The sequence below is a fragment of the Corylus avellana genome, chromosome 1 (assembly GCF_965113065.1).
Source record: "Corylus avellana chromosome 1, dhCorAvel1.hap1.2, whole genome shotgun sequence".
Lineage (NCBI taxonomy): Eukaryota > Viridiplantae > Streptophyta > Magnoliopsida > Fagales > Betulaceae > Corylus > Corylus avellana.
In genome coordinates this window covers 17,247,810-17,314,472 of record NC_142490.1, presented here as the reverse complement: position 1 = coordinate 17,314,472, position 66,663 = coordinate 17,247,810, and the positions used below count along the sequence as shown (strand labels likewise).

The following is a 66,663-nucleotide window of genomic DNA, read 5'->3' as shown; positions in this document are numbered from 1 at the left end:
AAAATTAAATTCTGCCTCTCTTTTAACATTCTGTTACTGCGATCGATCGCATATTGGGTACGATCGATCGCAGTCACAGAATGAACACGTTTGTACATTCTGTGACTGCGATCGATCGCACCCAAGGTGCGATCGATCGCAGTTACAGAAACAACACATCCATGCCATATATGCTGGCCGAGTCCGATCGATCGCACCATTTGTGCGATCGATCGCACTCGGCCAGCACATCACGTGACCTATTTTAGGTCACTTTCCCCCCCACACCCACATATTTTTCTTCTCCATCCAGCACCCACCTCCGGCACTCCTCCACCATTTTTCACCACTCCTCCACTCCTCCACCGTTTTTCACCACCTCTACCACACAGCCACCTCACGGTTCTCTTCTCCGGCAACCATACCAGGTATTTTTCACCACCTTTAATTTACACCCCTTTCCTCATTCCCATCAACACCCCAACCCCGATTACTTCCCCAACATTTTCTTTTTTCTCATATTTCTGCAATTGTGGGTGTTCATCCACCCACATTGCTTTGTTGTGGTTGGATTTTGTTGTTTTTGCAGGGGGTTTTGAGCGGAGTTGGTTTGTTCTTCAATTTTGGCTATCTCTAGTGTGCACCAAGTGTTTGTCAAAAGTCCCCAATCAACCTCATCATGCCAAGAGCTCGAGCTTCGTCCTCCCGAGGGTCCGATACCAGAGCCATTTGTCCCCCGCCCACTTTTGAGGAGCGGGAGCTGCTATTTGAGACCACCTTCGCCATTCGCGAAGACTTTCAAAATCTTGAGGCGACTCAATGGGCGGTCGCCGAGTTCAAGCGACGGGGCCTCAACAAGCTTTTCAAGCCGGTCACCACCACTGCCTACAGAAAATTGGTGATCGAGTTCTATGCCAACCTGTGGCATGACTGCAACAACGTGGCGGCCCTCTCTTCCAAAGTGAAAGGCAAAGCTATTGACGTAACACGGGCCGACATTGCTGCTGCCCTTCAATGCAATCATGAGCACCCTCCAGAAGCCGCACAACTTGTTGAGCAACCGGCCAGATTCTACGTGACGAAAATCATTGAGGACATGTGCGATGGGCAATATGCTGATTCCCATCATAATGCCGGCAGCCGATCGAAGCTACCTCAACGGCTTTGGTTTGTGGACTCCATATTACACCGTAATGCTTTTCCGTTGGGGCACAAATCTCAGAGGCGGGATCAATTTCTTCAAACACTCTACGCCTTCCATAAAGATGCTTGGTACTCCATTCCCGACATAATTTGGAAGCAAATTCAGAAATTTTGGAATGGGGTGCACGTTGGAGGAGCGGAGTCCACACATTCATGGGGGTTGCCTTTCCCATACTTAATCTCGTACATCCTCCGGAAGAAAGGCATCAAGGGTACCGCAGCTGATGAGCCAGTCACTACTACTCCCATATTTGGCATTCGCCAATGGAACAAGAGCTTGTCCCACATGCCCCGGGGACCAGCACCTGGTGCGGAAGAGAGTGAGGCCGAGCCGATGGCCGAAGATGAACCTAAAGTTGAGCCAGAGGCATCTGAGGAGGAGGAACAAAACCGCTCACTTATTGAAGAAATAGCGGGCCTTCGGAGAGAGTTGGCTGGCCAAAGAAAGGAGGCATCCAAAACTTTCAAATTGATGGACAAACGCCTAGACACCATAGAAGAATTGATGCAGTCCATTCTCACCCGGTTGCCACCGCCACCTGCAGGAGCATCATCTTCTGGACAGCAGTGAGCAGGGACCACCGTCTGGCTGAAGACGTTAAACTTAGCGCTTATGGGAGGCACCCCCTAGTTTACCCTTTTTATTTTGTTTAGTATGTTTTAAGTTAATCTTCTTATTTGTCTTTAGTTTTGTTTCTTTTTATTTGTCTTTAGTTTTTAAACTTAGCGCTCATGGGAGGCACCCCCTAGTTTACCCTTTTTATTTTGTTTAGTATGTTTTAAGTTAATCTTTTTATTTGTCTTTAGTTTTGTTTCAATATATTCATCATATCATATATATACACTATTAGATATGTAAAATTTAATATGAATTATGAAATGGGAATTAAGAATTAAGAATTAAGAATTAAGAATTAAGTTTTCATTCGGGGAATTAAATCCCATTTGGTTAGGAATCATTTGGGGAATCCACTTAAAACTGAAGTCTTCAAATTAGTCCGAATGAAAACTTTATCCTCCAAATGAAACTCCTAACCAAATGGCAAATATATACAAATTAAAATCTTTCTTTAGGAGGATGGAATTGAAATAGAAGAATTTTTCCTTTTTTTTTAAAAAAAAACATATATATATATATATTGAAACAACTGTACATATGAAATATTAAGTGAAAGGGAGAGCTTTACTTTTACGGTTAAAATTTTATTTTGTTATATTTAACGGTGCATATTGTGTCACTTTATTTGAAAATTTTAAACAATGCAGTGATATATACAAAATTTTAGTGGATGCTATTGGGCATCAACATTTTTTTTTTTTTTTTTAATATTTTTTTTTATTTTCCTGCCTACTCTTTAGGGTCGACAAAGTCGACCCTAATGATCACTATACAGCGTCCACTTTGAGTGGACGCTATTGGTAAATAAAATTATTTTTTTAATTCCTCTACATACTCTTTAGGGTCGACTTTCAAAGTCGACCCTAATGATCACTCTTCAGCGTCCACTTTGAGTGGACGCTATTGGTAAATAAAATTATTCTTTTAATTCCTCTGCATACTCTTTAGGGTCGACTTTGTCGACCCTAATACTTTATCATTAGGGTCAACTTTCAAATTCGACCCTAATGATCACTCTTCAGCGTCCACTGTGAGTGGACGCTGAAGGTGAATAAAATTATTTTATTTTTTATTTTTTTTAATTCTTGCACATACTCTTTAGGGTCGACTTTGTCGACCCTAATACTTTGTCATTAGGGTCGACTTTGAAAGTCGACCCTAATGATCACTCTTCAGCGTCCACTTTGAGTGGACGCTGAAGGTGAATAAAATTATTTTTTTTATTTTTTTTTAATTCTTGCACATACTCTTTAGGGTCGACTTTGTCATTAGGGTCGACTTTAAAAGTCGACCCTAATGATCACTCTTCAGCGTCCACTTTAAGTGGACGCTATTGGTGAATAAAATTATTTTTTTTATTATTTTTAATTCTTGCACATACTCTTTAGGGTCGACTTTGTCGACCCTAATACTTTGTCATTAGGGTCGACTTTGAAAGTCGACCCTAATGATCACTCTTCAGCGTCCACTTTAAGTGGACGCTATTGGTGAATAAAATTATTTTTTTTAATTCTTGCACATACTCTTTGTCGACCCTAATACTTTATCATTAGCGTCGACTTTCAAAGTCGACCCTAATGATCAATCTTCAGCGTCCACTTTGAGTGGACGCTGAAGGTGAATAAAATTATTTTTTTTATTTTTTTTAATTCTTGCACATACTCTTTAGGGTCGACTTTGTCGACCCTAATACTTTGTCATTAGGGTCGACTTTCAAAGTCGACCTTAATGATCACTCTTCAGCGTCCACTTTTAGTGGACGCTATTGGTAAATAAAATTATTTTTTTTAATTTTTTTTTTAATTCTTGCAGATACTTTATCATTAGGGTCGACTTTCAAAGTCGACCCTAATACTTTATCATTAGGGTCGACTTTGAAAGTCGACCCTAATGATCAGTCTTCAGCGTCCACTTTTAGTGGACGCTATTGGTAAATAAAATTTTTTATTTTTTATTTTTTTTAATTCTTGCACATACTCTTTAGGGTCGACTTAATGCTTTAGCATTAGGGTCGACTTTACAGTCGACCCTAATGGTCACTCTTCAGCGTCCACTTTGAGTGGACGCTATTAGGGAAGAAATTTTTTTTTTTTTAAAAAAAAAAAATTCCGCACACACTCTTTTAGGGTCGACTTTGTCGACCCTAATAAGTAACCATTAGCGTCGACTTCTAAAGTCGACGCTAATGATCTTTTTCCCGCCTTTTGAATATTTCCCGCGAGAATATTAGGGTTGAGTTATTAGCGTCTACTGTAGAGTGGACGCTATTATTCATCTTTTGGGTCGACTATTAGCGTCCACTTGAATGTGGACGCTAATACATAACTATTAGGGGCGACTTTCAAAAGTCGCCCCTAATAGTTGAGTATTAGGGGCGATTATAAAGTCGCCCCTAATAAGTCGCCCCTGATGAGTCAGTTTCTTGTAGTGAGAATCCATCGAAGAGTTTTTATTTTTTTATTTTTTTATTTTATTTTATTTTATTTTGTATTTTGTAAATAAATAATATTTTAATGGTATAAGAAAATGAAAGAAAAATTATTTTAAAATATATTTTTCATTGGAAAGCAAAAAGTAATTTTGTGTCCTAAATTTAGTGAAAATCAAAAAGAAGCTGCTACATGCTAGTGCTCTTAGGCTACATACACATCATTGATCCGATTACTGCAGAAGCTATGACAGCTTAAAGAGGTGCAATTTTTGCGAGGGAATTGGAACATCAAAAGGTGGAACTAGAAGGAGACACTAACCAGATTGTATAATAACGTAATATGGGCGAAATGAGACCTAGGGTTTTTTTATAAGTCCTCAAATAGGACAATTCCCACGATTCATGTGCTGGAAAAATTGTCCAAAAGCATGCAGGTGGGCACCAATTGATTGTTCAAAGGCACCGACTATTCATTATGTACAGTACGCATCTATAGATCGTTGGCCGTAGAAACCCTAGAGATAAAATTTTTAAAACATAAGTTAGAAATTACTTTTATTCATATCTACTTGTTAGATAAAGTTTTACTTTAATTTTTTTTTATTTTTTTTATGCTCATTAATTTGAAAGAATCCTTGTGGTTTTAAATCAACGATTATTTAAATTAATTGCAACCATGCTCTTCTTGCAATTATAGCCAGAAGCTATATTTCTTCATTCTCGAGTTTTTCTAATAGCTAGCTCATACAAAATTTGTATAAAGTCTTATTTTATTAAGTTTTGGGTTTTGGGCTATAAATATATGCTTATAACCTCCAAGAAGAAGAGTTTATATTGATTATTGATTTTGTTGAATAAAAAACCTCAGAGTTGAGCGTTCTTCTTTCTTTTTCTTCAAAACTTAGAGAGTATCTAGCTTTTGTCAAGAAGATTTCTTAGATCATTGATAGAATCAAAATCTAGAAGTATTTATCCACTGCTTGCTGATGTTTTTCGTTGCAGCTAACTAAGTCACGCTACATCAGTTGGTATCAGAACTCAATTACTTTCTATGAATGGGGAGGAGCAACCGCTTTTCAGACATGAACGAAGTGCATGTGCGCACGGACGCAGCACGTAAGGAGCAACCGGCGATTCGTTTGCGGCACTTGGAGGAGAGGTTTGGTGGCCTAATTGTGCAGAAGAAGGGGCGTGCGCGCACCCAACACGAGGTTCCTACCGATCATTTGGCCAACATGGATGGTCCGAGTGTTCGTTGTCGCCAACCAAGTCCGTGATACGCGGGGGCGGGAGACAAATTTATTCGTTGAAGGTGAACCTGTCAATCGTTATGCGGGACGTAGAGTGCGGAAGGAATTTCCAACGGCTCAAGCCCATTCTATCTCATAGGACGTAGGCGTCAAGCTCGACACCCAAAAGGAAAAATAGAAAAGTCTTGCGAAAAGAAGATGCCTAGAAAGGCGGCTTCTCTTCACAATTAAAAAAGTCGGTAAATTTAGAGCTACTAGCCGCCCATGTGGCACGTTGACCTTATTTTATATATATAACTATGGCGCGTTGATCTTATGTGTAAATCACCAACTCCTCACTAATAAATCACCGAAAAAGGTCCAGACCACTAAATTACTAAATAAATGGTGTATAGTATTTTTTTTTTTTTTTTTTTTTTTAAGGTGAATATATATAGTTTGAGTGTATAGTATTTTCTTTCGTTTTTTTAGGTGAATATATATAGTTTGAGTGTAGGGACTAGGGAGGGAGATAAATAAAATATAACCATTAGCCATGGGCCAATGAGCCATCATTTGACCTTTCGACATTTTGTAGTGTAGTCAGAAAGAATAAAATCCAAAAACCGAGATCGTAGTTGCCAACTCATTTATAATTCTGTCATCATCACCGCTCTTTTAATTAACCTTTACAACACCATTAAAATTAATTTAATAATTACTGAAGGAGAAACACACTAATCTTTTGGAGAGTTTTACAAAGATGCAGAATCCATCGAAGAGTTTTTTACTTTTTATTTTTTATTTTGTAAATAAATAATATTTTAATGATATAAGGAAATGTAAAAGAAGTTACTTTAAAATATATTTTTCATCGAGAAGTAAAAGGTAATTTTGTGTCCTAAACTTAGAAAAAATCAAAAAAAGAAAAACCAATTTTCTTTTGTAGACTATATATATATATAACTTTTTTCAAACGTAGCCTCCACCAAATTAGTTCTCAAACTTTTACCTTTTCTAAAACTCTATCCATTTTTTTTTTTTTGGCATATCAAAGAAAAAAAAAAGACCACAAAAACAATTTGTTTTGTGTCTATAGACCACAAAACAAAAGTCTATGCCTCTAGGAGAGAGATCCATAAATAAAAAATTATGAAACCTACTGCATTGTCTCAGTTTGATTTTAAGGTTAATTTATTTATTTCCATGTAAAATATTTTTAATATTTTTAAATATTAAAGGTTGCGTTTGGGGAATTTGGCCAACCTACTGCATTCACATTTCACAATTGCAGCTGTCGCATTTAGTTGACTTAACTACTTTCACATTATGGATGCCGTGTGCTGCTTTTTTTTTTTTTTTTTTTAAGTCTATGGGGTTACAATCATCTTGAAAAAAAAAAATAATAAATAAAAAAATAAAAAAAGATAAAAAAGTAGATCATAATTTCCATTGACTTTGTCAGTGATCACTGTTATAAATTCTGTAAGCCTGACATGCATTGTCTTCCTCGAGGTTGGATTGATTTGTCGAGGGAGAGTGATTATCTTCTCTAGACAGGTATTAATTTGTTTGTCTTCATCACCATCACCGTTTACTTGTCTGATTAATCCTACTACATCAATTATAATTAGTAAAATAAATACAATATTTCAATTTCATGCATTCAAGATACCCAGTGAATTCCTAGCTGACATTATCAAAGTGGAAATTGCTTTCAGTTCTGATCATAGATACCCAGTGTCACCTGCTTAATTTTGTTAGTGATCTGAAAGAACTCTAGCGTCGGGCCGTCGGCTGTACGATGAAAGGGTTTCATATTTGAATAATTAATCTATACACCACCCCATTATTCTCATGTTGATATTTTCAGATTTATGATTTCTCTTTTATCTTTAGTTTTTATATTATACCATTTCTAGAGTATTTAGATTGGAGTAAAGTTTTAATTATCCTTTTATTTTAACAACAATATAGAAACTTTTCAATAGATTTCAGGACCTTTATCGGATAAGGCTTTCAGGACTTTTGTTAGCTAGGGTATAGTAATATTATTTGAGGAAGTAATGCTACTCTTTATGTCCGTGTAATAATAGGTGTGAAGAGTAACAATATTCTATTTGAAAGAATGTGGCTTCAAACATATCACATCGGTTGGTGTCAAATAAGTGTAACGAATAACATTATTCAGATTATATTGACTACTGCTAATCTTCACATTTACTTATCATACTCGTATATATATTTCATTTAAATTAGGCACGAGAAGATAATTTGTAATAGACAAAAGTTTCCTACAGGCTACAAATTGGGTTGGAAGAATTCTTACAATGTAAACCTTTAAAAAAGTAACATGTATCTCTTAGCATAGGATAAACACATGTATTTTTCATATAGTATATGTTTCTCACTTGCTTTTTAATATCATTGTTAGAATATATGAAAATATATTTTCCGCATATTGCATATTTGGTTAATATTGAAATATTTTCTATTTCAGGCACCATTGGCGGTGACGTTGGGCGTTTGTGCTAGACTAATTACACTTACTTATTCTACAAGAGCAAATGCCTAAACGACCTCGGAGTCCTTCGCCCGAAGATGATGAGGATTCTAATCCATTCCTGGACGAAGACCCTCCCCACCATAACAATGAAAAAAAAGAGTCTAATCCCTGCGAGGAAGAAGACCCTCCTCACCGTAACGATGAAAAAAATAAAAAGCGACGGCTAAATGACAAAGGTTTTTCCTTTAGGAATGTTATTGTTATTATTATTTTTTTTGTATATTCTTAAAATTGATGTGTCTTTTAAAATTATATATAAATTTTTGATACATCATTTGTAATGTTGGGTGTCTATACAAAACTAACTATATATTTATTTTCTAGATTGGCAAAAAGGACCAAATACACCGCAAAAGCCGCCTATGGTTAAACTGTCCCTAACAAGCCCAGGCCAAGGTATATAATTTGTTGGCTATTTGCCTTATTATTAAATTGCCATGTTAATTATGATTGATTTGTTGTTGAATATAGCAGAGTCCAAACGAAGACGGAGGGAGAGTTCGCCGTCCACAGCAGAGGAGACTCCTGCTTGGTCTAAGCTGATGACGGCGCGTTTTGACAATCATTTCAAACTGCTGGAGACTAAGCTAGCAGAAATGCAAATTCAGATCGGTGCCCTCACTAGCACTATGGAGGAACTTCGTTCTGCATTTAATAATCCACAACGGATACCATCTACTGATGAGGATTAGACTTTGATGTTCTATTTGTAGATGATCGTATAATTATACTTGTATTGTATTCGCTGTTTGAAAACAATTCTCATTGCAATAAACGTAGTTGATTGTGATCAGCCACTGAAGTACCCTTGTTTATCATCCTATGTAGTAGTGGCTAACTTATCAAATAAGAGGCTAGTGCCTATATATATATATCAATGTGAACGAGTTTATTTTAATCAATGAATAAATGAGAATTATTTTAGCTTTTTTTTTTTTTTTTTTTTTTTTTTTTTTTCAATCTATTTTAGAGATGAGATTTCTCTGTTTGAGTTGTTAGTCTTCTTTCTTTTAGTGATAAGATTTTACCAAAATTCTTTTATTGGCCAGTGAGACTAATTAATTGGTCAACATAAAATTTATCTATCTTTTCTTTGATTCGTTTTTACCCAAGGTCAAAAGTAATTTGAGTAAAAGTTTCGTCAATTTGTGATTAGTGTTATACAAAAAAAACTTGGTAAGCCCTCTTAAAAAAAACCTTATGAGACGTCATATATACTTTTTTTTTTTTTTTTTTTTTTGACACGAAACGTAGTATATACTGATGCAGGGTGGTTATGATCAGCTTGCCCAACAAATGTCCTGCCAGGGTGCAAAGAACATGTGACGGCCGGAGGCAAGATATATGCAAGCTATTGTGTTGTGCGCGTATGGCGCAAAGAAACATGTGATGAACGACTGTTAAGACAGGTTGATGAGCAATTGGGGGAATATTTAACGAAAAATCATAACGGTAGCGATATTGAAAAAAAATTGAAAGTTCGATACCCTAAATTGAGAGTTTTTAAACTTTAAAGAATAATTTCAAAATGAGTGGAAGTTCAATAAGTTTTTCTGAAGTTTTCACTTAAATAATACTCTTTTTTTTTACTAAGCATTAAGATCGATACAATTGAATTAAGTAAAAGATGCTACAAATATTGTCTGAACAAGCAAAAAAAACAAAAAAAAGGCTAGTTACATTAATTCTCTTCTATGTGATAGATATTGTGACAGATTGAGACATCTAAAATATAGAATGATTAGTCTCATTAGAATTTCCCATAGTTATTGAAATAGGTTTCAGCTAAAGATTTGGTGTGATCAAGTAAGCTAATTTTCTCATTCAATTCCAAGGTGATTTGAGTAACATTGTCATTAGTGTGATTTGTGCAAGTAAAGAAACTTGTGATGTAGACAAACTCACAGGAGTTGAAGCATCTTTCTCATACTGATAGATGACTTCTGCTGTCGAATGCAAGAGGTTTTCTTGCCAACTCTTCCAATGATATCCGCTTTTTGCTATTCTTCGTAGTTGCTAAAGTTGGATCCTTCTTCATAATTGTCAATACTATATCTGTCAACAAATCAACACATTTGATTTGATCGTTGTCAAAGGTCGATTCAAAATCATTGTATTTATGCTCAATATATCGTGTTAAAGTATTAATTAAATGATTAAATTTATCACTTCTTAACGATTTAAAAACTTTTGGGATAAGTGGTATACTTATCATGATATTAGAGTTAGATGGTATAAATTTGAACATTGACTTCACAATTCACTCCTATTTCAGCTAAATATTCAATGTTGGGCATCATCCATCTATGTGGGTTTTATGCACAAAATTTAAATTTAGTATTCATCTTAATTAATATAATCAGGAGCACATATTAAATATTCCCTCTTCTTCTTTTGGACAAAAATTAACTCCACTATAAGTAGCCTGTTCACCAAATATGTATTTAGACAAAGTTTTTGTCTAAATTGGATTGAAGAAAAGGCCCAAGTTTGTGTTGTTAGAGATTTTTCAATGTTAACGTTGTTGTTCTTTTTTCTAAAGCCAGTTTTCAAGTGAGATAGAACGTTAGTCATTATAGGGTGTTAAGTGATGGAACCCATGTGAACATTAAGAAATTAATTCCTTCTAGCTAGGGTTGTGAATTCTAGCTAGTTTCATATGAATTTTACCCAAGTTTAAATTGAGCTTATCTCAATAAATTCATAATTTTATTGTATCCAATAACTAGTTTAAGGAGTTTGATGAAGATCGAGTAGCCCAAATATGTACCATTTATAATCATTTTCTTTTTCACATATAGTGAAATAGAAATATCATTCTTGTAGCCTCGTAAATGTAAACAATCTCCCAAAACATATTCGATTCTCTGTGATTTAATTATTCATATTTTGTGTACCTCTATTTTCTTTTATAAGCATGTGCTGATATTAAAAGAGAAGTATAGTACGAATCAGTTGACAAAATGAAAGTTCTTACTAATGGGTAGCTTGACTATAATCAACCCACTACGGATTTATGGAGAAAAGTACGATGCAAATTAAAAATAGTAAATAATGGTAGCTCTAATCAATGAAGATCTTGATGGAAATGATTTAGAAGAACATCAATTCATAATCTTTCCTTGCTCCATTCTTTCTACAGTCTTTCTTGTTTTTGTTTGACTTACACTTCAAATTTTGATCACTCCCCATCAACATCTTTTGCTAAAAAAGCCTATGTTTATGTGGCCGAAAAAGGAACCTAGACCAGTATGTTGAGCGGATAATATCAGCCCAAAGTTGAAAATGTAGCCCAACAAATAAAGTAACTGGGACACCAGCCGAAGCAATTATAACAATTGGAACCCATGCCACTTCACTGTAATAAACCAAAAAGCAAGTTGCACTAAAAGCAACAACCATACTTGCTATGGAGATGAAGAGTGTTGTAAGTCCAAAAAACAACCTTGCAGGCAATGACGCGAGAAAATCCCCTTCTGCATAACGCGAAGTGAGAATTGACAAAAATATTAGTATCGAAGTCGAAGAGGAGAGCAGTGCCACTGCATCTGATATGAAGAACACCATAAACCAGTTGCTTTTCAAAAAAATTGCTGTTCCTATTTCTTGATTGTTGCCACCTGGTACAGTAAAAGCTGCAGCAAAAACTACTGTGGCAATCAATGTTGCCACAAGCATGCAATAGTTTGCTGTGTCTTTCATCCACTTTTCACCTTGTTCTTTCAACTTTTCGTGTTCCTTGATGAATAATTCCCAAGGTGTATATGCAGCTTTACGGTCTTGATCTATATTCTTCATCTTCTTGTATGAAGGCGGTACAATCTTTTCTATCTCCTACAATGGTTGAGGTATAAAAATTGACAAGTGAAAGTGCAACCAAAAGAAAAATAAATTTAGATCATATAATTACCACCCACCTTAAACCATAATAACTCTCGTCGCATTTGAAGAGCTGCTCCTGATATGATATTTAGTCGATCTGAAGGAGCCAATTGTCCAGTTAAATGTAGCATGTTGTTCTCATTTAGGTCAGGATATTGTGCAACGATACCCTTGATAGCACCTATCTCATATATTAGATTGAACACGCTCTCTTGCCGATGTTTAACAGCAATATGAAATATACTTTGGTTGTTTTTGTCTACTCTCCATATGAGATCAGGATAAGAGCGTATTAGTATAATTAGATATTCAACATTCCCTAATTCTGCAGCTTTAAAAATAAAAGTCGAATGCTTCTTAACTAGGTTTTCGAACTTGTTTTTTGGCAATACTAGAACCTCTTTCCAAAGAAGATCAACTAATTCATAAGCTAATGTCTGCATCAAAGCTTTGTTACACATTCCTTTGAACCCTGGGATTATGAAAAAAGAAAAAAGAAAAATCTAGTTAAATATCATTTGATGAAAAGATAGAAATATCAATTTTACAATCAATAAAGATGGGAACTGCAATAATTATCTTAGCAAGATTCATAGAAAGAAATTATATTTTAAGTTGGGGAAATTATGTCATGCACCATTCGTTTGTGCTTTCGCGCTTTCCACATTGAGACCTCAGCTTTTAATTTTATAAATTTAAGACATGTAATGCACCATTCGATTGTAGGGCCTTAGGACCCGCCCGCCACCGAGGTCACGCAGAGGATGTTGTGGGGCCTCCGTGATCTCCACTCTCACGGTGGGGTACGGTGGGTCTACATTACTGGCCATGAGATAAGACCCAAACTTTTTTTCATTGGTTTTTTATTTATTTGTTAAGAAATTGACATCATTGTATTTATTTTTCACAAAAAGGTGATCAATTTATTTGCAAATCGGTATAGTTGATAATGTATTTTAAATAGAGGAATGTTAGGCTTAATTACAAACAAATTTTACAAAAAAAAATTTATAAACTGATGTGGTACAATATATATTATTAGAAAGGAGATAAATTCAAATTTTGAAAAACCAAATCATATTGTGCCTCATTAATTTGTAAATTTTTTTTTTTTTTTTTATTGTAAAATTTGTTTTTAAGCCTACCATTTTCCTTTTAAATATATTATATGAGTCATATTTCATAATTATATATCAAAGCATTATAAGAATAACGGCCTCAAATTTAGGAGTTTTGGGGATAGATGTCCTGCTATTTGAATGACTAGCCTATTCTCAAAGAAATAAATAAAGAGAAATATATGCTAGGAGTCAATAAGTTCTTCATATTTAACTCATATTTTCATACAAATTCAATAGATCAACTATTAATTTATGTATGGTTCACATAAGTCCATCAATCTAATGGTTGATTTGTGAGATGAGATGAGTCAAATATGAGAAAAATATTGACCCCTAGCATTTCTTAAAAAGAAATTATAAACATCTATAAATTTTTTTTTCTAGGCATAAAGATCGATACACTTTAATTACGTAAAAAGATGCTCTTCTAGCTATAACCCCCACCCCACCAATAAAAAAAATTTAAAAAATAAAAAATAAAAAACCCACTTACAATGATCGAGACATCTAAATATAGAATGATTTATCCCATTAGAATTTCCCATAGTTATTGAAATAGATATCAGCTAAAGATTTGGTGTGATCAAGTAAGCTAATTCTCTCATTCCTAGGTGATTTGAGCAAAATTGTCATCAATCTCTGATTAGTATTAGAAAAGCAAGCAACTACTATGGAAAGGTAACATATTTGTGCAAGTAAATTAAAGAAAATTGTGTTGTAGGAAAACTCACAGGAGTTGTTTAAGCATCTTTCCCATACTGATAGCTGACTTTTCCTGCCGATTGCAAAAGGTTTTCTAGCCAACTCTTGCAGTGCTATTCTCTTATAGCTATCCTCCATAGTTGCTAAACTTCGATCCTTAATCAGAATATTCAATGCTATATCTGTCCATAAAACAATACATTTGATTTGATCATTGTCATGATATACATTCACTTTGAATTGAATTGTAAATTAATTTTCTCAAACTCCCAAATACATACCGTACATATCAGTAGAAATAGTAGCAATAAGGATATCAATGCGTTCGATAGTTTCCAAATCTTCAAAAGGAGTGAGAGGGTATAGATACGACACCATCTTTCTACGTCCGTTTAAAGCTGCCACGTAAAGTGGGGTCTTGTCACCGCTACCGCGGATTAATGGCAGTTCCTTTTGCTTTTCCACCATCTCCTGGGCAATGGACACGATTCCTGATCCAGCAGCAAAGTAAAGGGCTGTGTTTCCATTGTTATTTGGTAATGCTATGTCAACCGGATCCATACATTTGACCAGTTCTTTAACAAAATCAGTGCGTTCTGCTGTGACTGCGATGTGAAGAGCTGTCTCATTCCCTTCTGTTATGGGACGGCGAAAGACATCTGGATATTTCTCAAATAGAGCCTTAGCAACTTTCCAATCTCCTTTTAGGGCAGCTTGATAGAGGGGAACGGAAGTGGCGAGGTAGTAAAATCTTTTTTCCCCTGGAAATTTGGAAGCAGAAGGCATATGAACTATTATATTTTGATGATAGATCATACCATTTAGATACTAAAGAAGCAGGAAGATATATACAAAATATCTAATAAGACAGCAAATGAAAATTTTCTTTTGGGGGTCTCTCTTGGCCTATGCTTAACAGATCATTTTATCCAAATAATGTGACAGCACTTACTCGCCAAAGGATCATCTATAAAATCATTATCTGGTGACATGTTTGATTTAGCGGAATTGAAATCTTCTTGATCATTATCTTGTCCAATACTACCAGAAGCCCTTTGAGGAATACTCATTGTTTGAAAATATCTTACTCCTTACAATTGTCACCTTTGACTTTTGTCTTCTTTATTGAGGCTCTCTTGACAACACCCCCTTGGACTTCTTCTTCTTTTGTAAGAAACAAAATCAGATAGACAACATATGATCAGTACATATTTAAAATGGTGTTGCGCATGTCTATAGAATACTAATTAAATAGATGAAGAGTGACTATAAAAACTAAGAGAGAGAGAGAGAGATGATGATTTTGAATAAAGATCCAGCTTAACTTTTTTCATTTCTCTTGCTCATTATGCTTATCAAATTTCCTTCCATAAATTTAAACATGTAGGATGATCAGAGATAGAGATCCCAGTTGTAGTTGCTTTGCATGTGATACTGAGCATGATTTGTTAGCCAATTTAGCAGGACTGCAGTAAGCCTCCCCTCACAACAAATCATCAATTTTTCCTTTTCAGAAAGTCTTCGTGATGAAATTTGTGAAGCAGTAAATTAGTATATAGGAAACATGCACCATGACAGAAATATCAAGCTTATGTTTTATGAATTGCAAACAAAAAGGGCAAGTGAAAAAAAAAAAAAAAAAAAAAAAAGGCACACATGCATGACATTTGCTTAACATGATTAAGGGTCTGTTTTGGAGTTCGTTTAACACTCAAAAAGTCCGTTAAAAAAAAAATATTCGTTTGGTAAAAAAAATTTGAAAGAACTTTAAAGGGTTCAAAAAGCTTAAAAACAACTAAAATAAAGCTTTTACCAAAAAACGCTTTTTGATTACAACAGCAATTTCTAAAAAAAGCTCTATTTCTCAAATACAATCTCAAACATACTCTAATAGAAATTGCTATATATTAGCATGATTACAACGACTTTTATATATGTTGAAGTAGGTGGTTGAGAACACTTACTATTAGAACTCTAGCTAGCCGTTGCAAATTGAGGCTCCGAGTGATCTGCTGAGCAGTTAAAGGAAACGAAGTTTTTGATACTAAACCTTGCTGGAGTGTTTGGCTACAATGTCCACCAGATTTATAGAACAATCTTCACCATTATTTAGTGAGAAACGTAAATAAATATAATAAAAAATTATAAGTTTTATATTCATCCATCGCGCGTTCACTTTGTCAGCAGTCGTTTTTGTTTTCTTGTTTGTGGATCATTGTCGATCGGATGGTAGATTCTCTCACCTTACATCTAAGTCTATTGTTTTGTAAAGTATGAATGCATGTGATGCACTAATATTTTAAGATTAGTTTAATAACCAAAATAATGTCTGCACGAATATGCCCGTTGTAAGTAAGCATTTCAAGTTTCTAGAATCCACGTAATTAAATTAAGAGCAGGAATTAATCTTTGTCGTCGAGGGACCTAGAAGATTAGAATAATAAATGTTAAAAATAAATAAAAATCATTTTCTTTTTATGCAAACAATCTAACGATTTAAAAAGTTAGTCAAGTAAATAATTTTGTTTAATACGAAACGAAAATTACAGGAAGCTCCTCTCGATAATATATATATTTGCAAGCAATGCTTTCGTGTGAGATTGACGTCACTAATGATCAAATCGTATTTTGATTTCTAAAATTTTGTAATGCATTAGTATTGCATGTGATGCCCTAATATTTTAAGATTAGTTTAACAACCCTAATAATGTCTGCAGGCAAGTTGTAAGCTTTCCAAGTTTCTAGATCCAAATAAAGTACATCCAAGTCACACTAAATTCAGAACCGTCAGCCCTCCATATTTGACCTTGTCTGTAAATCACCCGTAAGAAATATGACTAAATAAATAAAAGGTCATAGCGACCATTTATTTAAAACTTATTTTATCCACCTTATGTTTCAATGTTTCATATTCAACCACCTTGATAAACAAAAATAATTGTTTGACCACGACATTTTGACATTCTGTAGTGTTGGTCAGAGAGAATTAAAACAGGAGTAGTTTCCCTCTCATTTTCAATATTTTTTATTTGAATATAATATATGTAAAACAGGAGTCGCTGCCCTCTCATTTTCAATCATTTTTTTTTTAAAAAAAAAAAATTGAATATATATAATCTATGTACATGTGTAAAAAACAAATCTAAAGATCTTTTAAATTTTAGAACGCCATTATAATTAACTTAATAATAACATATAATCAACCATGCGTCCTTAATGTATTTTTATTTGTATATTGCCGAGGGAACGCGTCCTTGAGTAATCTTCAAAAATGGAAGGACGAATTTGTAAGACTAGATTAATTGACGGAATTCCAAATGCATTTTTATTTGTACGTCCTTCAGAGTAATGTGAGTGCACAACATCAAGTTGGGTGATGTCGGTAATTTTAAAATATTTAAAAGCATAATAAATATTTCAAATATTTCAGAAATAATATAATAAGGAAAATAGAGAATATAAAGTCTAAGTTTGTGATTTTAGCAATATAATCCTTTTTATGTATCGTTTTTCATATTTGTTCTTGAACTATTAAAATATTATATACACCCAAATTAATCTTGCATGTTTTGAAACAACTAAGGAAAAAGATTAAGTTGCCCCCAAAAAAAAAAAAAAAAAAAAAGACTTGTAGCTAGAATAAATCATAGGAATGCTGCTGTTTGTTAGAACAATTTTTCTTGAGTCGGACACACTAATCAAATTGCACCTGTAAAGAGAAAAAATAATCAATGGAGCCTATCAAAAAAGGTATCGGGGGAGGATAATTCTAATGCTTATAAACTCAACAAAATCTTTTGAGAATCTAAGTAATGAATTGCAAATGGACAAAGTTTTGGCCAGAGAGCAAAATGCCCCTTTTACTAGGTTGTGGATTATATCTTTTATAGTTAGTTACTTTTAACAACTTTCCGTTGGTTACTGCCCGGTCCTTCTCTTTAGGGTGATCATTTACTCCTCAACACAAGGTCTTTTGAGTACTTGACGGAGGGTATAACTCTAAAAGGCACTCAAAATGACTTCAAGTAAAACTAAGATTATTTTGACAGCATATGAGAGTAAACAAAACTTAAAAATTGAAATCTGTAAAGAGAACTTAAGAAAAGGGAAAATAACGATTACGGAAGACACATACTTTAGTTGCTCCAAATAAAAACACAGAATAAATCTGAAAGACTAAAATTTTATTAATACTCCAAAACTAAACTGAAAAATAACGCAGACTAAATGTCCTTATATAGGCAAAGTTGGAGACAAAGCAAACAGATATTATTCAAATCTTATACTCAATTTGTGTCATTCTTGCGCGATCTTCTGTCAAGATATTATAGTCTCATTAATTTGGTATAGGACAGCTCAACTACTAACTCATTTGCCTTAGCCTCTCCGGGTTGTAATGAACTTGCCATCAAGTTCAAGTCATCTCTATCCACATCAATAAAATAGAGAATCAAGTGTTTCATGTTTAACACGTCAAAAGTCTTCAAATGATATTGGAAAACATAGCTGGTATATATGCAATTTCATTTATCTTCTGCAGAATCTTATAAGACCCAATCTTTCTTTTCTGCAGCTTGTTATACTCCCCAACAGAGAAATTGTCACGTGTAAGTGAACCCTCTAGATTAAATAATTAAATTTACATGGAGTATTATTCATAGTGCTTTCAAATTAATTAATTTTAGTTGAGATCACTACACAATGCTAATTATCAAAATATACTATAGCGAAAAGCAAAAATAAATGATCTGAGATAAACTAATATACATCCTTAAAAAAAAAATCATGTATCATCAATGTACACTCAGAGCTTTCAAATAGACATTACTATAACATTAAAAACTAACATCTATCTAAGCCCCCTGCTCCCATTTTTCTTCCTCTTGGCTTTGGAAAGGCATCTGTAAATCCCAGCCTGTTATCTCCCAAGGTGCCTACCATAGAATCCATAGATTCTCCTCCCTCTCAGTTTTGAACTCCCCTAGGATTCTAGTTGTTCCTTTTTTCCTCCCTTCTCCTCTTCCAATGAGCAAATCCTCTCATCCAAATTTGACGATTTCAAATCTCACCTCCCCAAATGGCTCTTGGAATCTCCCTCTTCTTCTTGCCTTGTTCACTCCCCATAGTGTCGAGGAGATTCAGAAAATTCCCATTAGCCCTATCCCCCCCACGAAATTCCTTTGGACCCCTTCATCAAATGGCCTTTTTTTCTCTAGTTCAGCTTATAGGTTAATCAGTAGCAACATAATTAACTCTGCAACTTCTCCTCTAGAGTCTAGCTCTTGGAAATTGTTATGGAATCTTGAATAAATTGCTAGCTGATTCTCTTTATTTGGAAAATAGCCTGGGGCATTCTCCCTTCAAAGATCAAGTTGAAAGCAGTCTTTCATATACCCCCTTATGATTCCCTCTGCCCTCTCTACAACTCTGAAGATGATTCTTTTTCTCATCTCTTCTTTCGATGCATTTTTGCTAGGGTAGCCTGCAGATCCTCTTTTTGGCCCCTTGATTCCCTGGCTTGGTCCTCTCTTCATCTCTCAAGCTAGGTTAAAGGCATCATCCACCCCCATCTCTCTTTTGGCATTCCTAAGACTAACTCACATTTGTTTCAAATTTTTGCTTCGGTTCTTTATGATCTTTTTTCGTTCTCCAGAAACAAAGTTGCGCATGAAGGTGCCATCCCAGATATTAACATTCTTGCCAGCTCCATCAGAAGAACCACTTTAGATCATGCAACAACTTGGAAGTCCTCCTCTCTTTCTTCAAAGGAACTTTGGTCCCCTCCTCCAACGGGTTCTCACAAGATTAATTTTGATACTACTATTAGAGAGCAGTTTTCTGTCCAAGAAGCCGTGTGAAGAAACTCTAAGGGCAATATCATCAAGGCCATCTCTTAGATCAACCCCCCTTGTGACCCAAATTTTGGTGAATCCCTTGCAGCTTAGCTTGCTGCCTCTTTGAAGCTGAAGAATTTCATCATTGAAGGTGACTCTTTGGTGGTTATCTTAGCTCTACAGCAACCTTCTATAACTCAAGACTGGCATATAGAATCTGTTATTGCTAATACCATGTTACTACTTCCAGCCTCTTCCATTTCGGAGGATAGAAAAGTTCACGGAAGTACTAATTTATACGCCCACCATGAGGCATTTTAGGCCGCAGTAAGAGTTTTCTTGGGCTGCGTTCCCACTTACCCCTCCCCCTCCCCCACCCCCACTTCCCTCCTTCCACCTCCATTTATAGTCGAAAAGATCCACCTCCCTCTCTTGTTTCTCCCTATACGTAATAAGGACTTTGGTTCCCAATTTCAGTAATGCAAAGTTTGTTACAAAAAGAATTAAAAAAAAAAAAACATCTATCTACGTAAACTTGATAATACAATTTCATTCATTTGGCTTCTTCATCGATCACAACGAATTTCTCACTCTACAACTGATGCAGATCGCAGAGCTCTTGGAACGGCGATCGATCGCACGTTGACTGCGATCAAGCGCACCAAGCCCCTAGAGGTACGATCGAGCCACGTGGGAACACTATGTTATGTTTTGCTGTGTTTTTGAGTTTAAACCAACTTTCTTTCCTTGTTTTGGTAGGATTAGGGTTTTTTGAGTTATTATTCCGTGTTCTACTAGTAATAGGAGTCTAGGGGCAATAAGTACATGCTTATAGCCTCTAGAAAAATAGTTTATGTTGATTAATCAGTTTTCTCTTAAATAAGAATTACTCATAGGTGAGTTTTCTTCATATTTTTCCTTGGGCTATAGATAGACTCTATAGTTTTGAGAAGAGTTCTTAGATTATTGATAGACTCAAGATCTAAAATTATTTATCCCGTTCCTTATTGATGGTCTTCGCTGCAGCCGACCAAGTCACGCTGCATCAGTTGGTATCAGAGCTTAGTTACTTTCCATGAATGGGGAGGAGCTACTGATTTGCAGATATGAACAAGGTGCACATGCGCATAGAGGCAACACGTAGGGAGCAAACGGCAATCATTCGGCCGAACAGTTCTCATTGCCAACCAAGACCGCGATTCGCAAAGGCGGAAGGCAAATCTAACGCTGAGTGGTGGCAATACAAGGAGGATCGACTCAGGGCCATGAGGGATCAAATTGAAGACCTTACTACCCAAGTCTCTGACTGGTGTCGTCGCAATGGGAATGGATCTAGAAGCCCGTTTACGAAATGCTGAACGCAGGAACGTTAGCAGCTTGCACAAGCTCATGCCAATTAGCGGGTGAGTAGATTTAAACTCGATACACCGGAATTCCAAGGTTACTTGCACCCCAAAGAGTTTATGGTGGCAGAAAAAAAAAATAGAAAATTTTCACAAAAAGAAGTACCTAGGAAGATGGCAAAGTTGGTGCCTAAGGAGGGGGCGGAGATCAAGTGTCGTTTAGTGTCCCGATACATTAAACGTACGTGCCGACCATTTCAAACTATATGCACCACGGGAGGCAAGGGGGCCAAGCCTATCATTTACCCAACGAGTTATGGGAATATAGTCTCAGAGGAAGCAGTTCGGAAGTTGGGGCTTGAGACCAAGAGACGTACATTCTACTCCTTATCAGTTGGAGTGGCTCACAAAAGGAAACGAGGTAACGGTTTCTAAACGTTGTCTAGTGTCATTTTCCATCGGAGCTAAATATAGAGATACTGTATGGTGTGATGTGGTCGACATGGAGACGTGTCACCTGTTATTGGGCAAGTCGTGACAAGATGATAAAGCTGCTATCCATGATGAAACAAAGAACACGTATAGCTTCATGTTGGGTAAAACCAGATTGACGTTGCTACATAGCCCATTGGTAGAGCTAAAACCTTCACAAGGGGATGGTCAATCCTTTTTAGCCAAGTAGGAGTTGACAGACACAGAAAGCAGCATCAAGGGAGTGGACTGGGGCTAATAAAGGAGCTGTTGGGAAGATTTGTCGACGAGGTTCGAGCAGAATTACCGAAAGCGATACCATCATTGCGACATATTCAACCTCAACTGGATTTGGTGCCAGGGTCAAATGTTCCTAATCATCCGCACGACATCAAGAGCCTTAAAAAGCTTGAAGAATTTGTGGAACAAGTGGAAGAGGTAAACCTTTCAGAGAGTATTGCAATTTTTCATAAAGAGGAGAAACCCTTGGAAGAGGTAAATCTTTTGGATAGTTTTGCAATTTTTGATGACAATTCTACACATCATGTGCTTGATAAGAGCCCTGAGGATAAAGCCTTTGATTTGAGTGTTATGCCAATTAATTATGTTGATTTCATCGGGGTAGATGCTATTTTGTCAAATTCTTCTAACCAAATTTGTGATGAGATCTATATGGCAGAGGGGAAGGTTCTATCAAAAGGTGATGGGGTCGTTGCTAGTTATTTGAAGATTTTCAATGCTTATGGGAAAGACCAGGCACGAGAAAGGCATGGCAAGTCTACACGATAAGGTGAGGTGCAGGGCCTTCAACATCATCGTTGCAGTCTGCTAATGATTAGAGCCATCATGTTTTTTATGGGGTATGGCCTTGTGATTTTGAGAATATGAGAATGGAATGAGCTAATTGGACATCCAAAGGATTGTAGAAAGAACTGGCCGAATTTTAGGGCAAATTCTCTCTAACAAGAGGAGAATGATGCAAATCGTAGAGCTCCTGGAATTGCGATCGATCGCACGTTGACTACGATCGAGCGCACCAGGCCCCTAGAGGTGCAATCGAGTGCCCGCGTACTGCGATCGAGCGCACGCGGGAACACTATGTTATGTTTTGATACGTTTTTGCGTTTAAACTAACTTTCTTTCCTTGTTTTTTGTAGGATTAGGGTTTTTGGAGTTATTATTCCATGTTCTACTAGTAATAGGAGCCTAGGGACTATAAATACATGCTTATAGTCTCTAGAAAAACAGTTTATGTTAATTTATCAATTTTCTCTTAAATAAGAATTACTCATAGGTAAGTTTTCTTCATATTTTTCCTTGGGCTATAGATAGACTCTATAGTTTTGAAAAGAGTTATTAGATCATTGATAGACTCAAGATCTAGAATTATTTATCATGTTCCTTATTGATGCTCTTCGCTGCAGCCCACCTACTGATAAATGCCAAAATATCCATATTTTAGCCATTCAACTTATGTGTGTTAATTCCTTAATATCGTTACTTTGTGCTATTTTAGTTCTTTTATATGTTTTCCATGCTTTTGTAGGCTTTTGGAAGAAAAGAAAGTAAATCTAAAAGATTTGGGCTCAGAGAAAGAAATTGAGAAAAATTGGAGTTCCTGATAGTGCGATCGATCGCAGGTTCCTTACGATCGAGCGCACTGCCAGAGAGGACACGCAGCAAAGCAGTCATGTATGATCGAGTGCCTCACACATAGGATCGAGCGCACAAGACCTGCGATCGAGCGCACCCGTGCGCTGGTGACACATCAGCTGCGGCCAGACTCACTTTCCTTCCATATTAGGGTTTTTCAAGTCCCACTTGTAATAGGACTAAATCCCTACGAATTTTCAAGGTTTACTAGTGTAATAATGACTTCTAAAATCCTATAAATAGACCTCTAAACCTTAAGAATAATCATCCTTGAAGAGACACAACTTTGGGGGAGGAATTTGGAGGCTATTTCTAGGAGCGGTTTTCGGTTCTTTCTTTTCTCTTTTCTTTTAGTTTTATTTTAATTATGTATAACTAACATTTAAGGAGGGTTAGATTGAAGCCTTAATTATGTTCATTTAATATTTCAATATTGGCGCCTTTGTGATAATCATATTGTGTTGCTTAACTTGATTAATTCCTGTTTTCTTGAATTCCTCATATGTATGTAATTGGCTAGTATATGCATGTAGTATGGACAAGTTAGTTAAATCAGTTTAGATGACCGAGTCTTGGGTTTAACAAGAGTAACAAAAGATATCCACGCCGGATTCTTGGGTTAATCAACATAGGGAATCGGGAGTATACACCCATACCCTAGGCCTCATATGATTGTCGATTTTCATAGATTCATGTTTTCTTAAAGAACAACTTAGTATACACCCATGCTAAATCCTTTAAGAAAGAAAAAAGTTAGAGTATACACCCATGCCTAATTCGTTGCTTAGGGAAATCAATAGCTTAAGAAGTATACACTAATGCCCTTAGGTTGGCAAACATTAGGTATTCATAATATGATTGGATCATTGGCATATTGTTATATTAGTTGAGCATAATTAGAGGTAGATATCAAAGCCCTACCTTTACTTTATCTTTATATCTCTTTATTTCTTTTCCTCAGTATCAATATCAATCTAGTGACAAACTTGATATTTTTAATCAATTCTAAATAAAATCAACAATCCTCCTGTGATTGATCTTGTACTTGCTGCACTATACTTGTGAGTAAAACGTACTAAATATTATCTGTTAATTTATGTAGTATTTGGCACAACACCTACAACCTGGCAACCTGCTAATTTCTTATGAAGAGATTAATTAGATGATGAGGATCTAGAGCTGGTGCCTATGGCTCCCAAAAATTGTAGAGAAATATAGGGATTCATGGTGATGTGCAAGAGAGTTCGTGGAGGAAATTTAAAAAGCATGGTTAAGGAATAATGTCAAGAATAAATAACTGAGCAACTAGGATGTTGATATGGGAAAGGCAACCAGTAAGAATGATCAAGACAATTTGGGATGCTGTTGTAGAAAGAAATAAAAAGAAGATAGGAGTACGAATAATAGCCAAATATCATGAAGGGAAAGTGCTGGCATCACTGTGCTCCACAATGCCATATATTTATGATCCTTCTGTAGCTGAGGCTTTTGCGGCTTGGAAGATGGTGGGTTTTTGTAGAGAATAGGATACAAAATATTATAATGGAGGGAGATGCAGTAAAAATAATTCATGCATTGCGGAAAGAGGGGCGGTGTTGGAGTAGGCACTGGCAATTGATTGAAGTTGATAAACTTTTTCTGAATAGTTTTCAATCTGGTTTGTGAGACATATAAAGAGGGAAGCCAATGAAGCTACACACAAATTAGCAAAGGCGGATATTAATCAGTCTTTAGAACAAGTTTGGATGAAGGATTTTTTTGTATTTATTTTCGAGAGTATTCTTGTTGAGGTAAATGTTTCTTCCTGATTTATTATTGAAAATCTCCAATTTTTCTTATATATATATATATATAGTTTCTAGAATCCGCATAAAGTATAGCAAAATCCAAAAAACCTATCCCTTCTTGGTTGACAAGGGACTTATAAGTCTAGAATATTAAGTATCAAAAGGACATGTTATACTAATTAACTATTAATCACATGAAACTTTGATTGTGAAAAGGTTGCATTTCAATTAGGATTTCTTCTTGAGGATCCCTTGTGAAGTTTTTGTTGAATTACTGTCAAGATTATATTTTCTTTTTGGTCTTTGTATTTTGGATTATGTAATTTTTTACCATAACTGTGTTTTTTGTTTGTATTTAGTCTTACTTACCTCTATTTAAAAAAACAAAAAAAGACTAGTTCAGACTTTTTATTATTATTATTTACTAAGAAAGTCGGTCTTGATCAGTAGCTACTGCTTTCACACTTGCAGGTGTCATTTATTGACCTAATTGCTTTCACATTTCGGATAGCATATGTGCTAATGTTTTATTTTTAAGGATTTGTAAGCCTCGGAGGCTAGGAAACCTCGGGGGTTCTTTCTAAAGAAAAAAAAAAAAAAGTGATAATCCAGCTGCTCATTGCCATTGACTTTGTCTTAATGCATGCTCTCATAGTTTTTTGTGTTCTAATGGACTTTGAATAATGAAGATTCGTAATATGCTGACCATTATAAACCCTCAAAACCTGATAGAAACTGCAATACGTACATTCCTTGAGGCTTAAGGTTGGGTTGATTTGTTGAGGGGTCTCGAACCAGTGGCCTGGAGGGTTTCACTGTACTTTGACTGATTATCCTCGCCATCATATATCGATCTCTGCAGGTAATCAATTTCTTAGTCTCATACTCTTTTCATTTGTCTTCTCCTCGATCTCCATCATCACCATATATATATATATATATATATATATATATATATATATATATATCATGATCTGATAATTAGTAAAATTTTCAATTTGAAGCATTCAAGATCATTTGAAAATTGTCTGAGGATTATGTTTAATGGAAATTTCATTTTTCTTAGACAAACATATAAAAACAATCAGAAAATAGTCTAAATGAAAATAATTTTTCTTTATATGCTTAATTTTAGTATACATATTTCAGTACTTCACCTGAAACCTAATTCTCTTCTACGTGATCTTCTTTCGTTAGTTGTTTGAGACCAATATTCAGTGAGATCTGGCCGCATAAGTCAGGAAATTACTTTAGCGTCGGCTATGATGAAAGGGTTTCATATTTTGGATTTATGATATAATTTTTATATATATTTAATTTTTCTTGTTAATAAACCATATATATATGGTAAAAAATTTAATTAATGGATCGAGGTGCATTAGCTTTAGCTACTTCCTTAATCATTGGCTGACATACATATCTACTCAACAGACATATCATTGACTTGTTGAACATTTTTGGTGCCCGACTAATTCGTTCTAGAAGGGAAAATGAGGACATATTCCGTGCCGTCTCCGAGCGATGATATTCCGCTGTATAATCAATTCACAGTCCTATTCCCTTCCGGTGAAGCAAGAACAAAAAAATGTTGCAATCCTCTAGGGGTGAGAAATGGAGACGGAATGAAAAAACCAAAGCATGAAGTGCATTCCCCGAAGTCAAGGGAAGAAAAACCAAGAAGAAATAACCCGCAGTCAGATATTGCTCATGATCAGAAAAATGGACGCCCTTCCACAGGTTTTTTATTTTTTATTTTTTATTTATTTTTTTCCAATCATCAGCGCTTTTTCCTATATTTAAACTTCAGCTTTGTGTGTATGTTTGCACACACACACACATATATATATATATATGCTGCTGACTTGTTGAGTATTCTCTGGTGCCATTCGTGCTGTTGGTAACTAATTATACTTATTGATTCTAGATGGGCAATTAAAATCATCTAAATCGAAAAAGCAGGATTCCTTCAAGCCAAGCAAATCAGGTTCAAGAACTCAGAGTAACCCACCAAGTGCTGGCGAATGTTTTTCCTTGGAATATTCAGATATTGCTTGGCCATTTGCGGGATTAAAACTTCCAATCCGTGTGTGCGTGTTTGCATGTATCATCTGGTTAATCAAGTGTTATATTATGTCGTCGTTGGATACTCGGTATACACAAATGCAAATTCAGATGGAGACCCTCACTAGCACTATCAACGGTTTGCAGCAAGGGATACCACCTACTGATGAGGAATATCAGACTTGGATGAACTATGAAGGATTTGCTGTGTGAAAATATTTGGCGCAGTGCTGTTTTATTACCAAACAATTCTGATCGATCCTGTTTATTTTAGTTTCTACGCAATGAATTTTTTTGGTTTTTATAAATGTCTTATCTTTATTAATAATACATTTCATTTTTTCTTCTACCTGTTGGTCGCACATTCTTAATTGGTGAGTTTTTTATTTTTTGGTTTTTTCGAATTTATAAGAATATTTTTGTCTTATTAAGCCTTATATTTATAATATCATTTGAACTGGACTAAGTTCTATGGTTTTTCTAAAGCAAGTAAATTTTTCTCAACAATAAATATCATTGGTGTTGATTATGTGGTATGATAAATATTGTGTTTCATTATTAATGTGATGATTATTTATTTATCTTTTATCATGTATTGATATTATATTGATGCTTGATTAATATTGATTGTTTCATCATATGATACATGTATAATTAGTGTATTAATTAGTGTTTGATTTCCACATACAATATTCATTTATTCGAATCAATATATGTTTGAATTTTGTTGAACTGTGATTTAAATACTAATTAAATTAGTAGGTTAATTCAACAAGACCTATTCATTCCCCTAAGTCTAGCATCTATATATAGAGCATTCTTAGAGATTTTTCAGTGTTGTTCTTTTTTCTAAAACCAGTTTTCAAGTGAGAGAATATTAGCCATTATAGGGTGTTAAGTGATGGAACCCATGTGAACAAGAAATTGATTCCTTCTTGGGTTGTGAATTCTAGTTTCATATGAATTTTAGCTAAGTTTAAATTGAGCTCATCTCAATAAATTCATAATTTTATTGTATCCAATAACTAATTTTAAGGACTTTGATAAAGAGTAGGCCAAATGTACCATTTATAATCATTTTATTTTTCATATATAGTGAAATAGAAATATCATTCTTGCAGCCTCATAAATGTAGACAATCTCCCAAAACAGATTCGATTCTCTACGATTTAATTATTCAAATTTTGTGTCCCTCTATTTTCTTCTATATGTACTGATATTAAAAGAGAAGTATAGTACGAATCAGTTGACAAAATGAAAGTTCTTACTAATGGGTAGCTTGACTTTAATCAACCCACTGTGGATTTATAGAGAAAAGTACAATGCAAAATAAAATAAATAAATAACAATAATGGTAGTTCTAATCAATGAAGAACAATTTAAAGTCTTGATGGAAATGATTTAGAAGAACATCAATTCATAATCTTTTCTTGCACCATTCTTTCTACAGTCTTTCTTGTTTTTGTTTGACTTAGACTTCAAATTTTGATCACCTGCCCATCAACATCTTTTGCTAAAAAAGTCTATGTATATGTGGCCGAAAAAGGAACCTAGACCAATATATTGAGCGGATAATATCAGCCCAGAGTTGAAAATGTAGCCCAACAAATAAAGTGACTGGGACACCAGCCGAAGCAATTATAACAATTGGAACCCATGCCACCTCGCTGTAATAAATCAAAAAGCAAGTTGCACTAAAAGCCACAAGCATACTTGCTAGAGATGAAGAGTGTTGTAAGTCCAAAAAACAACCTTGCAGGCAATGACGCAAGGAAATCTCACTCTGCATAACGTGGAGTGAGAATTGACAAAAATATTAGTATTGAAGTTGAAGAAGAAAGTAGTGCCACTGCGTTTGATATGAAGAACACCATAAACCAATTACTTTTCAAAAAAATTGGTGTTCCTATTTCTTGATTGTTGCCACCTGGTACAATAAAAGCTGCAGCAAAAACTACTGTGGCAATCAGTGTCGCCACAAGCATGCAATAGTTTGCCGTGTCTTTCATCCACTTTTGACCTTGTTTTTTTAATTCTTTATGTTCCTCCGTGAGAACTTCCTAAGGTGTATCGGTAGCTTTACCAACTTGATCTTTATGGCCATGTTGATCATTTTCATCTATATTCAACATACATATGCAGATACACGTATACACATGTTTACCATTTTGATCTATATTCTTCATCTTCCTGTATAAAGGCGGTACAATCTTTTCTATCTTTTACAATGATCGAGGTATAAATAATTGAGAAGTGAAAGTGCAACCAAAAGAAAAATAAATTTTGATCATATAATTACCACCCACCTTAAACCACAATAACTCTCGTCGCATTTGAAAAGCTGCTCCTAATATGATATTTAATCGATCTGAAGGAGCCAATTGTCTAGCTAAATGTAGCATGTTGTTCTTATTTGCATCAGTATATTGTGCAATGATACCCTTGATAGAGCCTATCTCATATATTAGATTGAACACGCTCTGTTGCCGATGTTTAACAGCAATATGAAATATACTTTGGTTGTTTTTGTCTGCTCTCCATATGAGATCAGGATAAGAGTGTATTAGTATAATTAGATATTCAACATTCCCTAATTCTGCGGCTTTAAAAATAAAAGCCGAATGCTCCTTAACTAGATCTTTGAACTTCTTTGTTGGCAATAGTAGAACCTCTTTCCAGAGGAGATAAACTAATTCATGAGTTAATGTCTGCATCAAAGCTTTGTTACACATCCCTTTGAATCCTGTGATTATGAAAAAAGAAAGAAAGAAAAAATATATTTAAATATCATTTGATAAGAAAGAAATATCAATTTTACAATCTTTATGAACTGCACTAATTATATATCTTAGTAAGATTCATAAAAAAAAATGATATTTTAAGTTGGGAAAATTATGTCACCAACCGTTTGTGCTTTCCTGCTTTCACATTGAGACTTTCAGTTTTAAATTTTATAAATTTGAGACATGTACTACAAGCATTTTTAAATCAAGAACTCCGTTAACTACTTTCTTGTCCAATAGATATTGGAAACAACTATAAAGTTATAATTACATCATTTTATTAAAAATGTTTTGATAAATTTTTTTAAAAAAGTTGACTGGGTAGCCCACAGCCCACAGTCCACTGCCGTGGGTATCTCATTCAAAGTAAAGAAAATTGTGTTGTAGGAAAGCTCACAGGAGTTGTTTAAGCATCTTTCCCATACTGATAGCAGACTTCTGCTGCCGATTGCAAAAGGTTTTCTAGCCAACTCTTGCAATGCTATCCTCTTACAGCTATTCTCCATAGTTGCTAAACTTTGATCATTTTTCAGAATATCCAATGCTATATTTGTCCGTAAAACAAACACATTTGATTTGATCATTGCGAAGGTTAATTGGCTCAAAAATCATTAATGTATGGTCAGTACGTATGTCGCAATAGAAACCACTCTGTCCAGAAAATAACCTTTCTATGCCATTGTGAAATTTTCATGATATACACATTCACGTTCAATTTAAACTTGAGTAAGTAGATCAAATTGTAAATTAATTTTCTCAAACTCCCAAATACGTACATACCATACATACCAGTCATAATAGTGGCAACAAGGATATCAATGCATTCGATAAGTTCCAATTCTTCAAAAGAAGTCCGAGGGTATAGATACATCACCATCTTTCTACGTCCGTTTGAAGCTGCCACGTAAAGTGGTATCTTTTTACCGGCACCACGGATTAATGGCAGTCCCTTGGTCTTTTCCACCATCTCCTAGGCAATCGACACGATTCCTGATCCTGCAGCAAAGTGAAGGGCTGTGTTTTCAACGTAATTTGATAATGCTATTTCTTTTGGAACCATAAATTTGACCACTTCTTTTGCAAAAGCTTCCCATTCTGCTACAACTGCGATGTGAAGAGCTGTGTCATTCCCTTCTGTTATGGGACGACTAAAGACATCTGGATATTTCTCAAATAGAGCCTCAGCAGTTTTCCAATCTCCTTTTCGGGCAGCTTGATAGAGGGGAACGGTAGTGTCAAGGTAGTAAAATCTTTTTTCCCCTGGAAATTTTGAAGCAGAAGGCATATGAAGTATTATATTTTGGTGATATATCATACCATTTAGATACTAAAGAAGCAGGAAGATATGAAATATCAAGTAAGGCAGCAAAGGAAATGTTTCTGCTTCTTCTTTTGTGTGTGCGTCATATAAAGCAAAGAATTCATAACACTTCTCCCTAAGAGTTATTGCAAAAGTTATTGACAAAAAATAATGTGAGAGCACTCACTCGCCATACGTTCATCTATAATATCCTCAGCTGGTGACGTATTTGATTTAGCGGAATCGAATTCTTCTTGATCGTTATGATCTTGTCCAGTAATACCAGAAGCCCTTTGACGAATATTACTCATTTTTTGGAAATATCTCACTGCTCCTTGCAATTGTCAACTTTGACTTTTGTCTTCTCTATTGAGGCTCTTTACTTCACAGCACCCACTTGGACTTTTTCTTCTTTTGTAAGAAACAAAATCAGATAGAAAACGTATGATCAGTACATAGTTAATATAGTATTGTGCATGTTTATAGAATATTTAAATGGATGAGGAGCTGAGCAGATGAAGAGTGACTATAAAAACTAAGAGAGAGAGAGCGAGGGAGAGAGAGAAAGAGAGAGATGATTTTGAGTAAAGATCCTGCATAACTTTTTCATTTGTCTTTCTCATTATGCTTATCAAATTTCATTCCATAAATTTAAACAATATTGTAAGCTGATCAGAGATAGAGATCCCAGTTGTATGTGATATTGAGCATGATTTGTTAGTCAGTTTTTCTTTTTTCATAGAGTTCTCTTAATGAAATTTGTGAATCAGTAAATTAATATCTAGGAAGCACCATGACAGAATACCAGGCTCATCTTTTATGAATGGGAAAAAAAAAAGGGAAGAAAGAAGGAGAAGAAGAAAATCATGAGGAGGAGAAATTACTATTGTCATGATGACAACAACTATTGTGCTGAAGATTTATTGTAGGAGGCTGAGAACACTTACTATTAGAATTCTAGTTAGCCGTTGCAAATTGAGCTTCAGAGTCTGCTGGAGCGTTTGGCTACAAAGTCCACCAGATTTATAAAACAATCTTCACCATTAAATATATTCATCCATCCCATTCACTTTGCCCGCTGTCTCTTTTGTTGTCTAGCGGATCATTATAGGATGCTAGATTCTCTCACCTTACATCTAAGTACATTAATTTATCAAAAAAAAGAAAATTACAATACTAAATAAAATTACAAGTTTCTCTTAATTAATAATATTAAGACTGACAATTTGTGACACGAACTTAAAATAAAATTAGTTGATTGAGGTTGAGGGGTCTAGCCTATTAAATTAAAAGGGTTGATTAGGTTTAACATATATAGTCTTATATTCATGTTACGGCATGACCCAACATGCGATATAAGGCTGATAATTTCTAACACGACCCGTGAAGTGGACATGAACCCAACACAAGCTAACCGATTGTGATTAAAGAGTTTGATCATTTAAATTAAATTAATTAAATTAGAATTAATCCACTACATGACTTAAACACATACGCAGACAAAAACTGTACTCACCTGTAAATAATAAGCAAACAATGCTTCCGTGGGAGCTTGACGTCACTCATGAAATACGACCAGTCATGCATGCATGCATGTTGCACTCACATTTTAATTTGTTTTCTAATATTTTGTTCTGTTTAAGATTAGTTTAATCATAGAACCTAAATAATGTGACTAATTTCTGAAAGCCAGTTGTAATTAGAATCCCCAAGAGACAAAAATAAATAAATAAATAAAAATTATTGCTAAAATCTTTCATGGGTACAGCAAAGTCCGTATCTCAGATCCTAAAGTCTAGGAAATCATGTGCCCTATTTGGCTGTCAAGTGACATACAAGATTAGAAAATATTACATTTCAATTAAGTTTTCACAATATACTTATAATATAAAATGACCGACCTCACAGGCATGAAATGTTTAAAATCTAAATGTCTTTTAAAGTCAAAGATTTGAGCCTATCTAAATAGGACTTATATATATATATATATTAGAGATAGCTCTTAAAACAAGATTTAACTATATTAAATTATAATTGTACTTCAACAAGCCGAAACTACGTAATATATGAAGATACCCAAAGAAGATGAAACCCAAAATGCCCTCCACAGGCTCCATGCTAATGTATTTTGAGTACTTGTACTTATATGTTATATAAGCACTTTTCGGATACTTGTTACCATTTTAAACTATTCTCTTGAAGATTACAGCATAGATGAGCTTGAGAATTATGAAACCATAAATAATTTACATGAAAGATTATACTTTCAATCTAAGTTTTGCATATTCGGATCTTGTTGTTACCAAATTTCACATCATCACTATTCAAATGAAAATCATAAAGAAAATAAAATAGCAATGGAAGTTGATTACTGCAAGAAAAATAATGGGAATATGGATTTGAATTTGGTCACTCAAATTCTCTGAAAAACACCTATGCATACGTGACACATATATGCATGAACAAATTAACTTTTTCTCCAAACTCGATTGGAGATTTTTTATTTACTTTTTTATTTTTTGAACTCAATCTATTAAACTAACATATGTTCAAATGCATGTACGTAATTTTTACATGTATTTTTAACTTTCACCTATTTTTTTAAGAGAAGTGTTAAAAACTACATTTTTATGTTACAATCTTGATATGACAGTCCTAATCAACCATTCGATATATTTTTTTAACAATGACAAATCTAGTAAGAGTTGGTTGGGATTAGCACTTCATGATTGTGAGATAGTTGTTGAATAAAAATATAATTTTTAGCAGTACTCATGTTTTTTAGTAGAGCATGTGATTACGTGCGTGTATTTTTATTGTATTAATTAGGACTCATGTTAATTTGATAGATTGAATTTAAAAATTAAAAAAAAAAAAAAAAATTATAAACGGCTAATAACCCATGAAGTCCATTTGCTCTTGAATTACTTCAGCCGGCAACATTAATAGAAAAGGCAAATTAATCTTCAGACTGATCTGCTGACCAGTCAATGGAAACGGAGTTTTTGATACTAAACCTTGCTGGAGCGTTTGGCTACAAGCCTACAAAGTCCACCAGATTTATAAAACAATTTTCAACATTATGTATTGAGAAACATAAATAAATAGATTAATAAATTAAATCAGGCATTGTCACGACCATGGGCCGATCGGGTCCTAGTTAGTCCTGACCGAGTCTCAATTTTGTCATGATCGAGTCTTGGCGAAGTCCCAACTGGGATCTAGCGGTCTTTGCAGGATCCTGGCAGTTCGAGAGATAAATAATTTGGGATTTTTGACCAAGTGTATATATATTAATCTACATATTTGAACACCACTCTAGTCCAAAATCTTAAGCTAATGGACTTGGGTCCACTTAGTTATATTAACTTTTATTTTTCTTTATAATTTCTCAATGTAAACTCAACACTCACAAGTGTACTAACAACAATCTCCCACTTACTTGTGAATCTCCTCCACATTGGCTCAACTTCTCTTCACTTATGAGTCTTTTGACATTTTGAAGAGTACCACACGTACAAAAGTTGTAACAGCAGGCCACAAAACTCAACTCCAAACCAAACGCATTCAGCCGGACATCTGTCCCAAGAAACTAAACTTGGCTCTGATACCAATTGTTGGGGCCGAGTGATGAACATATTTGAACATCACTCTATCCAAAAAGCCTTAAGACAATGGGCTTGGGTTTACTTAGGTATATTAATTAATGTTTTTTTTTATACATTTTCGATGTGGAACTACTCATAATATTGACAAGACTCAACTGGGTCCTGGTGATGTCCTGACGGTGTCCAGACGAGGTCTTGGAAGTGCCTCAACCGTATACTGGCGGTAGCTCGATGAAGTCCCAATGCATCCCGATCGTGTCCCTGCAAGGTCTTGATTAGGTCCTAGCGAGCTCCAACGAGGTCCTAGCAATTAGTTATGATCGAGTCTTAACGGTGTTCTAACCATGTCTCGGTTGGTGCCCGATGAAGTCCTAGCAAGGTCCCAGCGACGTACGGACTGAGTTCGTCGATTTGAGAATGAGAAGCTCAAGCTCAGAAAATGCATTATAGCTTTAAAAAAGGGAAACCATTTTACTGAAATTTAAATAAACTTTTTCGGTCAAATTGAAAATATTTTCTATCGATTGAGTATTATTTTTCGTCGTACCAAACATCGAAAAATATGAAGAAAAACAAATATTTTTTTCAAAAATCGTTTTATGCCGAAACAAATGGAGCCTATGTCTATTAATTTATTAAAAAAATGTTTTTACAATGCTAAATAAAATTACAAGAAGTTTCTCTCCCTAATACACAAGCAATGCTTTCGTGAGATCGAGCTTGACGTCACTTATGAATTATAATCAAGTCATGCATGGTGCGTGCACTGACGTTTTTGTTTTCTAATATTTTGTGCATGTGATGGACTAATATTTTAAGATTAGTTTAACCATAAAACCTAAATCATGTCTGAAAGCCAGTTGTAAGCATTTCAAGTTGCAAATTAAGTCCCTAAACTCAGATCGATCCTAAAGACTAGGGAATGCTGTCCACTTCTTGGCTGTCAATTGATACATAAGATTAGAATAATAAATATAAAAAGAACATAAATTATTCAAACAATCACATGTTTCAATTAAGTTTAATTCACAATATACTTACAATAAAAGGACCAATCTCACAAGCATTTTAAAATATATTTGTGTCGTTTAAAGTCGATGATTTGACTTTTTGAGTATATTAAATTAAAATAAGACTTATATTAGAGATAGGTCTTAAAATAAGATTTAAGCATATTAAATGATAATAGTACTTCAACAACCCAAAAGTACATAATATATTAATATTTAAATATGTCCAAAAGAAAACGAAACCCAAAACGCCATACAAGGGGGGATCTGGATTTCAAAACAAAAGCCTAAGGTCCTTACGCTAAGCGGGAAAGAAAGCGAACAAAAAAAAAAAAAAAAAGGAACGATAAGAGATTGAAAAATAAAAAATAACCATAAGCCTTTTGTGTAAATCGGGAAATCCTTACCTATGTACATCACCATTGAGATCTATGCAATACTATTTTTTTTTTTTTTTTGAAAATGATAAAGGCACAACTTAAACTCAACTTTGGCCCAACATTGCTCTTAAGTTTTTTTATTTTTTATTTTTTTTTAAAAAAAAAATTGCCTGTGAAGGAGAAAAAGAGCCTTAAACTAGGAGAGAAAAATTTGGTCTAAAAGTTGGGTTTAAATTGTAGCTATATCACACTTCATTTTTTTTAATTAAATATATTTTATACTCGATCTTTAACTAACCCCACCTGGTATGGGCGGCCGGGAGCCACTTTCATGGACTATGGGTGGCCGCGAGCTACCCCTAGCCACTATGGGGTGGTTTGAGGCCACCTTGTGTTTAAATGTTTTTTAAAAAAATTTCTTCTTTTAAAATTTTTTTTTTTATTATTATTTTATCTTGGTTTTAAAAAATGAGGGTTATTATTGGAATGTTGATAGAAAAGTGGTCACATGTGCGGCACTTGACCATTTTTCCATTCAAACAGATGACAACCTTTAATGAAGTGACTTAAATGCAACAAACTAATAATTTGATGAACCCAAGTATGATAGCTGTCAGTTTGTGAGACTTTATAAAAAAACGGACGTTAATTGGTGGGAAAGTATATTTAACCATTAGTTTTTTTAAAATAACCAACCAAGGAGAGGGGGAGGGGAAGGAGATTCGAATTAATAGCCTTCCGCTTTAGGAGCCATGATCTCTAACTGATTGAGCTATCCATTGAGGTCTATGAATACTAATTAGGATATTGTATTGGGTTCAATACCTTTAGTATGGTACATTAAACAAATAAAACATTGAGGAAATATTGCAAACTATGTGATAGATTGGGGAAGGTAAATGTAGGGAGAAAACATACTTTTAACCCTTCTAACTATCACTCATTTTGTAATTATACCTCCAAATTTTAAAAAGTGACATCGATGCTCCACATACGACCATCACATGTCAAATTAGAATCTTTTGCATTTTTTTCCAAAAATACCCTTGAAGTTGATAAATAAAAATTATAAAATATATAAAAATAACAATTTGAAAAAAAATATATTAAGGGGGTTAATATGACAGGGGCTACCCCTTTTTTTAGTTTTTTTTTTTTGGTTTAATTGTTTCAAGTGATTATTTTTCAATAAATTCAAGGGTATTTTAAGGAGAAAATGGAAAAGTATCTAATTTGATACACGGTGATAGCTTGGCACACCTCAATGTCACTTTTTAAAGTTTGGAGCTGTAAGTACAAAATGAGTGATAGTTCAAGGGCTAATTTTTTTCCCCCCTAAATGTTGTTTCCGTCTAATTCAAAATCCATTATTGAGATTTAACACAATCTACATTAGAATATTAGAATCATTGTATCTCTCTAAGTTTTTGTTGGGAAAATTACATGTATATTCCTTAAACTACCACCTCATTGTCAATGTCCTCCCCCTCCCAAATTAGCAATTGTGTGAATGTCTCCCCTAAACTACTAAAACAATGTCAATGTCCCTCAAATGAAAAATGTCTTTCATAAATTAAAAATTCTTAAAATTATAATAAAAGGCTAAATATTAAAAAAAAAAACTAAAAAAAAAAAAACCAAGGAAATGAGTACATGTGCCACCACTCCTTTTTATCTCCTGGAGTAGATCTTCTCTACAACAGAATCTGAGTTTCCTTTGTAAAGGCCTTTTAGTTTACCAGAAATTTTAGATTCAGATCTGGACTTAAAAAATATTTGATTTTGGTGATTCTCTGCCCCGTCTTCCCATAATGTGTCTCATCTGCCATTGTACAACTACATCTTAGTATCCCCATCTGTCTCATACGCTGATCAAAAGCTAAATTAAAATGAGTTTCATTTGTTGATACTCTCAACATCCACCATGTTAGAATAATAATTATAAATTAATAAATTCATTCATTCATATATATATAAGTTTAAAATTTTTAAATAAGTGATTATTTAACTTCTTATCAAAACAGAGATCTTGAGTTCGAACCTTATCTTGATTATTCATCCTTAGTTTCAATTAAATATTTAATGTGTTGGATGAGCTACACTCGATGCCTTTGAGGATCCCTTTTGGTGTTGTGGCTGGATTGCTGTCAAAATTATATTTTCCTTTTGGTCTTGTATTTTGAATATATTATGTAGTTTTTTTATATTTATAATTGTACGTGTTGTTTGTTTGTATTTGGTCTTACTCATCCCTATTAAAAAAAACAAAGACTAGTACTTCCGACTTTTTTATTATCATTATTTACTAGGAAATTCGGACTTAGTAGCTACTGCATGCTTTCACGTGAACAGATGCAGCTGTCATCTATTGACCTAATTGCTTTCACAGTACAGAGAGCATATATATGCTAATTAATTTTTTATTTTTAATGATTTGTAAACCTCTGAGAAACCTCGGGGAGAAAAAATAAATAAAAGGTGATACACCAGCTCATTGCCATTGACTTCATCTAATCAATGCATGGTCTCATAGTTTTTTATAAACCCTCAACACCTGAAGGTTGGGTTAATTTGACGAGGGTCTCGAGCCAGTGGCCTGGAGGGTTTCAATGTAACTCTTGATTGATTATCCTTCATCGCCATCATATATTGATCTCTGCAGGTAATCAATTTCTTAGTCTCATACTCTTTCCATGTGTCTTCTCCTCTCCATCATCACCATCCACTATATATATATATATATATATATATATATATATATATATATCATGATCATCTGATTAGTACATTTTTCAATTTGAAGCTTTCAAGATCATATGGAACAAATTCCTAGCATACATTGCTTTGGCTTGTATTATCAAAAACGCATTTGCATTAGATATAACTCTGAGTTAACTTAAAATTGCTTTCATTTCTATAACAATCTTTACTAATCAAATTCTTTTTGGAAACCGTGAATAGAAAAGGAAACTGGTTGTATTTAGTGGTAAAATTGCAGGTTGAAAATCGTCCGATAAGGATTATGTTTAATTAGAATTTAGAGAATACATAAACTATTTCCGGTGAGGCACGTCACACGATGAAGAAATCTTTAGATATGGAAATTTCATTTTTCTTAAACAGACGAACATATATATAAAAACAATCAGAAAGTAGTCAAAATGAAAATAAGTACTTTTCTTTAATTTCTTAATTTTAGTATACATATTCCAGTATTTCACCTGAAACCTAATTCTCTTTTACATGATCTTCTTTCGTTAGTTGTGTGAGACCAAGATTCAGTGAGATCCAGATCCAGCTGCGTAAGTCATGAAATTACTTTAGCGTCGGCCATGATATTTGAAAGGGTTTCATATTTTGGATTTATGATATATATTTTTTATATTTAATTTTTCTTGTTAAACCATTGGTTATATATATATCTATATATATATATATATATATATATTCATCTCTTTTCCGAATCCACCATTAGATCTATAAGATCCACACGTACATGAGTTCTAGTGATTCAATGGTAGATTTGAAGAAAATATGAATGAAGATTAATGGAAGATGGGTGGTAGATGAAAAAACAGTAATTATCTTGAGATTTAGAACCCTTGCTTTGACATAATATACGAATTTAATCATTTAATTAATATTATATTATTTATAGATTATTTTGATTCAGTTAGAGTCTTAATTATCTTTAATTTTAACATAAATAATAAGAAGAGAAAGTATGGGATTTTATTTTTCTTTTCTTCCCAATAGATTTAAGGACTTTTGTTGGATTTAAGTTATACTAAGTGATTTTAAAGTGAAGATTGAGATTTAGGACCACATTTTTTTTATAAAAATTTATACAAAATTCTACTACCGTCCATACTGCAATTGCCTTAGCTAGCTACTGTTGGATCAATAATAAAAGCCAAAGTTGTACACACAGTTGTCAATTCATTTCCCTCATAGTCTCTGCCTATAAAACCTACACGCATCTTATTTTCCACTACTTTGTTAGGAAGATAACTGGTTATAAAGTTTTACTATAAGTACATTAATATACATATTTGAACACCACACTAAATTGACCTGTATCCAAGATTTTCTTCCCAAAATATCCCTTTGTGGATAGTATTTTTTTTTTTCTTAAGAATTCTAGCCATGGCGACTGGTGAGTCATGATTATGACTTAATCTTAAGTAGGTACTCGATCTTGTTTTGCCAACAAATTCAAATTAACCTAAAACCCAATCCATCCTGATTTTTTGACATCATTCTCTATGCACCAGACTACATTTGAGTCCTTCTGTACCCCCCTGCCCCGCAAGAATTTGAGCATCATTAAATTTATTGCCCTTCATAGTGACTTGGGTAATTGAAACAAACTCATGTTGTAAGTAGTGATTGCTTGGATAACTGTCTTAATAAGAATATCTCATTTCTAGCTTGTGCCATGAAATTTTCCTTCCATCCATTGAGCCTGCTTCCTACTCTTTCTTTCATAGTATATACCATTGAAAGTTATATTTTTCGATTTACCAACTAGATCGGGTAATCTGAAATACTTCTCTTGATTGTTTGTGAAAAGTACATGTGCGAGCTAGGGATATAACATCTTCTCTAACCTCCCTCCTTGTATTTCAGCATAAAAAAATTTGATTGATCTTCTGCCCTAATTTTTTTCATACACTTCCAACAGACATTGTATTCTGTTCTATTCTGCCAACAAATTTGCTTTGCAGAACAACAAATTATCATCTAAAAAAATAAATGGCTCATCTTTATCGCAATAATATATATATTTTTGTAAGTTATCGCAATAATATTTTAACAACACAAGCAACAAGCAAAAGAAAAAAGCTCCCCCACGAAACCCTAAAAGATCTCTTCTCACTCCTTCTAAACGCCCCTTTCCCTGCCGCCAGAGGGAGAGGAGGAGGGCAAACCAGAAGGTTTGCCCACCTCCTCACCTTTTAATCTACTTCCTTCAGCTTTTTTTTTGCTAGTATTATCCCTTGATGAGAAATCTCTCTTCTCTCTAGAGTTCTCTCTAAATTTATTCAAGATCCTCAACAAACAACAGCAGTCCCAGCTCCCCTCCCTTCGCCAGCCACGTCTCCCTGCTTGCCTGTTGTCTTCTCCGTCGTAGTGTCGGCCGGATATGCAAAGGCTTGAAGATTGTGAAAATTCTAAAACGACTCCAATTAACACCTACTCACACGTCTAGGAGTTTTACAGAAAATATCTAGAAAACAGATCTAACTTAGCAGTTAAAAGATCAACCAAACACTGATATGAAATATGCAAACAAGAACACAGAAATTTGGTTACGAAGAGAAAACCATTTAGAGAACTCTCTAATTGTAAAACCTCTCCGGGGCAGCCAAACCCAGGAAATCAATTCACTATATAGAAGAATAAGAAATACAAGAAGAATAACAAAACCTTTGACTCTTCCTTGCACACGACAAGTGACCCACTTGACTTCTACCTCAGTAGCCCTTTCCAGAACATCTGGCACGATTCTTCTAAAAGATTTCCTTTCACCGAAACTCCGATTGGCTTTACGTATTTTCTCTTCAACAATAATCTTGAACAAATTCTCTCTATCAAAGCACCCTAATTTTTCTAAATAAAATACGTAATCTCAAATGGCAAAATACCGTAGCTTAAATAGAAAAATAAACCTAATAAATCAGCCATGTCTGGACAGGGCAAATCTGGGGTCTGGACAGGCCTCATAAAATGAGGTTTTTGGAAATTGGGTCCGGACCCTGCTTCTGGCGGTCCGGACCCCTCCTTGAAAAAATTGTTTCTGGAAATGGGGTCCGGACCCTGCTTCTGGCGGTCCGGACCCCTCCTTCAAAACCTTGTTTCTGGAAATGGGGTTCGGACCCTGCTTCTGGCGGTCCGGACCCCTCCTTCAAAACCTTGTTTCTGGAAATGGGGTTCGGACCCTGCTTCTGGCGGTCCGGACCCCTCCTTCAAAACCTTGTTTCTGGTTTCTGGAAATAGCTTCCTAAACTCCATACATGTAAACTGAATGAGCCAAACAATGTAAACTAATAGATTGGATTTTTTTAAATCTGATCTTCCATTCTCTGCCAGGCCCAGACTATAACGTGCCATGCCACCGTTTTTATTGGCGTCCCTACTCCCGGAGCCACCTTCCACCTCTCCCCCAGACAGCCACGCACCGGTGCGTGCCCCTCATGCGCTCACGTGTGGATCTAGCTCGCCGGTGGGTGCTCCTCATGCTCTGGGCAGGTCCCGCCCCTTCACCACAACTACTGTTTTTTGAGTTCATCATGCTATTTTATGTGTTTTTCTTGTGTTGTTGCTTTAAGATCTACTTGATCTAGTTGGGCTTCAAACTCTTTGTCTATGTAGATGATGTTTTTTTCTCTTTTCTGGTCTCTTTGAATCGGTTGTGAAGGACGGTTTTTTTCCTTTTTCCTTTGGTTCTTTGCTTCTTGATCTTCACGGCTTTCTTAGAAGCTTGTTTAGATTCAAGTTATCAGGGTATTTTTACCTTAGATGGTTGTACCCATCAAAATGCGCTGCGGTCTTCAAAGGCTGCATTCACAAGTGACCCTCACCTTTCAATTCTTTGAGTTGTTAGGAGTCTATCTCAATCGGGTATTTTTCTAAGCTTGTATTTGCTTTCTGTTTTTGTTGTTGTAATTTCTTTTAGCTTGAATGGAAGTCAGATTGTTATAAAAAATAAAAAATAAAAAAATAAAAAAAGCAAAAGAAATATCATATGGAGGTAGTTTACCCCAACATTCAAGTCCCTGGCTTCCCTTTTCATGACCAAACATTTTCTTTGAAAGTTGGGAAAATGTTTGGAATAGTAATGGGTTTGGTCTGCATGAATTTGTAATTTGCCATTGAAATTTTAGTGACCAAATTCATAGGAATTTAGAGACATCTAAATTTTTTAATGAACATTGTAGTCAAAAAATAAAAAAATAAAAAAATAAAAAAAATAAAAAAAAAACCTTTTAGAAAATATATACTACATATAGATGTGGTGCAAAATTTAATTAATGGATCGAGGTTCCTTAATCATTGGCTGACATATCTAAACAGAAATATCATTGAGTTGTTGGGCGTTTGTGGCAGACTAATTCGTTCTAGAACGGAAAACGAAGAATTATTCCGGGCGGTCTACAAGCTTTGATATTCGGCTGTCTAATCAATTCACGTGCCTAAACCCTTCCGGTGACGCAAGAAGAAATAAATCTGCCAATCCGCTAACGGTGGGAAATGGAGACGGAATGAAAAAACTAGAACAAGGAGGGCATTCCTCGAAGCCAAGCATCCCGAAAAGCCCCCAGCTAGAGAAACCAAGAAGGAATATTAACCAGCACCCAGATATTGCTCATGATCAGAAAAGTGAACGCCCAAACCCCCAGAAAGAGAAACCAAGAAGGAATAATAACCAGCACCCAGATATTGCTTATGATCAAAAAAGTGAACGCCCTGCCACAGGTTGTTTTTTTTTTTTTTTTTCTCTTTCAAATCATCAGATATATATATAAGCTGCTGCATGTTGAACACTCTCTGGCGCCATTCGTGATGTTGGGAACTAATTATACTTATTGGCTCTAGGTGGGCAAACAAACTCATCTAATTTGAAAAGGGGCAACTCAATAAGCAAATCAGGTTCAAGCGATGGCAAAGGTTTTTCCAGATTAAAACGTCCAATCCGTGTGTGCATTTTTGCATGTATCATCATCTGGTTAGTAAATTCTTATGTTAAGTCGCCGTTTGAGACTCGGTATGCACAAATGCAATGTCAGATCGAGACCCTTACTAGCACTATCAACCATTTGCAGCAAGGGATACATCCTACTGATCATGAGGAATATCAGACTTGGATGAACTATGAAGGATTTGCTATGTGAAAGTATTTGGTGCACGACTGTTTTATAACCAAACAGTTCTGATCCTGTTTATTTTAGTTTAATTCTACGCAATAAATTTTGTAGGTTTTTAATGTCTTATCTTTCTTAATAATACATTTCATTTTTTTTTTTTTTTTGACCTTTATATATTGGTCTCACATTCTCTCTTGCATGGTACTATATATCCTTCCATCTATTCGCCACAATAGAAAGCACGTTTATATGTTGGAACTAGACTCATATTTTGTTGTACGTGACGTGAATATGTAAGTTTAAAACTATCTATATCTTTTTCTACTTTAATTAAATATTCTTTTTTAGTCTTTTTTAATTCTTTCTTTGTTCTTAGTAGATGAGAGAAAGAAGGGACATGAATATGTAGGCTTAAAAAACTAAATAGCTTTTACTTTTTGGCTCTTAATATTTTGGAGAGCATGTTTAGCAAAATATAAATTTGAATTAAAGTAGAATTTCTAAATTGTCATTTAATTGGTGAATTTTTTTCTTCTTTTTCTTTTTTTTTTCTTTGCTGTGAAAATTTCAACATTTCATTCAAATTATAACAACATAACTTTCTCAACACTTCTTATATCATGAATAAAATTGAGTAAAATTCAATCCAAATTTCGTTTAAGAATTGCTCACTTACCATCTTATGTGATCGAACAGCCATGTTTTCCCCTAAAGAAAAAAAGAAAAAGAAAAAAAAAACAGCCATGTTTGTTTACCTTTCGATGTGCTGCACATTCCCTGATCGATCGGAGACCTATAAGTTACATTTTTGCATGCTCAATTAATTGCTCATATCAACTCCAAGATTGTTCTTCCATATATCATCTCCCTCCAACATTATATTCAAGATACCAAGCATCCACATAAATTAGGACCCCATCTCCTTCTTGGTTGTCAACAGACTTACAAGATTCGAATAATAAATGTAAAAAGCATTTTTTATGCAAACAATCCAAAATATTTTTTTTTTAAAATGGTATAATATTTTCCGTAAATTTTCTGAAATACAATGAGAAAGAAAAAAGTGTTCAAATACAATGTAAAAATCAAGCTTCCTACTGCTTCTTGATTTTCATGATCAGTGACCACGAAGGCATAAACTAAAACTATGTTCTTATATACAAAATAGTGAATTAGAGCTGCCATTGTGTCAAATACTTGGCATTTCCAAACCTTGTGTTAGTTTAAGAAGTGCTAAATTGGCTAGATTCGTGTAAACAAAATAATTGTCTTTAATTAGCTTGTTACATTGTGCAGTGTGAAAGATAGCAAAATAAGCAAAATATGTGAATCACACAAGGTCTCGTCTGGAGGCTCGTCTGAACGTTCGTTCGGACGAGATTGATATGCAAGAAACCCGAGAGGTTCGTCTGAAGGGTCGTCTGCACATTCGTCCGGACGAGATTAATATGCAAGAAACCCGAGAGGTTCGTCTGAAGGCTCGTCTGCACATTCGTCCGGACGAGATTGATATGCAAGAAAACCCGAGAGGTTCGTCTGAAGTCTCGTCTGAACCTTCGTCCGAACGAGAATGATTTGCCAAAAACCCGAGAGCTTCGTCTGAAGTCTCGTCTGCACCTTCGTCCGGACGCGCCGCTCCAGAGAACTAGAATTAGCGTATTTAACCTAGCTTCGTCCGAACGGCCATTGATGTCGTTCGGACGACTAGTAAGTTGCATGTATATTTTACGAAGAAACTAGTTCTCGTCCGGACGAGCGTACTACTCGTCCGGACGCCTTATAATAGATAAGGTTGTTAGCTTTTAAATTTGTATTTTGGTTGGACTAGGAGTCCAGGTTCTATTTATATGAAACGATGCATATGGGTAAAGGTACGATTTCTAATTAGGTTTGAAGAGATCTTGAGTGTTTCAAGGAGTTGAAGAAATCGAAGTCAACCGGAGTTCCGGTGAAGGGAGATCACGTAGAAGGAACAATCCAGATGTTCTGGAAGAACTACTGTGGTAGCAGATAAGTGGGTCGCTTGTCTGGTATACTTAAATGTCAAAGTGCATAGGTTATGTAAGTCTTCGACATTAAGATATTTCTTGTTATTCTACTGATTTAGTTGATTTCCTGGGTTTGGCTGCCCCGGAGAGGTTTTACATTTAGAGAGTTCTCTAAATGGTTTCCTCTTCGTAAACAAATCTTTGTGTTTCTTGATGATTGATTTATTTCCGCACATGATTGTTTAATTTGGGAGTCGATTAGTATTTTCAATTGGTATCAGAGCAGGTTCACTTGTTTGGATTTATTTCCTAAGTGTGATCCTAGACTCCTCTTAAAATGACTCATACTGTTGCACCAAATTCTCTTCCCATTTTTGACGGTTCAAATTATTCTTTTTGGAAAATTCGTATGAGAGCATATCTCAAATCCATAGATGTTTGGCACATTGTTGAAACTGGATGGACTCCTCCAGTTAAAGCAATTGCTGAATGGACTACGAATGAAAAGAGTGACTCTTCTGCAAATGACAAAGCTTTAAATTCCATATTCACATCTATCTCCATCGAAGAATTCTCAAGAATTTCTCGATGTGTGATAGCAAAAGAAGCATGGGAAACATTGGAAATTACTCATGAAGGAACCCAAGTTGTTAAAGCTTCAAAACTTCAAATGTTGGTTTCAAAATTTGAAGAGATTAGGATGCAAGAGGATGAGACATTTGATGAATTTTATTCCAAGCTTAGCATCATTAGAAACAATACTATAAATTTAGGGAAGAAAATGTCTGATGCTAAAATAATCAAGAAAATTTTGAGATCTCTACCTGCTAAATTTATTCCCCAGATTGCTGCTATACAACAGAGTAAAGATCTAGAAAAAATGAGAGTAGAAGAACTTGTAGGTTCACTGCAAACCTTTGAACTTTTGTTACCCCAGTCAAAAACTTCAAAAAATGTTGCTCTCAAGATCAAAACTCTTAAAGAAAAATCTAGGGATTCTTCCAGTGAGGATTCAGGAGATGATGAAAAAATTGCATTGATCGTTAGGAAGTTTCGGAAATTTTTCAAACCTAAATCTGAGAACTTTAAGGGTAGGGATCTTAAAAAGTTTGGGAATGATAAACATGAAGGTAAAGAAAACTCCCAAGACAGAAATGTCTTGGATCAGAAAAACAAATTTCCTCGTGGTCGTAAGTGTCATGAGTGTGGAGGTATTGGTCATATCCGGGCTGATTGTGGAAATTTAAAAAAATTAAAAGGGAAGGCTTTTAATGTAACTCAAAGTGATGAGTCAGATAATGATGACTCTGAAGAAGATGAAGAAGAAAATGTTAATTACTTAGCCTTTACTGCTTCATATGATAATCAGTCATATACCTCATGTGTGCAAGATGTTTCAGAATATGAGTCTGATAATGAGTATGATCTTCAAACTGCTTATAATCAATTGTTTCAGGAATTTAATAGTTTGAGTCAGCTGAATAGAAAGAATGTGAAGAGACTGAAAGAAGTAGAGACAGAGAATGAAAACTTAATTGAAAAAATTAGGTTTCTAGAAAAAGAGTTGGATGAGTCAAAAAGTCATCTAAACAAATTTTCAAGTGTTAAACTTGATAAGATGTTACATGATCAAAAGTCATCAAATGATAGGTCTGGATTAGGTTTTGAGAAGTTTGTACCTCCAAAATCAAATGTTGCTTCCACTTCAAAAATTATGTTTGTTAAACCCAAGATGAAAGAAGTAGATACTGAGTCTGATTGTCTTCCTAAAGAAGTGTCTGTTGATAGGAAGAGAAAAGTTCAGTTCAAAATTCCTCAAAAGAAAGTGTCTGAATCTAAGTTCATTCCCACCTGTCATTACTGTGGAATCATTGGACATACTCGTCCAAACTGCTTTCAGCTTAGAGCAAGACAACCTTGGTCCACACAAAATGTTCCCAGGAAAGATGAACCAGGGATTGGCAAACAATTGCTGGTGTTAACTGCTCAAGTAAAACTTATCAGTGAAAAGTTAGCTACTCTTTCAAATTGTTCTGATTTGGAAAAATTTTCTCTCAAAACTGATAAAGTTCAGAAAAAGCAAGTTTGGGTTAAAAAGAAAGATAATCTATGTCTGGTTGTTCATACTGCCTTAAGTGTGCTTAATTCATGTTTGTGGTATTTGGATAGTGCATGTTCTAGACATATGACAGGTGACAAGACATTGTTCAAGGAGCTCAAAGAAGGCAGAAGTGGAAACATTACCTATGGGGATGGTAGTAAGTCTAAGGTAATAGGTCAAGGGATTGTGGACATTCCTGGTGTACCTTCTCCTCAAGATGTGCTATATGTGGAAGGGCTCAAAGCAAATCTTCTGAGCATCAGCCAATTCTGTGACAATGGTCTTGTAGTTCAATTCTCAAAGAAAGACTGCAGCATATTCGATGCTCAAGGAAAATGGTTAATGGGAGGAGATCGGACATCTGATAATTGCTATGGTATCTCTCCAATCATGCAACCTAAATGTCACAAAGTTTCTCTAGACATTGGAGAATTGTGGCATCAGCGGTTGGGACATTTGAATTATCATGATCTAGTGAAGATAGCTAAGAAGGAAGCTATAAATGACTTACCCAAAATAAGTTATCTGGAGAAAGGAAAATGTGGTCCATGTCAACTTGGAAAGCAAACAAGAAATCCACATAAGAAAACCTCGGGTATTTGTACATCCAGAAATTTAGAGCTTCTCCACATGGATCTTATGGGCCCGACACGGACAGCTAGCATGGGAGGAAAGAGATACATTCTAGTAATTGTGGATGATTACTCACGGTACACCTGGATCAGTTTACTTAAAGAGAAATCTGAAGCATTTGATCAAGCCACTGTGTTGTTCAAAAGGATCCAAGTTGAACAAGATTGCTCTATACAGAGAATTAGAAGTGATCATGGCAGAGAGTTTGAAAATTCCAGATTTGAAGAATTCTGCAAAACTCTCGGAATTAAACAGGAGTTTTCTTCTCCTATTACTCCGCAACAGAATGGGGTTGTTGAGCGAAAAAATAGAGTGATTCAAGAAATGGCTCGGGTAATGATCCACTCAAAAAATTTGGCTCAACATTTCTGGGGTGAAGCAGTAAACACAGCATGCCATATCATAAATCGTGTGTTTCTCCGCCCCACAACTGACAAAACTCCATATGAACTTTGGAGAGGGAAGAAGCCAACAGTGAAGTACTTCCGAGTGTTTGGAAGCAAGTGCTATATTCTCCGTGATAGAGAAAGCCTGGGAAAGTTTGAAGCCAAAAGTGATGTAGGGATTTTTCTTGGATACTCCACCACTAGTCGAGCTAGTCGAGTATACAATACCAGGACAAAAGTGGTTATGGAATCAATTAATGTTGTAATTGATGATGAATCAATCACTGATCAAACTGAGGGGGAGCAAACTGAAGTTAATCATCAACAACATGACATATCTGAAAACATACCTGCCATTAACAATACCACGGGACCATATACCTCTGCAGATATTGGGAACTCCTCTCAAGTTGAAGAACTCAGAGAAACATCTCAAGCTGAAGAAGTTAGAGAAACACCTCAGTCCCCACATCCGGAGATCATAACCAAAGAACCTTCTTCTCGGGTTAAGCTCAATCATCCTCCAGAAAATTTATTGGGTCCTGCAAATGAAGGTAGACGACTGAGAAATCGGGTAGTTAATCAAATGTCATATTCATGTTACTTATCTCAACTTGAACCCAAGAAAGTTACTGAAGCACTTGAAGATGAAAGTTGGGTTATTGCTATGCATGATGAGCTGAATCAATTCACCCGAAATGATGTCTGGAATCTGGTACCAAGGCCAACAGATCACAATGTCATTGGCACAAAATGGATTTTCAAGAACAAATCTGATGAGCATGGTACTGTGGTGCGCAATAAGGCTCGACTAGTAGCTCAGGGATATACTCAAGTTGAAGGGGTTGATTTTGATGAAACATTTGCTCCTGTTGCAAGGTTGGAATCCATTCGAATTCTGCTGAGTATTTCTTGCCATCTCAAGATTAAATTGTATCAGATGGACGTCAAAAGTGCATTTTTGAACGGAATTCTACAGGAAGAAGTATATGTAGAACAACCTAAAGGCTTTCAAGATCATCAATTTCCTCATCATGTCTATAAACTCAAGAAAGCTCTTTATGGACTCAAGCAAGCTCCACGAGCTTGGTATGAACGGCTCACTACATATCTTCTCAATCAAGGTTTCATCCGAGGACAGGCTGATCGAACTTTATTCATACGAAGAAAAGGTGAACACAAGCTCATTGCGCAGATCTATGTTGACGACATCATTTTCGGTGCCACGATTGACTCTCAGGCACACATGTTCTCTGAAGAAATGAAGACAGAATTTGAAATGAGTTTGATTGGGGAATTGACTTATTTTTTGGGTTTCCAGATTAAGCAATCCAGCAATGGTATTTATGTCTCACAAACTAAATATGCTAAAGATCTGGTCAAAAGATTTGGCATGGACGGCAAAAGTCATGCTCGGACGCCTATGAGTACAACTGTCAAACTCAATACTGATGTGTCTGGAAAACCAGTGGATCAAACAATGTATCGAAGCATGATTGGGAGCCTACTCTATCTTACTGCCAGCAGACCAGATTTATCATTTAGTGTAGGGGTATGTGCAAGATTTCAAGCCAACCCAAAGGAATCTCACATGACAGCAGTCAAACGTATTCTCAGATATGTAAATGCAACTGCTAACTTTGGTGTTTGTTTTTCTAGAGATACAAATCTAGAACTTGCAGGTTACTCCGACGCAGACTGGGCTGGAAATGCGGATGATCGAAAAAGCACCTCTGGAGGATGTTTTTATGTCGGTACAAATATGGTGGCATGGATGAGCAAGAAACAAAATTCAATTGCTTTATCCACTGCCGAGGCAGAATACATAGCTGCAGGGAGCTGCTGCACACAGCTGATCTGGATGAAGCAACTCTTAGCTGATTATGGATTTACTCAAGCAATGATGAGTATCTATTGTGATAATACAAGCGCCATCAACATCTCGAAGAATCCAGTTCAACACTCTCGGACCAAGCATATAGACATTCGTCATCACTTTATCCGTGACTTAGTAGAAAACCAGGTGGTATCTCTTTCTTATGTGTCAACTGAAAACCAATTGGCTGATCTATTTACCAAACCATTAGATGCATCTAGGTTTGAGTATCTCAGGAATGCAATTGGTATATGTAGTATGACCTAAGTCTAAAACTTTGCATCTTTAGGATAGTTTCTATAATTTAAAAAAAAAAAAAAAAAAAAAAAAAGAGTCCAGTTTTTCTTTTTTTTCTTGAATGCTGTGTGCTGTTTCATAGTACATTTTTTTCCTGGTTTTGTTGTGCTGCTTTAATTTTTTTTGTTTTGCTGCTTTAATTTTTTTTGCTGCTTTAATTTCTTTTGTTGTTTTGCTGCTTTAATAATATATATAAAAAAAAAAAAAAAAAAAAGTCCAGTTTTTCTCTTTTTTTTTTTTTTTCCTTCAATGCTTTGTGCTGTTTCTATGTGCTTATGACCATAACATTTCAAAATATCATGTGAAATCATGACCAGTAATTTACAAATGAGTCAATTTAGCATAAGGCATTCTTTGAGCTTTCATTTATTGCATGAACTTGATGAATGATTCTGTAGCTTCTCATGTGGGATTTGTTTTATGCTGATCATGCACAGTTTAGAGTCGGTCTATCTTTGAAAGATTGTGAAAAAGGGTTAAAAGTCACATTGCAAGTACTGTATTGGTTCAAATACTCGGTTAAAATTGACCAATTCACTAGTTGAACCTACATCCTAAAAACTCCTGCATTGTTGTGCACAAAACAATATGGCATTACTCTAAAAGAGCAATTTTGAACTTCAAAGTTCTATGTCATTTATGTTGAACAAATCCCTATAGAAAAAGTCAGTGACCAACTCATTACGGAAAAATACGGTTGCTAAAGGATTTGAAATAACCTAATAAGTGCTCTATAAAATGATGTATTGGATGAGGGATTCTAGGCCCTAGCATTATAAGGTTTGCCCTTAACCGAGTTTCTGTTTCCATCATTACATGCAAAGTTTTGTTTCATTTTTTCTCAATCTTAAAAGTTGACTGGACTCTCACACACTTCACTCTCAGCATGATTATCTGTGTCCCATTGGCTAGCTAATTCTCATAAAATCTTGAATCGTGTATGTGTCTGCTCAAATTATATCTCAATGCACAAGTGATTCCATTTTTTAAATGAAGTCCTGTACACTACATGATATTTTGTCACAAATGCTCTGTGCACTATGTCCGAGGTTTGGCATTCAGGGGGAGAAAGAGTGAAATTTGGTCAGTATTGAAATTGAAATTTTTTTTCAAGCCTCGTCCGGACGCTAAATGAGCTCGTCCGGACGAGATAGTGACAGACATTTTTTAAAAACACCCCGCGCACCAGCTGGTCTGTCTCACTTTGAATTTTTTTTGGTTTCTCTATTTTCTCTCCTCTCTACAATTCTCCATTGTATTTGTGTGAATCTCTCTTCACTTCAATAACCCAAATTGGGTTTGATCTGCTCCTGGTTGCATTTCTCAACACAGGTAATTTCGGAAATTTTTTTTCTCCTTTTTTTCTTTCTTTCCTCGAAACCTCCGAAGTTAGGGTTTGCATTGTGTACTTGTGTTGATTATTTATGTGTTTTGATTGGGTTGTTTGTGTTGGGAGAACTGGAAATTGGATTCAAATCAAATGTATTTAGGATGGGTATTCACTTGAACACCATTTTGGCCCATAAAAATTTTTTCATGCCCACCATGTGTTTGACAAATTGTCTGAATGTCATTCTGCTTTGGTTCATCCCATATATTGCTTATTACTTCATCATCATTTGATTTGTTGCACATTCATGTACTCAATGTTCAGTCATTTTATATTGGTATTATACAATATGGACTTATTTGTATAGGCTATGGCGAGTGGATCTCCTTCTTCAAGGAAACTACCCATCCGTACAAAGACCAAAGCTCAAAAGAGAAAGCATATGGAGACCACTTCTCCAGTCCCTCATTCAAGAACTGATATAGGTTTTCGATTTCGGAACAAGTCAGCCAAGACAGCGTTTCAGGATCGATTTCATGATCGCACTATCATTTCCGAAAGACCGGTCAATCTATCTGATCTTCAGGAGGAGCCATTCACTCTTATTTCTCAGATTTTCACTCAGCGACACTGGACTTATTTCATCTCAAACCCGGTTCGTCCATTTATAAATCTGGTTCGGGAATTTTATGCCAACATGGATATACAGCCAGACACCGAAGAATCTCTCCAGATTGTTACATTTATTCGGGGTGTTCACATTGTCGTCACCCGTGAAGTGATAGCAGAAGTCACAGGTGTTCCACTCATTGAAGATTCTGGCTTTCCATTTTCTGAAGCTGATTTTCCCTCCAAATCTGCCATGTCCAAACTGCTTATTCCACCAGACTCATACAATTTTTGGCGTGACAACATGAATGTGATTCCCCTTGGACATCTTTCTCATCACATGAAATTATTGGCTAGAATTGTCATGAACAACGTGTTTCCAATCGATCATCATTCGGATCTTGGTGTGGCACGAGGGAGTTTCCTCTATGCGCTTCTCACGGATGTCAAGATTGATTTCGCATCCCATGCTATTCGCCTCATGAAGGCGATGTTCATTGAGAGTTCAGTCTCACTGCCGTTTGGAAGTCTGATATCGCGCATTATTGCTAAATTCATTCAAATTCCTGAATCTGAACCAACCATCAAGCACCTTGGTCCCTTTTGCAAAGCCACTGTGAGTCGATCCAAAGCTCAAATGCGTTTGCGAGGTACTGTGGATTTTGATGACGACGCTGCTGTTCATGCAAACACTGTTGGACCATCAGTTGCTGCTACTCCATCTGTTCCTGTGTCTCTTGATGATGTTATGACAAAGCTAAATGAAATGACATCTCAAATGGCAGGATTTTCTTCCATCCTCTCTCAATTGCAGACTGATGTTCATGAGTTGAAGAACAAATTCATTGGAGCTGCCAGCACAGTTGCAGCCGATTTTGATGACGAGCACGTTTCCAGTGATCCACCTGCTCAAGCATAGTCCCTTTGTTTTTCGTGACAAAAAGGGGGAGTGAAGTTGTTTTTTGTTTGTGGTTATTTTGTTTCAACTTAGTTTACAGTTGTTTTTGTTTGTGGTTATTTTGTTCCAACTTAGTTTACAGCTCTTATGGTGTCAATTTTCACAAACATGATAAACTATGTTAAAACTTTCATTTCAAGCTTGTCTAGCAAATTGTCTTAATATTTTGTCAACGAATAGCCAAAGGGGGAGTTTGTTAGTTTAAGAAGTGCTAAATTGGCTAGATTCGTGTAAACAAAATAATTGTCTTTAATTAGCTTGTTACATTGTGCAGTGTGAAAGATAGCAAAATAAGCAAAATATGTGAATCACACAAGGTCTCGTCTGGAGGCTCGTCTGAACGTTCGTTCGGACGAGATTGATATGCAAGAAACCCGAGAGGTTCGTCTGAAGGGTCGTCTGCACATTCGTCCGGACGAGATTAATATGCAAGAAACCCGAGAGGTTCGTCTGAAGGTTCGTCTGAAGGCTCGTCTGCACATTCGTCCGGACGAGATTGATATGCAAGAAAACCCGAGAGGTTCGTCTGAAGTCTCGTCTGAACCTTCGTCCGAACGAGAATGATTTGCCAAAAACCCGAGAGCTTCGTCTGAAGTCTCGTCTGCACCTTCGTCCGGACGCGCCGCTCCAGAGAACTAGAATTAGCGTATTTAACCTAGCTTCGTCCGAACGGCCATTGATGTCGTTCGGACGACTAGTAAGTTGCATGTATATTTTACGAAGAAACTAGTTCTCGTCCGGACGAGCGTACTACTCGTCCGGACGCCTTATAATAGATAAGGTTGTTAGCTTTTAAATTTGTATTTTGGTTGGACTAGGAGTCCAGGTTCTATTTATATGAAACGATGCATATGGGTAAAGGTACGATTTCTAATTAGGTTTGAAGAGATCTTGAGTGTTTCAAGGAGTTGAAGAAATCGAAGTCAACCGGAGTTCCGGTGAAGGGAGATCACGTAGAAGGAACAATCCAGATGTTCTGGAAGAACTACTGTGGTAGCAGATAAGTGGGTCGCTTGTCTGGTATACTTAAATGTCAAAGTGCATAGGTTATGTAAGTCTTCGACATTAAGATATTTCTTGTTATTCTACTGATTTAGTTGATTTCCTGGGTTTGGCTGCCCCGGAGAGGTTTTACATTTAGAGAGTTCTCTAAATGGTTTCCTCTTCGTAAACAAATCTTTGTGTTTCTTGATGATTGATTTATTTCCGCACATGATTGTTTAATTTGGGAGTCGATTAGTATTTTCACCTTGCTTCATTCCACCACATCCAGTGTCAGCAAAACTATTGCACATATGCGAATAGATAAATTAATAATCACACGCAAAAAATCCTCAACCATGACTATAACATTTGCCTCTTCTATTCCAAAAATTCTTTACCCTTCTTAACTTTTTTTTTTCTTCTACTCCAAGCATCAACAACAGCATGACCATAGTATCTTAATCATCTAGCCAGCTCTTAGCAAATAGGTCTCCAATGAAATTAAAATTAAGCAAAAGCATGGAGCTAACAAAAAATTACAACTTAATTGTACTTCAACTCACCGAGATGAAGAGGAAGAGTGGATACTTGCTACTTTTCTCCCTTGCTTTTGCTTCAGCATCACAAAATGCTGCATCTAGCTTCTTATTTCCATTGGGGTTACTGGACCAAACATCATATTTAATGCTCTTATGAACATCATCTTCACTGTAAGACTTGATGATGTAGAACTTTGCATCTTCATAATTAGTTTTGAAATCTTGAAGATTGTATTGATCTTTGCAGATTGAGAACCCCAAATTTCCCTTCAAATTGTCCACTCATGTTGTATTTGTCTCTCCACTTATTTATATCGTTCATATTCTATATTCTTGTTGGGGTTATCCCACATCGATTATGAAAGGGGTTGGTGGTCACTTTATAAGTGTGACGGAAAGTTTCACCTCTTGAGCTAATTTTTGGGGTTGAGAGAGGCCCAAGATCACCTAACAATGGTATAAAAGCCTAGGTTTACCAACAAGTCTTGGCCCAATAGTCCACAGGAGAAATGATTTGTAGTTACTCCGACTCAGGGCCTGATGTGTGAGGGGAAGATTGTTGGGGTTATCCCACACTGATTGTGAAAGGGGCTGGTGGACATTTTTTAAGTATGACGGAAAATCTCACCTCTTGAGCTAGTTTTTGGGGTTGAGATAGGCTCAAAACCACCTAATAATTCTCCCATTTGATCTCTATAGTTGATTTGACCATTATGGAGAACAATTACTCAGATAGGCAGAGCAGTAATGCAATACACACACAAATGCCATGAAACTTCAAAATTACTATGAATTTTTAATGAAAGTTGCTTCATAAGTACTGCTTAATTTGTTCAATTTTCTCATTGGTGTTGTATGAGGAATAGAATTTGAAACTTTACTATGCATAACAAGGCACAGCTTCTGCATAACAAGGCACACACTGTGTATATACAAAACCGGCAATAGTTCCATTTTGGAACATCCCCAACAAATGTTGCATCCCATGAATAACAAGGCATATATAGCTTCTGCCGTACATGAATTTAGTTTTTATCTTTATCATGTGGAGTTCTGACTTGAGTTAAGTTAGTCCTGGTTAGTTTAATTATTGTTTTATTTATACTTCATGTGGCATAATTTAGTGATTATGTATAAAGAGTAAGGTTTAAGTTTTATAATGACTTCATGTAATGTAAAGAAGTTTATGATCTCTAATAAAGAAAAAAAAATTATTACCAAGTGTTTAATAATCACTTCTTCCCAAGACTCGTTCAGAAAGTCAAAGCTCGTAAATTCATGGACCTGGCGCAAGATGATTTGATGGAGGGCGTGTATGCTGCCAAAATTACCCAGCTGGCTAAAATGTGACCTATGATTTATCCTAAGTCGTTAAATAGGACACTCTCTACACATCATGTTTTGGAATCAACTAGAAGAAAAAAAATGCAAGTGGAGCATCAATTGATCGATCAAGTCATCAATCGTTCGATGGGTGTTGCGAGCATCATAGATAGGGAAACGGATCCTTTTCATTGATAGGTAAACGGAGAGGATCCGGTTAATCCGAGTAATGCAAATACGAGAGGTAAAATTGTCCCAATAAATAAATAGAATCCTTCTCCAATCGGTAGAAAGGGCATTAAATACACCATTTGTCATTAAAGGTTGGGACTAGGAAAAATGACAAGGGCATTAAATACACCATGTGCCCACGAAAAGATAGGTAAGATTAAGTACACCACACTTGGAGCGAAACAAGTGGATTTCATGCAAAACGTTCGTGCCGACAAAAAATAGGTCGAATTCAAGGCACCTACTCCACAAATCCTCACTAACTTGAATTATATCAAGCAATCTTCAGCATTTAGTTAAAATCAGGATGATCGATTTGAGGCGATGATGAAGCCAATATAGCATAAAAAGCTTTATTATTTATCTATTTATTTTTATTTTATTTTTTTTCACATTTTGCAACGATCGAGATTACTCCATTCTCTCATGATCATCGTGACTCAAATGATAAATCAGTCTCTGAACAATATGATCTGCAATCAACAACAGAAATATCTTCTCCATATATATATATATATATATATATATATGAGATAAACAAATACCTATATATATATATATATATAGGTATTTGTTTATCTCATATACCCTTGCCACTTCTTCTTTGTTGTGTCCATCATCACCATCACCAACCTCTATGTTAAGTTGTCAGAATAGTCCAAGTTCAGTTGAATACGATGCTGATGCACAAACAACTCCTAAGGATAAGGAGGGAACTGTTAACCAAGATTCAAGGATGACATCAGAAAACCAATTCAAAGCATAGATAACCTTTGTATAGTCAAACAACACAAGTCCATTTAAAAAAAAAAAAAAGAAAAAAAAAAATGAGGGATTTTTGGGTTGCACTTATTTTTGAAGCTAGTTATGGAAGAACTTCTCCAACAGATCTTTTTTGGGGGGTAAAGTTGCATGGTTTGTCCAAGGATTTTTGTTGATAGAAAATTGCAGCTGATAGAAATTTAAGATGATTTTTTTAGTTAAGGCACTAAACAAATAACACCGCAAAAAGAGATCTCGGCTTATGAATATTCTACATATATATCTAATGGTAGTTTTGCGAAATGAGAGGATGGGAAATAATAAGTTCTCTATTCCATAACGCCGCATGTGCCATTATGTCATGTCTTCTTATTGTGTCCATCATCTATGTTAAATTGTCTGATTAATCCAAGTACACTAATTATAATTAGTAAAATAAACACAATATTTCAATTTGACGCATTCAAGATACTCAGCAAATGCCTAGCTTACATTATCAAAGCGCAGTCACATTAGATATGACTTTGAGTTAATTAATTGAATTTCTAATAAATCCTATCTTTCAATCATTTCGTATAGTGAACAGGAAAATTCACTATTAAATTTATGTGGAATTCATGTGAGTTTGAAAATTCAATGGTAAATTCATCAAATTTATAAAAAGAAATAGTTGGAATATAATTGAGAAAATGATGTGTAACATTACTCCGGTAACAACCATCTTAAGAAAAAAAATAATTGAAAAGCCAGCTCATCGGTGCCATTGACTTTGTGACAATGATGGTCTTTGTTATACAAATAGATGGTTTTTGTCATAAATCCTCAAGGGCCTGACAGAAACTGCATTTGCACTCCTTCAGGTTGGATTCATTTGTTGAGGAAGAGTACCAGAGTATCTTCTCTACACAGGTATTTGTTTGTCTCATACTCTTGTCATCTCTTCTTCATTTGTCCATATCATCACCATTATCTCTCTTAAATTGTCTGATTAATCCAAACACACCAATTATAATATATCATGAATTTGAAGCATTCAAGATACCGAGTGAGTTCCTAGCTTAAATTATTACAAAATTGCATTCGCATTAGATATGACTTGAATTAATTACTTGAAATTGCATTCATTTCTGATAAATATAATTACTAATCAAACTCCTTTTGGAAACCGTGAAACAAAAAAAAAAAAAAAAAAAAAAGCAAAAACAAAAACAAAAACAAAAAACAAAAGAAGATGTGGATTTTTGGGTTGCAACTATTTTATCCAGGGAGCTGCTAGTTTTTTTGGAGGTAAAATTGCATGTTGAAATTTGTCCAAGGATTATGTTTTGATAGAGTACAGTTTATCTATTGCATGATGAAATCCTTAGACATAGAAAATTTCGTTTTTCTAATTTTCTTAAACGACCAAAAAGTACAAAAATAACCAGAAAACAGTCAGAAGAAAAATAACTTTTCTATATTTTCTTAATTTTAGTGTGTGTGTGTGTATATATATATATATATTTATTTATTTATTTATATTTCAGTAATATCTCACCTGAAACCTAGTTCCCTAGTATGCCATCTCCTTTTGTTAGTAATCTGAAACAAAGGTTCAGTGAGGTCCTGTACATGTGAAATTAGTACTTTAGTGTCGGCAATGATGAAAGGGTTTCATATATACTTTCTATTTTATGTTGTATCTTTTATCTTTAATTTTATATTATACTATTTATAAAGTGTTTAATTATATTCAGCTGGGGTTTTAATTATCTTTTTTTTTTTTTTAGCAACAATATAGAAGAGAAGTATGGGACTTAATTTATATATTTAATTTTTCCTTTCCTTCTCAATAGATTTAGGGACTTTTATCATATAAGGCTTTTAGGACTTTCGTTAAGGTAATCTTATTATATTACTATACATAGGTTTTACAATATTTCAAAACGCAATTAAATATTTGTTAGAACTGTATTTTAGCCTACGTTTTCAAACCATTATCTTTCAACAACAAAATCCGGAACGAGACACTTTGGCGATCTGTTTAAAAATGCACTTTTAGCGTGTAAAATTGCATAGCAAAATGAACTCTTAAAAGAAGTTGGCCCATGAAATTTATACAACTAAAACATACATGTCAGGTTGCTGCAGAAATTAGTTGGTTCATCAATATTTGCTTACGTTAAGGGCAAAGCCAGTAGCGCCAAAAATGTTATTTAATGGCTTATTGTCCTCTTGCCCTCGCAAAAAACAAAAAGCTATCCCTACCAGCTGGCTAGCCCTAGTACAGGCCAGGCTTGTGGTTGAGATTGTATGGATCGCATTTGTGAACGTGTAAGGGCTACGTTGGCTGCAGGATCTTAACTAGTAGGGTATTCGATGTACCCTCCCACTCTCATATCACTACAAGAATTTGCTTTATTACATTTTGAGACTATTAGTAGCAACCCTAAAAAGTCGCAGCTAATAAGGGTTTAATTATGAATTGTAACACATAAAAATGGTCGCTAATATTAGACACCAAAAACTTTTTTGCATCGGCCAAATATGTTATTAGTAGCGACCGTTGGTGCAGCTGTTGAGTCGTTATTAGTAGCAACACACAGGGGATCACTGCTAATGATCATTTGCGACGCACAACCGATCGATTTTGGACCAACGGCACTAAGTGGCCACTAATAATGGTTCATTAGCGGCGACACATAAAAGTCAACGCTAATACTAGACACAAAAAAGAAAAGAAAAATAAAATTAGCATCGACTTTTGTGTCGATGCTAATTAGTCACGGCTACTAACTTGGGGCGGCATGTGGTTCGGTTCAAACCCATTTTGCGTTTACCAAATATATTATTAGCAGTGGTACATAGTGATGCAGCCTTACTTAGTGGGCTGCAGCGAAGAACGTCAATAAGTAGTAGATAGATACTTCCAGATCTTGAGTCTATCAAAGATCTAAGGAAATCTTCTTCATAAAAGCTAGATGCTCTCTATGTTTTAGGGAAAACAAAACAGCGCTCAACTCTGAGGTTTCTTATTGAACAAAACTGATAAATAACAACAATTCTCTTTTCTGGAGCCTATAAGCATGTATTTATAGCCATAAGACTCCTAAACCTAATAAAACACGAAATATAGACTCCCAAAATCCTAAACCCAATAAAACACGAAATAGTTGGTTTAACCTAAACAACTCGATCTATGCGTTCGAACAGGACATAATACCGTTCGAACGGGACTTGCTTAAAACATAGAAAATGCGAAAATAACATAGGGCTATTCAAACGGGGTTTGAATGGGACTTCGAATGGAGCCTTCTGCCAACTTCATCTGATCTGCATCACACATGGGGTCATCTCTAATTATCATTAGCATTGAACTTTTAGAGTTGACCACTTTAGCGGCTATTGAAGCAAATTCTTGTAGTGATATATACACTATATCCGGCATGGGAGAGTTATACGTGTGAATATGAGCCATTCCTACTTCTATTGGAACAAGAAGTCCCATATATTAATCCTATACTTGGACTCACCAGTCATTGTTTGAGTTATTTTATAAGTCATTCTCTGACTTCTCTTCCAGTAAGAAGTACTTCTTCAAGGTCTTTGATTCCAATCTCCTCCTCTTCTTCTTCTAGGTAGACTCGTAACATACACATTTCATTTCTGACTAGAAAGCACTGTTTAGTAGCAATTCCCACCCTATCTCAACCGGACGTACATATAGAATAGCAATATAAGTTGTCCCACCAACATCATTCTCAAATACTGGTAAAAGACTAAAATAGCAAATAGCAGTAGATGTTTTGATCCATATACAGTGTACATGCAGTTAAAAAGCAATAAAAGTCGCCCTACCAACAAAATTGTCAAATAGTAGTAAAAGATCATTAAATAGGCAGATCAGTAAAATAGTAATATATGTCGTTTGTGCATTTATGAGTATTACATTAGTTTAGATTTTGGAATTAGAGTATGTCCAAATACATATGTTAATGTATTCTTGTTTGACTCTTTTGGTGTCTCTCTTCCTAATAATTGATAGAAATTTCTTGTTTTGACCGGTTCCGTTTGACTTTGGTAAAAAAAGCGTGGTGATTTTTGAAGTATGCATGATACTCTTGTGTAAAGGATTCACACGCGAGGGGGAGATTTTTTGAAACTGCCTATTGTTCATTCTTATGTCTTACATTGATAAAGTATAAAGAAAAAAAATAGTTAATATACCCAAGTGAACCCAAGCTCGTTAACTAGGGCGGTAAATGCATATGCATATGCAGTTATTGACAATATTCATATAATGTGGTTATTACTTTTACTTATCCAATCGCTATCTGCATATGAGGTAATATATGAGTCCTTATTGTTTATTTTTTTTTAGCTTTATGTTTTGAAGTATAGTAAAAAGCCTAAACATAACCTAAACAACCGGCCTTTACCAAATCCAAAATGATGTCATTTTGGTGAATTAATTAATTACAATTAATTATATATATAAAGGAAATGCATATGAAACCGTATCTGCATTCGCATATGTGAATAGCAGTTAGATGTGCTAAATATCTGCTCACATTTACAACTCTACTATTACATTTACAGCATTTACACTATTGGAGAACTCTCAGGTGATTCACGAGTGTCTTGGTTTAACTGTGGTATAAGAATGTGGTAGCACTTGGTGTACATGTTAGTCCATGACACTCTTGTGTAAATGACTCACATGCAAGGAAGAGTTGGATCAATGTGAAAAAGACGCACAAGTAGAGCGAAGATTTATTGTGAGTGCACTTGTAAGGTTTGTGTTTGACATTGGTAAAGTATAAAGATATAACTAATGGATCCAAACTCATTAGAGTAGTGTCAAAATATGTATATTAATGTATTCTTGTTTGACTCTATTGGTGTCTCTTCCTAACGGTACACATTTATCAAAACGAAAACATAAGATTAAAAATTTTCTACACACTCAAGTGAAAAGCTTACACATGTGTTTCCTTTTTACTTTTATTGTGATAATGTTGTTTACCTATTAAAATAGAGTTTGAGGCCACGTCTAAGGGAGTGTGTTAAAGTATTGATTAAATTATTAAATTTACAAATTTCTTTTTGTGCTAAGACTAATTACACTTACTCATTCTACAAGGGCAAAATGTCAAAAAAACCTCATTTCGACGGGCTAAAAGTACCGCAAAAGTCAACGACAAGACCTGATGGGGCAACTCTACCCCAAACAAAAGGTTTTTCCTTTCCAATGATCATCAGCTATTTGTCATATATATATATATCATCCGAAGTGTTATGTCATTTGGAGTGTTTTCTATCTATTGTAAGGAGATGGCCTTTAGATGTACAAGAGATGTAAAAAAAAACCGTTTCTCCTATGTCGTTTAAGGTGTCAGTCTAAAGAAAGAATGGTAAGATTAATTTGTTGTTGAATTATACCAGGGGAGATTCCAGCTTGGGCTAAGCAGATGATTAATGATTTGAATGAGTTAAAGCGTCTGATGGAAGAAATGAAGCAAAAGATCGATGACATGGCTAAAACTAATACGAAGTCTTCTGGGCTTAAGGATAAGTAAGGAGTAGACTTGAACATCTTTGGTGCAGTTCTGTTTTATAGCCAAACAATTCTATCATGTTTATTTAGTTTTTAATAATGTTTCTTATCTTTTCGAATACAATTCATATTTTCTTTTATCTGTTGCCCACAATTCTTACCTGAACTATCCTGTTACGTAACAGAGGGAGGGCTGCTAATTAGCCACGAGGACTATCTCCAAGAGTCCCAGGAGTAAACAAGCAAGGGCTGGAGCCTGGAGGATGATATCCTATATATTTCTATTATAATTCTATTTGTATAGAATAAAGAGATACCTTGTTATCTCTAAGTATAATTAAATTGTAAGGCTATAAAGCATGTTGCTTGAGGAATAAAGATCGTCATATATATATATATATATATATATATATATTAGATTTTACTGTCTTATCTTTATTAATACATTTCATATTTTCTTTTACCTGTTGGCCTCACTATCTGATGTATATTGTAAGGCTATAAAGCATGTTGCTTGAGGAATAAAGATCGTCATATATATATATATATATATATATATATATATTAGATTTTACTGTCTTATCTTTATTAATACATTTCATATTTTCTTTTACCTGTTGGCCTCACTATTTGATGCAGTATAGGATTGTGATGGACAAGACAAACAGCAAGTAGAAGGGATAAATATTCCTAAGATTGTGAGACTATCAACAAAATCAAATAAATCTTCTCAAAACGATAGATGCTATCTAGGTTTGAAGCAAAATCATGAGGAAACTCAACTCTGAGTATTCTTATTGAAGAAAACCAAATAATAATCAAAAGTTGTGTTCTCAGAGTTATAAAACATGTATTTATAGATCCTCAAACCCTAAACTAAAAGGAAGTACTAATTAAGGTCGTACTTGTAAATCTACGAAGAGTGTCCGGATGGGACATACCCCCTGTCCGGACACGTAAACAAAACGTGCATAAAATAACATAGAGGTGTCCGGACGGCTAGAGGCGCTGTCCGAAAGGCTAGAGGCCCTTTTCGGACACCAACTCTAGAAACTCTAAGATTGCAACCCTGTCCGGACGGCCGGAGGCCCTATCTGGACACCAATTCCAAAAACTCGAAATTATTCCTTGTGTCCAAACACGGATGTCATGTTCGGACCTTGCGATCGTGTTTTGACTCCTTGGGGTCCCTTCACACTCATATCTACCCCACTCTTCCTCATGAAGTCCCAAGCACTCTAATATGCATCGTCCTCCCCAGGTTGGAGAGAATTTACCCTCGAATTTGCATCCTCATCTAAAGAGTCACCTGTAAACGGGACAAGGTGTTTGATATTAAAGACATCACACGTCTTGATATGGCTAGGCAGCTTCAACCAGTAGGCATTCGAATTGATCTTCTCTACGATCTCTACTGGACCAATCTTACGAGCAGCCAGCTTGTTGTATTCTCGCACAGGGAACCTATCTTTGGTTAAAACAGCCCACACAAAATCTCCCTCCTCAAACTCTACAGCGCGTCGCTTCTTGTCTGCCTCCGCCTTATACTTTGCCATGGACTCCTGTAAATTCTTAATGGTCAACTTGTGGCCCTCCTATATCTAGGCAATTAAATCTTCAACTTCAGCATGCGTTCGCCTCATATCAAGAATAGGAGCCAAATCCAATGGGGCACGAGGCTTACTCCCATAAATGAAGGTAAATGGTCTTCTAAGGCTGGTGCTCCGATTGGTTGAACGGTTGTAGGCGAACACGGCTTAGAACAATTTCTGATCCCATAACTTGAGGTGCTGCACCACCAAACTACAAAGTAAGGCTCCCAATGATTGGTTAACGACCTTTGTTAGTCCATCTGTCTATGGATGGTGGGCGCTGCTGAAATCAAGTTTTGTGCGCAACAACTGCCACAAACATCGCCAAAAGTGGCTAAGGAATCTTGTGTCGCAATCGGAGACTATGCACAATGGTAGTCTATGGAGGCGGTAGACCTCTTTGAAATACAATTGTGCCACATTCACCGCATAGCGATCTTTTTAGGCATTCGGATTGATCTTCTCTACGATATCTAGTGGACCAATCTTACGGGCAGCCAGCTTGTTGTATTCTCGCACAAGGAACCTATCTTTGGTTAAAACAGCCCACACAAAATCTCCCTCCTCAAACTTTACGCCTCGTCCCTTCTTGTTTGCCTCTGCCTTTGTAATGCCCGAGGAATTTATTAAAGATGACTACGAATGTTTTAGTATAAACTTTCATCTTAAGTTAAATCAAATATATTAGGAAAATATATTTGATATCTAATTTTATGTTATAGTTTAATTTGAGAAGTAGTTGGTTCGAACTAGGCTTTGATTCGCATTATTAATAATTTTTTATTCAAGATTTAACTAGACTTAAAAAGAAAATGGATTAGTTGAATGAGATATATATATATATATATATATATATATATATATATATATATAGTAGGTAACAATACGAGTTAAGGTTTATAACTCATTTAATTAGATTATTATTTTTACTTAGTGGCAAACGTGGATGTGTGTGAGTGGATTTTGCAAAAGCTGGTTTTATACACACAGTAGAAGATTCATGTTTGATATTGTGTGGATTGGGCTGGTTTGGACGCTGCACTAATTAATCGAACCAATTCTGGAAAATTCCACGCCTACAAAAAATAACGGCAATCAAGTTTTGTTTTCCACCGCTTGAACTCTTTGCAGCTAATTCCACCCTTGTCCCCAAACCTTGCCTACAAATAGGCCGAACCATACCACAGTTTTTCTCTCAAAAATTTCTATCTCCCACGCATAGAATTACTGATAGAGAGCAAGAAATATTTATAATAGTAATAAGCTTTAAATCTTAAAGCTTTGGAGCTACTTCAAGTGCAAGTGCTAGGTATAATTATTTTATCCTTAGTTTATGTCAATTTTAGTTATAAGAATTTAATTTATGTCGTTATGATGTCTAAATTGCTCGGGAAAGTGTGATTGAATATCTCAGGGAAGGATTTATATTTAATCATCCATGTAAATATTATAATGCGTCGTTGTGCTACCTAAATTTTAATAGGTATTTTACAATCATTATGATGCCCGAGTAACATTATAATATTTTAGATATATGTCGTGATGATGTCCAATTTTGGATAGAGCATAAAGAGAAATTAAGAGGTCGTTATTTTAGCCTTTTAAATATAATTTTTAAACTAATATATGGTCGCGCATGGGCGCACTAAATGCAGTGAATATTAGAATCAAGGGTTAGAACGGGAATC

The 66,663-nt window shown here is 35.3% G+C and overlaps 1 protein-coding gene, 2 long non-coding RNA genes, 1 other non-coding gene and 1 pseudogene across 4 annotated transcripts; 3 read left to right on the top strand and 2 right to left on the bottom strand.

The window, feature by feature from the left end:
* Nucleotides 1-11,231: 11,231 nt before the first annotated feature.
* On the bottom strand, nt 11,232-14,215 carry LOC132169295 (uncharacterized). Its single transcript, XM_059580351.2, has 4 exons — nt 14,014-14,215; nt 13,762-13,914; nt 11,945-12,381; nt 11,232-11,861 (listed from the first exon to the last, which is right to left on the bottom strand). Exons 1-4 carry the CDS (start codon nt 14,198-14,200, stop codon nt 11,232-11,234), a joined length of 1,407 nt encoding a protein of 468 aa, XP_059436334.2. The 5' UTR covers nt 14,201-14,215.
* A 14,179-nt stretch (nt 14,216-28,394) lies between these two features.
* LOC148588012 (uncharacterized) lies at nt 28,395-31,275 on the bottom strand (annotated as a pseudogene).
* A 707-nt stretch (nt 31,276-31,982) lies between these two features.
* On the top strand, nt 31,983-32,087 carry LOC132173195 (small nucleolar RNA snoR99). The gene has a single exon (XR_009439286.1). It is a non-coding gene; the product is annotated as a small nucleolar RNA snoR99 (small nucleolar RNA).
* Nucleotides 32,088-38,423: 6,336 nt separating this feature from the next.
* On the top strand, nt 38,424-43,915 carry LOC132168676 (uncharacterized). The gene is made up of 4 exons (XR_009438910.2): nt 38,424-38,624; nt 39,224-39,264; nt 43,073-43,441; nt 43,562-43,915. It is a non-coding gene; the product is annotated as an uncharacterized LOC132168676 (long non-coding RNA).
* A 14,705-nt stretch (nt 43,916-58,620) lies between these two features.
* LOC132172649 (uncharacterized) lies at nt 58,621-63,756 on the top strand. The gene is made up of 4 exons (XR_015911338.1): nt 58,621-58,756; nt 62,970-63,063; nt 63,272-63,401; nt 63,569-63,756. It is a non-coding gene; the product is annotated as an uncharacterized LOC132172649 (long non-coding RNA).
* Nucleotides 63,757-66,663: the final 2,907 nt, after the last annotated feature.

Bases quoted from the DNA above. Each gene is read 5' to 3' on its own strand.
- LOC132169295 (XM_059580351.2), bottom strand. From the start codon at position 14,200: ATGGTGGAAAAGCAAAAGGAACTGCCATTAATCCGCGGTAGCGGTGAC. The intron at 13,915-14,013 runs GTATGTATTTGG...TTTTATGGACAG, and splicing joins TATTTCTACTGATATGTACG to ATATAGCATTGAATATTCTG. The intron at 11,862-11,944 runs GTGGGTGGTAAT...CAACCATTGTAG, and splicing joins GAGAGTTATTATGGTTTAAG to GAGATAGAAAAGATTGTACC.